The 72,089-nt window shown below is 33.3% G+C and overlaps 1 protein-coding gene across 1 annotated transcript; it reads right to left on the bottom strand.

The window, feature by feature from the left end:
- Positions 1 to 20,471: 20,471 nt before the first annotated feature.
- Positions 20,472 to 52,449, bottom strand: LOC115883390 (dynein heavy chain 6, axonemal-like). Its single transcript, XM_030901760.1, has 7 exons — positions 52,420 to 52,449; positions 40,303 to 40,473; positions 28,653 to 28,832; positions 24,725 to 24,817; positions 24,072 to 24,272; positions 23,854 to 23,914; positions 20,472 to 20,668 (listed from the first exon to the last, which is right to left on the bottom strand). Exons 1-7 carry the CDS (start codon positions 52,447 to 52,449, stop codon positions 20,472 to 20,474), a joined length of 933 nt encoding a protein of 310 aa, XP_030757620.1.
- Between the last annotated feature and the right edge of the window lie 19,640 nt (positions 52,450 to 72,089).

Raw genomic sequence — 72,089 nt, 5'->3', positions numbered from 1 at the left:
GACTTATTTCATAAACGGTAAAGAGAAAATGTTTCTTTTGCTGAGTCTACCAGCCCTGAAAATATTTGCACTTATTTAAGACTCGCCCTGTATATAATTAACAAATATAAATACTGAATCATAGTCTACCATATTCAAAAAAATATTACAGGATTCCTGTTCCAGGTTACGGATGGAGTCTTCTAGATTCTTGGACTCCGCTTTAAGTTGGTTTCCACTTGGAAAGCAGAACGGTTCTGATCCAGTTAGAGGAGTGTTCTCATTACAACTTAACAAGTATAGCTAGAGACGTGAGAAATATAAAATAAGAGATGCCCCTCGATGCGCAGTGGACATCCCACAAATTTGCTTCAATCGTAAATTAGTAAATATCGATATCTAAAAAATAGTAATATCGATATTTTCTTTATTGCCATCTATGAAAAATGCGACAAAAAAAAATCGTCAAAAATACAGTACTGCAAGATTCTTGGTTTTGTGTAAGGGCTGCACTTGTCGCTCTTGTTTTTTCAGATCTAACCCTAGTCTTGCTGTCTTGCATATCTAAAGCTATTCTTGCTGTTGATCATGGTCATATAGAAAAAGCAAAACCAAGACCAGCTCGGGATCAGCTCGAGATCTCTACTACCAGAAATCAGCAGAAGAATTACGTTAGCAAGAAGTACTTATGGAAGAAACTCAATCATATTCAAATCTAGAATGCCACTCTATCTAAAAGACTATCTATCTAGACACTTAAAACGGCCATCATAAGGAAACTGCAGGTCGCACAACCTTCAATCATAGTATAAGGAAACTTAGTAGTTTTACTCCTTGTTAAATCCTTTGTTCTTTTTCTGCCACTTTATATGACCTTGTTCTCGCCTCCATAGCCGACGACGTAGCTGTATAGTCGTGGTCTATTAACTAGGCAAAGTATAGACGTGGCACTCGCCATAGTTTCACAGATATGTATTTAGGAAAATATGAGTTCACAATAAAATAAAATAAAAAAAATGATCATCGAGTAAAAACTTGCTTGAAAACAGAATATTTTCACATTTCGTGTAGGTAACAATTCTTCTGTATCTGAAAATCTTCTGATGGGAAGAAATGCGGAAAAATATATAATGACATATTTTTATATTATTATCTATTTCAGAGATTTTCTACGACTTTTTGATTTAAAGCAAGTTTAATTTTCTGTAGATAACTGGATTCGGCATAAAATTATGCTATAGCACACTGTCTTTATTTAAAGTACACTGCGGTGTTGCCAATCTATTTCTTATTTACTAAAACTTTGGTTATAAACATTATATACGAAAAGTGGTAAAAAACTAGAGTGAATATAACTTTATTAATACTTTGCTATGTTTTCTTAAACATGAAGGATATCGGAATAAATTCGTGTAGAAAAATTTCTTTATCGTATACAGGATATTTTTTATGGCGTCACCAAAATCGTAATATTTAAAAAATGTTGTATCTCATTTTTTTTAAATGCAACACCTTGTATATTATTCTTCTTTCAGATGTAGAATTAAAAGGTGAACATTTTTTGACAAGACAAGATAGACAAAGATCATATTAGGTGGCTTTGAAAAAAATTTACTGTTGAAAGAGCCATATGTAATATAATACTGCGAATCTCTGCGACAGCGGTAAAAATTTAGAAACACTTTAAATCAATAAAAAAATGTTCACTTTTTAATTCTGCATCTGACAGAAAAATAATATACAGAATGTCGCATTTAAAAAAGTTGAGATATACCATTTTAAATATTGCGATTTTGGTGACGCCATAAAAAAATACCCAATATAGAATAATGTATATGGAATGATGTAAAATAATAAAAAAAATCAAACTAACTTTACCATAACTTTTTTTGTGACACCCTGTATATAACAAAATATTTTAGGATACACCTCTTTATAAACCTTGAAACATATGAATAAAACTTTTTTCACATCTTCGACAACGACGACAATATTGGACTTCCTCGCACTAATGGGCCACCCTGTATATTTACGGTGGTTTAAAGCTAGGTGTGGCACTTTTCTTCCCTCAAATATAAACTCAATATTTTGTCTATAATATTTTGAAAATATTGTTATATATTATGACCACTTATAATAAAAAATAAATAAAAAAAAACATAAAAAAATACAGTCCACTAAATTTATAAGAGATTATGATATTATAAAATTCTTTCAATTAAAAAATATGAATAATTTGCGGAGACTTTAGATGTACAAAATATTTACTCTAAAATTGTTTCAAAAACCAATTTATATAAATTATCTCGTAAATTATTATTGGAATGAAAATTTTATGGAAAATCCCCTGACCTTAAAAACTATTTTTAAAATTTCACACGCTGATAATTACTATCAGCTTGCCGATTTATATCCGATATAAATCTAAAAAGACTCAAAGAACAATTTTTTGAATTATTTCCACAATTAATAGCAGCGCACAGTAAGGCACTCATTTTTTGTCAATCCGTCCCTGTGCTCGGACTCAACGCTCGAACCTCACAGCTCGACGGACCGAATTCCTAAAACTATGAAACCTACTCTTTTCCTTAAACTATGCTTCAATGGAACGAAATATGTTGGGTATAACCAAGAGACATCGTAAAAGAGAGTGGATACGACAAAAGACCCAGGTAATAGATGTCATTCACAGAGTCAAATCACTCAAATGGCAATGAGCAGAACACCTGGCAAGAAGAACAGATATCAGATGGACCACAAAAATTACAACATGGTACCAATGAGGAATTAAGAGACCTAGAGGAAGACCGAGCAGGAATAACTTGGGCCCGCAAAGCCAACGATAGACAACAATGGGCCCTACTACAAGGAGAGTATCTAAATATGTGAGGGCGGCTACACAATAATTGGAAATGGTTAAACAAGCTGAAAATGATGACGATGATGATAACCTTAACTTGGCACATTCAAATTTGTATCTAAATTCGATTGGATCATAAATATGTACTCTGATACAAGAAATTTTCAAAATGACTTATTTATGAAGTTTTAACAAGACTTGAATTTATAACAATGGTTCGTGACAAATTTTGTCTGATTATAAAAAAGCCGTTTTAATTATAGAGTAAACAGTGGCGGTACTTAGGCACATTCTTTACCTTTCCTCCTCACCAGCGGAAGCGGTATTACGACCGAAAGAAGATTCTCCGAGTCGCAACACGGCGAAACACCTGTTAAAAAGTCCAAAGTTAAAATTAATAAGGCGAGAGGCGGTACCGGGAGGTTCGACCTCCAGCCTAAACCCGTAATCACCGAGCTTAGCACAGTAGCGCCTACGTTTTTTTCCTCGCCGGGACAAATTAACTTTCAATTAAGTTAAGTGAACCGTTTATAGAAGGCTGTTATTTAGGTGATGAGTATATTTATGAGTCGGTCGCGCCAGAGTAGGTACTGCTTCTCAATGGAAACCATTGCGAATCGCTGGTTTTAATAGAAATAACATTGTAGAAAACGAGAGCGAAGTAAGCTTTAAAGTGTCATTTTTTTTTGGTTTCGCTCTTTAACAAAGAAAAACTGTTTATATACGAGGGTTCTCTTTTATATTATTTTACATATAGAAACATAGTACTGCCGTGGAAATGAAAAGTCGGCAAGTAACAAAACCATAGTTTTGAGGAAAATGGCAAAAACTTTTCGATGTTGTCCTTCACTAATAAAAATATATACGTTAATTTTTTTGTTCAGCACTATTTGGAAATACCGTATTTAGTTATTTATATTATTATGTCTTTTTATACAATAATTAAAGATTTGTTTAAAAAAATGTCGGGTAATTCTTTCTTGTTTCAACTTTTGCAATGATGCCAGTAAGAAGTTGAAGTTAAAAGGCGGCAAGTGTCACAATAATGCAAAATAATATATTAATTTTAATAAATTTAGTTACTTAAAAAATCGTCGATAAATTCAGCAGTGTAAATTCGTTAATAAGTTCATCATTGAGTGTAAATTCATTTATTGTAAATTAATTGTAAGTAATAAGTTGTAAATGTTTTTTTTTCAAACGTCACAAAAGTATTAATTTTTGTGACGTGATTGACAACATAAAAATGTAAAAAAGTAATTATAGACATAATGGTAAAGCACTTTTACCAAAGAATATACACTTTTACACAAAAATACAAAGTGCAAAATATATTCAAACCGACATAATGTCAAATTCAACGGGCGTAACCATAGATTCTCGATAAACGTATAATTACTTACAAAGTATGACTTTTAAATGTTTTTATATTGGAACGTTTGAAATTGTTTGAAAAATTATTTGCGGAGTTTGAAAAAAATAGCATGTTCTATTCGGAGTAAAAATTATTTTTGTACCTCGCCTGTACATCAAACGTCCCCTCCACAGCCTCGCCACAAAAATTATCATTTTTAATCCTAATAAAACAATATAGGTACTATTTTGCTCTTATATCGCTAAAAAATGATGACGTCCGGATTTTGTCCGGATTTTTGGGAAGGCTTGACCGGGGTGGACAAGTTTTCATCTCGTAACCCTAAAACAGTATTTTATGTTATTTCTCCAAGCATGTCCTTCAAATTCACCAATTTAATAGTTATTAGCTCGGCTATTAGTAAGAAGTTTTACTTCAAATATGCGCACATAGTGCACACACTGTTTTTTTATTAAATAAATCTGCTACACCTTCAATAACTTTAAAACGAGTAGATTAAATGAAAAATAGGAAGGTCGTCTAATTTCCTACAAAAATATGTATTGACGTTTACAACAACACGCTTATTTGTTAGAAAGCAAAATAAATTAAAAAAAAAACAAACATTTTTCCCGTGTTATTTATGACAAATAAAAAATCACGATGAGACCTCTTAATATACCAGAATTTTTCGGGAACGATATTTTTACTACTAATTAAAATCATATGCATCCTAATACTTATATGAAAAAAAGGAAGCCTTGAATATCCTGGATCATAAACCAGGTTTTGTCAAATGAACACAACATTATGTATAACTCTGTTTTTTTTTTCTCAGGTAAGATTTCGACAGACGATGACAGAAGAAAAGCAGATGACGTCCCATACCAATCTATTTATTATTTTTAACCAGTTTTATTGGTTTATTTCAAAAATGACAGATCGTATTTTAATATTATTGGCTTGCCGGAACCATGAACGACAAACGGACGCCGATGCGTATGAACTCGACTTTAGAGTTTTGAGTGTTGTCAAACTCTTGCCAAATTATAGGTTATAATTTTGTGTCAAATAAAAATGGTAAATATTTTGCACTTTGGATTTTGGACTGTGTTGTTACGTGTGTTTCGTGTTTTTTAAAATTAAGTGGAGGAAAACTCGAGGGAAAATTAAGTGTTGACCCAGACCATAGTTTACAGTTAATATTCAGTGCCCAGAGACACATTTGCCAGAGATTTGTATTAGCCACAAATAAAGTTTGTATATAGTCTGTGAAACGAATAACTTTGAATTTGACAGTTCCAGCGGGCTTTTCTAGTGTTAATTTTATTAGGTTAGGCAACTTGCGGCCATGCTGTCGCAATGCCGTCTCTAATAGAACAGCCTCGGAGAGAGATTTATGACGTCACGCTAGTTAGATACTACGGATTAATAAATATCTATTAATTAATAAATATATGTTACTGTAAATGTCCGAAATGCGGCAAAAAACCTAGGATAAGCGCGCTAAACCTAGGATTTACCAAAAGCATTAGGTTAGCCTGGTTATTTGGAGGGTGTTAATGCATTGGTTAGCCTGGTTATTTGGAGGGTCTTAATGCATTGCTTAGCCTGGTTATTTGGGGGGTGTTAATGCATTGGTTAGGTGGTTATTTGGTGGGGTTGGTTGGTTTTTACTACCACTTGCTTTTGGTAAATCTTAGGTTTTACCGCATTTCGGACATTTACAGTAACATATATATTTAGTATATTTTATATGTAATTTTTTGGATTATATTCGACACTATTTTTTTCATATGACACAACACTGATGAAGGCTATAATGTTAGCCGAAACCAAATGAAAAACCAAATGAAAACTTAATCAGCGTTTTTTCCGAACCTAAATCCCAAGAAAATCAAAAATTTTAGAATAATTTTACATATAAAATGACAGCGATCTTTATTTCATAGCCATCGCTGACGTCTTTTTTTCTATGATATTTTATTATTTGCAAATATAATTTTTCGAACATTGATACTTGTAAAATATGCATATAAATTTTGTGAATGTAAATAATAATACATCACTATTAGTAGATATTGAATGTTTTTTGTTAAATTAGATCGATTTTCAAACCCCCAAATTTAAAATATATTTTACATTTTACCCATTATCTTATCATAGTTTATTTGCCAAAGTATTTAAGGACGCATGGTGTCATTGATGACGTGCAACGAAAGTTGTTTTAGTTCCCTTTATATTGTTGCGAGCCGGTGTGGACTCGACCTAACCTCACAATATGGCCCGCCCTCGGATGACCTTAACATCGCATAGACACCGCAATGATTCATTCGTTCGAGAAGAATCGAGACCCACTAGAATGGATTAGTACATACGAGAACATTCGAAAACCTTCTCTATACGCCTAACGATCTATGGACTATTCTAGATTTCTTTTGCTGTAGGTATAAAAGCCGGCGGCAGTGGCCTAGAGAGGGCAGTTATAAATATACAGTTGTGGGGTCATGTGATCTTACCCTCCCTATTTACCAAGTCTGTGGTACGTCTAGAGATAGATTTTAGATATGATCTGTGGTTAGGATTAACTAGGGTTATGTTTAGGTTAGAGAGAGAGAGAGAGAGACTTTTTGGTGTGGTGTGTGTCCATGTCGCTTGGCGATCTCTCATGGCATTGTTCGATGTATAATAACTGAATTAAGAATAAAGTTGTTAAATTGAGAAGTGTTTAGTTGAAGGTGTTGAACGGCCCCAGCGTTGAGCACCCATAATGGTGACCCCGTACCCATAATTGGTGACCCCGAACGAAGAAAGAAATGTTGTGCTTGCCGGTTTCCATATAGTTGGTAACCATTTTGGAATTTTCCCGGCTATTGGAGGTCAATATTTGGACTCAAGGCTGTAAGTACAGTGATTTTTCGCCAAATTTGGACCCCTTGGGAGCATCGACAACACGTGGGAGGCCTAGTGGAGCACCGAAGTCTCCAAACCTTAACCCCAAATTTTGGATGGACATTTGGCGGGTTTTCTGCTGTGTCTTCACACCCTGCCGCAAGCATCAACGCCGATTGACAGCGATAAATGGTAGGAATCTTTTGTGCTGGTGAGTGTTGGTGCGATTGACAGCGTACAGTTTGCTGTAATTCAATGTCGGTAAAATTTTTACAGTTTTCTGTAACTATATGTTAAAATATTTTACAGTTTTCTGTAATTCAACGTCTTTAAATTTTACAGTTTCCTGTAATTCAATGTCGGTAAAGATTTACAGTTTCCTGTATTTTGGGTTAATTTAAATTTTGTAGATTTCTTTATTTTGTCAAACCCGACGCTAGTACCATCTGTTAGCAGGCACGTGCAGTGTCAATTTTGCATTTTTACACAAAATTTGGAATTTTGAACAGTTTTTTTACATTTTTTAGCATTTAAGCTAATTACTAGTACATTAAGCGTTCCTAAATTGTATATTATTGCAAATATTAGGATATTTTGCTGTATTTTGTAAATTATCGTATATTTTTAGTAAGTTTTACTTGTGACTTTGATTTAATTTAATTTAAATTTATAAATATGCCATTTACAGACGAGGAAATTAGAGCAATCATCGATGAGTCAAAAACAGCTCAGGGACGCGTTCAGCAACTTGAACAAATGCTGACAGATAATTTAGCAGGTTCTCGTGTAGACAGCTATCGTACACCTAAAATTCCAACGTTCTTTAGGGCTGATCCGGCATTATGGTTTATGCAGGTTGAAATTTCACTTCGAAATGCTAGAATCACTTCAGAATCAACAAAGGCTGACATTATGCTGGCTGCACTTGATGTGGAGGTACTGGGCAGCGTCAAAGATATTATCGCAGCGTCACCGCAACCTCCGGATATATTTACCAAGCTCAAAGAGCGTATAATTAAAACTTTTGCTGTGTCTAACGAGGCAAAGTTAAGACAGCTCTTAAAAGGTCAAGTGCTGACCGACGGTAAACCCTCGCTAATTTTAAGCCGGTTAAGAAACCTTAATGTAAATAATGCTGTCGATGATTCCATTTTAAAATCCCTTTTTCTAGAACAATTACCCGAACAACATCGTGGCATTGTTATGTCCAACTCAAATACGCTCGACGCCATGGCCGAATTAGCCGACCAATTGGCAGACCTTTCTGGCGCATCCTTTTCGCCGCAATTAAATGTGGTCAGCACGCAATCATCTGCTACACAAGCAGACATTCAGTCGTTGATTAGAAGCGTTCAGGATCTTACGGTTAAAGTCGATGCTTTGGAAAAAAAATCGCGTTCACGCAGTACTTCTCGCGCGGGTAACAAATCTAATTCCAAGGAAAAACCGAGTTTGTGCTATGCACACCAAAAATTTCCAGACAACCCGACATCCTGTCGAAGTTGGTGTAAAGAATACTCAAATTTCAAACAAAAAAACTAGTACCACCTCCGCGTATTGAGACAGCGACGGAGGTTGCCAGTGCGTCTTGTCGTCTCCACTTGCGTGATAGAAAGACTGGGCAACATTTTCTTGTAGATTCGGGAGCCGAAGTTTCCGTAGTTCCCGCAAATCCCAAATTTAAGCTCGCGCCTACCAAGAATAAACTTTTTGCAGCTAACGGTACGCCCATAGATACCTATGGCGAATCCCGTCGCGAACTGGATCTCGGTTTGCGTCGTCCAATTAAATGGAATTTTTATATTGCTGCTGTTGATTCTCGTTATGGTATAATCGGTGCGGATCTTTTAAAACATTATGGCTTATTAGTCGATTTAAAGAAGCGTCGTATTATCGATGAAGCGACTGGAAGTGTTTCACTTGGAAATTTCACTGTAGCAGAAATACATTCTATACATTGTCTTAATCCCAACCTTCCCGTCTCTGACTTATTACAAAAATTTCCTGAGATTACCGGGACAGATAAATTTTTACCCCCTAAAAATCGGAATGTTTTGCACCATATTTTGACCGTAGGACCACCAATCGCCGAACGTGCTCGTAGGCTTACGCCAGATAAATTGAAGCACGCCAAAGCGGAGATTAGTGCTCTGGTGGAAGCAGGCATTTGTCGCCCGTCCAGTAGTCCTTGGGCAAGTCCTGCGCAAATGGTTCTTAAAAAGGATGGTACCTGGCGTATATGTGGGGATTATCGCCGCCTAAACGCCATAACAATACCTGATAGATACCCTACTCCTCATTTACAAGACTGTTCACTTAGTCTAAGTGGTAAATCCATTTTTTCTTCCTTGGATTTGAAAAAAGCCTATCATCAGATCCCAATGGCACCCGAGGATGTAGAAAAAACTGCGATAATCACACCATTCGGACTGTTTGAGTATCTCTTCATGACATTCGGACTGCGTAATGCTAGCCAGTCATTTCAAAGATACATAAACCGTGCTCTGGGAGATCTTGACTTTGTATTCATCTATATTGATGATATTTTGGTTGCGTCATCATCACCTGAAGAACATTCATGTCACCTAGAAATGGTATTTGCGAGACTTAAGGAATTTCATCTTCGCCTTAATGTCGCTAAATGTGTTTTTGCCGCAAATGAGCTTACCTATTTGGGCTATACCATTAATTCAAAAGGAATTCGTCCCACATCTGAAAGGGTTGAGGCAGTTTTAAGATATGAAAAACCTAAAACAGTCGCTTCCCTACGCCGATTTTTAGGCATGTTGAATTTTTACCGTCGTAATCTGAGCAATGCTGCATCAACACTCGCACCTCTAAATTCATATTTGAAAGGTGCTGTCAAAAATGACAAAAGGGAGATACAGTGGACTTCAGAAGCCGAGCAAGCGTTTGAGAAAGCCAAGTTAGACTTGTCAAACGCGACGCTACTAGTTCATCCTCGCATCGATGCTGATATAAGGTTAGTAACTGACGCATCGGACCTTTGTATGGGTGCTGTTCTTGAACAATCCACTGGCGATGTATAGGAACCTTTGGCCTTCTTCTCGCAAAAATTTTCTCCTACGCAAACAAAGTACAGCGCTTATGACCGCGAACTTACCGCGATATATAATGCAATTAAGCATTTTAGACATTTCCTGGAGGGTCGAGCATTTAAGGTCTATACTGACCATAAGCCGCTAATTTATGCTTTCAAGCAGCGCAGCGACAAGGCTTCTCCACGTCAACTTCGACAGCTGTCATTCATTGCCGAATTCTCGACAGAATTCATACATTTGTCTGGGTCTGAAAACTTGGTGGCAGATTCTCTTTCAAGAATCGATGCTCTGCGTATACCACTTGAGTTCGACCTCAACGAGCTAGCCCAACAGCAAGTCGTCGACGAACAATTGGTGGAAATTAAAAATTCTGCAGATCACCCATTAAAATTGAAAAGGATTCAATGGGGCCCTAACAATGTGCAAATTGAATGCGAATTATCCGCAGAGGCTATTCGGCCATATGTCCCTAAATCTCTCCGTCAGAGAGTATTTCATATGATTCACAACTCTGCTCATCCTAGTGCTAGAGTCACGGACCGATTGATAAGACAGCGCTATGTCTGGCCAAATATGCATAAAGATGTCAGGTCTTGGTGTAAGACATGTATAGATTGTCAAGCCTCGAAAGTCACAAGACACGTCAGATCTTTTCCAGACCATTTTGTTGCACCAGACGGCCGTTTTGATCAGGTACATATTGACATTGTCGGTCCATTGCCCCAATACGAGGGATATATGTATTGTCTAACTATGATAGATAGATTTTCGAGGTGGGTGGAAGCCACACCCATTAAAGATATATCGGCTCAAACTATCGCACGAACCTTTTTCGATACATGGATTGCCAGATACGGTTCACCAAAGTACATTACGACCGATCAGGGCACTCAATTCGAATCTCGAATGTTCCAAGCGTTACTAAGCTTAATCGGAACGCAGCGTATTAGGACGACTCCGTATCATCCTCAGTCCAATGGAATAATAGAGCGATGGCATCGTGTGTTTAAAGCCGCGTTGATGTGCCATGTGGAAGGTAATTGGGTTCGCAAACTTTCCACTGTCATGCTTGGACTGCGTGCCCACACTCGAACCGATACCGGTGCTTCTCCCGCTGAATTTTTATTCGGAACCACCTTAAGATTACCGGGTGAATTTTTCCTTCCGGAAGACATAACACCGGATCCGAATTTCTTTATCGAAGAATTCCGGGAATACATGCGAGAAATTCGTCCAGTCCCGACCGCACATAAAAATAAAAATAAAATATTCTATTTTAAAGAACTACATCAGTGCACGCACGTATTTTTACGTAATATGGCCAAAAAGGCATTAGAACGGCCTTATTCCGGACCACACAAGGTTTTACGTCATGTTACAGATCGGATCCTTGAAATCGAGGTACATGGAAAGAGCAAAACCGTCTCTATCGAGTTATTAAAACCTGCGTTTTTGGTTGCTGACGAGATCGCTGACAACGCCAGTGCTTCTGCATCGGACAGCCAGCATAGTGTACAGTCTCAGCCCTTAAGAACATATTCTCGAAAAGACAAGAAGGTAACTTTTGCGCCTTCAACGAAGGAATAATTTTTTTTACTTTCGGTTTATAATCGCTAATGATTGCTCTTCTTTTGCCATTTCATTGCTGTAACAAATGAATTTTTTGTACCATATTTTAGTATATATTTCCTCTGTCGTTAGCACTAGGGGGGGAGTGTGTGGGGTCATGTGATCTTACCCTCCCTATTTACCAAGTCTGTGGTACGTCTAGAGATAGATTTTAGATATGATCTGTGGTTAGGATTAACTAGGGTTATGTTTAGGTTAGAGAGAGAGAGAGAGACTTTTGGTGTCGTGTGTGCTCCATGTCGCTTGGCGATCTCTCATGGCATTGTTCGATGTATAATAACTGAATTAAGAATAAAGTTGTTAAATTGAGAAGTGTTTAGTTGAAGGTGTTGAACGGCCCCAGCGTTGAGCACCCATAATGGTGACCCCGTACCCATAACAAGTGAACTGTAATAAATGAAGTTTGACATCTAGCGAATAGATGCGCTAATAAAAATTAAATATTGAGACAAGTGAGCTGTAACAAATGGAGTTTGGTATCTTTGGCATCTAGCAAATAGATGGCGCCAATACTAAGAAATTTAAATAAAAATTGATTTTTAAATTCAATTTTATTAAAGGAAATAAAAAATGCTACAAAACAACACTAAATTTTCACCGTTCTACCTTCATCCCCTATTTTTTAATAGGGGTTGTTTTTTTAATTTTTTGTTGCCATCTCCGAAACGGCTTAGTTATATATTTTTTATACCCTTTAACGGTAGTTATATATTTTTTATACCCTTAAGTGATAAGGGTAGTCCACCCCCATTTTTTATTTAGCAGTAAAAAATACAAACAACACTAAATTTTCACCGTTCTACCTTCATCCCCTATTTTTTAATAGGGGTTGTTTTTTTAATTTTTTGTTGCCATCTCCGAAACGGCTTAGTTATATATTTTTTATACCCTTTAACGGTAGTTATATATTTTTTATACCCTTAAGTGATAAGGGTAGTCCACCCCCATTTTTTATTTAGCAGTAAAAAATACAAACAACACTAAATTTTCACCGTTCTACCTTCATCCCCTATTTTTTAATAGGGGTTGTTTTTTTAATTTTTTGTTGCCATCTCCGAAACGACTTAACCGATTTTGATAAAATTTTATATGTATATTCAGTACGTCTAAGAATAGGTTGTTATCTATTCTTATACCCTTAAGTGATAAGGGTAGCCGAGAGGGTAGCCCACCCTCATTTTTTTTATTTGGCCTTAAAAAATACAAACAACTCTAAATTTTCACCGTTCTACCATCATCCCCTATTTTCTATTAGGGGCTGTTTTTTTTGTTACCATCTCCAAAACGGCTTAGCCGATTTTGATGATATTTTAATATGTATATTGAGTAGGTCTGAAAATAGGTTGTTATCTATTTTTTATACCCTTAAGTGATCAGGGTAGCCCATCCCCATTTTTTTTTATTTTTTGAAAAAAAAATATTTTAATTTTTTTTATTTGGCATTAAAAAATACAAACAACCCTAAATTTTCAACGTTCTACCATCATCCCCTATTTTTTAATAGCGGTTGTTTTTTTAAGTTTTTTGTTACCATCTCCGAAACGGCTTAACCGATTTTGATAAAATTTTATATGTATATTCAGTACGTCTAAGAATAGGTTGTTATCTACTCTTATACCCTTAAGTGATAAGGGTAGCCGAGAGGGTAGCCCACACTTATTTTTTTTATTTTTGAAAAAAAAAAAATTTTTTATTTGGCCTTAAAAAATACAAACAACTCTAAATTTTCACCGTTCTACCATCATCCCCTATTTTCTAATAGGGGTTGTTTTTTTGTTACCATCTCCAAAACGGTTTAGCCGATTTTGATGAAATTTTAATATGTATATTGAGTAGGTCTGAAAATAGGTTGTTATCTATTTTTTATACCCTTAAGTGATAAGGGTAGCCCATTCGCATTTTTTTATATTTTTAATTAAATATATATTTTTATTTTTTTATTTTGCATTAAAAAATACAAAGAACCCAAAATTTTCACCGTTCTGCCATCATCCCCTATTTTGTAATAGGGGTTGTTTTTTTTTTAAGTTTTTTGTTACCATCTCCGAAACGGCTTAACCGATTTTGATAAAATTTTATATGTATATTCAGTACGTCTAAGAATAGGTTGTTATCTACTCTTATACCCTTAAGTGATAAGGGTAGCCGAGAGGATAGCCTACACTTATTTTTTTTTATTATTGAAAAAAAAAAAATTTTTTTTATTTGGCCTTAAAAAATACAAACAACTCTAAATTTTCACCGTTCTACCATCATCCCCTATTTTCTAATAGGGGTTGTTTTTTTGTTACCATCTCCAAAACGGTTTAGCCGATTTTGATGAAATTTTAATATGTATATTGGGTAGGTCTGAAAATAGGTTGTTATCTATTTTTTATACCCTTAAGTGATAAGGGTAGCCCATTCGCATTTTTTTATATTTTTAAAAAAATATATATTTTTATTTTTTTATTTTGCATTAAAAAATACAAAGAACCCAAAATTTTCACCGTTCTGCCATCATCCCCTATTTTGTAATAGGGGTTGTTTTTTAGGATTTTTGTTACCATCTCGAAACGGCTTAACCGATTTTGATAAAATTTTATATGTATATTCAGTACGTCTAAGAATAGGTTGTTATCTACTCTTATACCCTTAAGTTATAAGGGGTAGCCGAGAGGGTAGCCTACACTTATTTTTTTATTTTGAAAAAAAAAAATTTTATTTGGCCTTAAAAAATACAAACAACTCTAAATTTTCACTGTTCTACCATCATCCCTATTTTCTAATAGGGGTTGTTTTTTTACCATCTCCAAAACGGTTTAGCCGATTTTGATGAAATTTTAATATGTATATTGAGTAGGTTTGAAAATAGGTTGTTATCTATTTTTTATACCCTTAAGTGATAAGGGTAGCCCATTCGCATTTTTTTATATTTTTAAAAAAATATATATTTTTATTTTTTTATTTTGCATTAAAAAATACAAAGAACCCAAAATTTTCACCGTTCTGCCATCATCCCCTATTTTTTAATAAGGTTTGTTTTTTTTAATTTTTTGTTACTATCCCCGAAACGACTTAACCGATTTAATAAAATCTTATATGTATATTCAGTACGTCTAAGAATAGGTTGTTATCTATTTTTTATACCCTTAGGGTACGAACATAGTGGAGGCAGGTTTCTGCTTTCCGGCAACCAGCGCCGTCTCTGGGGACCTATTCTTGACCACATATCGCTCACATCTCGCATCTCCGAAAAAGCCATATAACAATACACGTGATGAAATAATTTTTTTTTGAAAATTCGGAATTTTTTGAAAATATTTTTGGAATTTTTTTGCAATTTTTTTTAGTTTTTATTTAAAAAAAATAATTTCTTGATAATATGGCAACATAGGTAGTAGATTAAATTTATAAGAAAGAAAATCCAGAAAAGATACAGTGGTTCTCAAACAAATCTCGAAGTATTGGAAAGAATATGTAAGGACCAAGAACTATTGACTACAATAAAACGATGGAAAGCAGTATATTTTGGTCATATTTTTCGAAATAACAAATATAGTTTCCTATAGCTGATCGTTGACGGAAAAATTGAAGGACGACGAGGCATCGGGCGTAAACGGTTTTCCTGCTTGCGGAATTTGCGCCAGTGGTTTAATATAGGAGAGGCAAGTGCAATTATCCGTTTGGCTCAAGACAGGGAGGTATTCCAATTGATGGTCGCCAACCTCCGATGAGGAGAAGGCACATGAAAAAGGTTCTCAAAATTTTAGCAAAAAATCATTTTTTTTTTGGAAATTTTCAAAGTAAAATAACTCCGTTATTTTGAACTTATTTGAAAAGCGATAAAGAGAAAATATGTTTCTTTTATCGAGATCTACCACCCTTTAAAATACTTGCACTTATTTCTGGGATACCCTGTTTATAACAATACACGTGATGCGTATACGCAAAGTTGCGAACGATGTCAAGAATAGGTACCCAGATTGGCGCTGGCTACCAGAAAGCGGCAAACCTGCTTGCACTGTGTTCGCACACTTATGTGGTAAGGGTAGCCCACCCTAATTTTTTATTTTTTGAAAAGAAAAAAATGTTTTTATTTTTTTAGTTGGCATTAAAAAATACAAATAACCCTAAATTTTCACCGTTCCACCACCATCCCCTATTTTTTAATAGGGGTTGTTTTTGTTTAATTTTTTGTTATCATCCCCGAAACGGCTTGACCGATTTGATAAAATTTTATATGTATATTCAGTACGTCTAAGAATAGGTTATCTATTTTTTATACCCTTATGTGGTAAGGGTAGCCCACCCTCATTTCTTATTTTTTGAAAAGAAAATTTGTTTTTTATTTTTTAAGTTGGCATTAAAAAATACAAATAACCCTAAATTTTCACCGTTCCACAATCATCCCCTATTTATTAATAGGGGTTGTTTTTTTTAATTTTTTGTTACCATCTCCGAAACGGCTAGACCGATTTTGATAAAATTTTATATGTATATTCAGTAGGTCTGGCTTGGTTTGGTTTGGTCACAACCTATTCCTAGGTTGTTATCTATTTTTTATACCTCTAAGTGATAAGAGTGGTCCACCCCAACTTTTTTTTTTTTTTTTTTTAGACAATTTTTTTTATTTTAATTGTTTTATAGGGAGTGCTTATTTTTTAGGGGGTGCATGTTCAAAATTTTCTTCTGGGTACTCACTTTCATCACTTAAGGGACCTCTATACAAAATTGCATACTCCTAGTCCTAGAAGTCAGTTTTATCCCCTTAAGGAATGAATTCCAAAAATCGCTCTAATTATTCAATTACGCTACATAATAAACCTCTGTGCAAATTCTCATATTCCTTGAAGAGAATTTATTGTTCCAGAACGTTCAACCCCTCATTTCACACCCTTAGAGGGCTAATTTCCAAAAATTGCTTCTTAGTGCTAAATTACGTTACATAAGGAACGTCTGAAAAATTCATACTTCTAAAACCGATTTTAACAAATTTTTGTACAAATTTTCATCCCTTATTTTTTAGGGGATGCATGCCTAAAATTTGCTTCTAGGTACTCACTTTCATCATTTAAGGGACCTCTGAACAGAATTTCATACTCCTAGTCCTAGAACGGATTTTATATAAAAAATTATACAAATATTCACCCCTAGTTTTACCCCCTTAAGGAATGAATTCCAAAAACCACTCTAATTATTCAATTACTGTATCGTGCTGTTGTCCAATAACGGCAAAAGTGTAAAATATATTGACACACACTGCTCATTCACGCCGGTTCGAGGCCGGATGAGATTGGATATCTCGTGAGTAAGAGTCGATTTAGACACTTGCTCGGTCATTGACCGAGGACCGCTGTTCGGATTCCGCGTAAACAAAGTAGGCCCCGTCCAAATTAGCCCTGGCAGCAAAAAGGAGATGTTAACTTCAAATCTTTTACTTTACTTTATAGTATTACATTATAACATTATCATGTCATAATATTATGAAATAATATTTCCTACTACCAATTTTTTTAATATTGGTACAGCAAACTTATCAGTATAAAGTTTTACTTATCTTTATCCTTTTTATTGCTATTTATAATTCTGAATACGAGGATAAGAAATTTTAGTTTTCAGTACGCCTATGACCGAAAGCGAACGTCTACCTCCCGCTTCATCAGCGGCCATAATTGGATGGAATCAGGGATGAGTAAATATAAAGGACCATAAAATTAATAAATTTTGCTGGTCTGCTGCAACACGTAAGAAATATTTATTGATGGATCAGTATGACAGAGAAGTAATAAAAAGGCCGTTTTTATGAATAACAAAATGGTATTTGAACATCATAATATAATCATATTGAATTGACAATAGATTAATTTATCAGCTATCCGCAGAAAATTGACAATAATAATAAAAACATGACACATGGCAATTAATATAATTCCAAATTAAAAATGGATAAGAGTTTTCATTCATAATAGTAATACAGATATATTTCAAAGAACTTTACTTAAAATTAAGTTTTTTAATTTTGTACTAGTTTATAGCACTTGGTGGTATAACTTGACAAAATAATATCAATCATTAAATAAAGCATAAACGAACCAATAAATAAACAAAAAGGTTAATTTATTTAATAAAACGTACAACGTACGGCTTTGTATGCCGATTGTCGTGTGTATGAAGAATAAAGTCAACGTTTGTTCAGTACAATACGATATACTGAAAGAGAAAAGACTATAAAATACGGGAGAAAAATGAGAAGTTTATTACCTATCCACTTAATCCGGATCGGTCGACAATAGAATTTGTGATATTTACAACATTATGTAATTAATTGATTATCGGTCCTATTATGTAACTGAGGATGTACGTAACTACGTAATGAGCATATTTTTGGTTAGTTTATTTAATGAAGCGTACACACGGCTTTGGTTGCTGTTCTCGTGTGTCAACGTATTCAGTACAATACGATATATTGAGAGAGATGCTGATGCTCTATTACGTAGACACGTACATCCCTAGTTGCATAATAAGACAGATAATCTATTAATTCGAAACGTACTAAAAGCGCAAATTCTGTTGTCGAACAATGTAATCAGCATGATTACAGATTAAATAATTATGGAGGTGCATATGAAACATTAAACGATTCATCGTTGTGTTAAGTTATACCACGTAATTTAATAAAAAGATCAATCGTTTAATGTCTCACTTCACACTGGCTCACTCCATTATTATTTAATACTGATTAGAATGGTCGACAATAGAATTTGCACTATTTACTACGTAATACAGTATATTTTTTGGTTAGTTTATTTAATGATATAACCGATAATGTACACACGGCTTTGGGTGCCGATTGTCGTGCACAGAGTCTATAGACTCTGTGTTTGTATAAATGAACAAAGAGAAAAGAGCAAGAATTTTCCCCAGCGTATGAAGTTGAGCTCCGGATTAAGTGGATAGGTAATAATTTTCTCTCCCCGACTTACAAGATTGTCATAGCGATTCACTTCTAGATATGTAGGTAAATGATGACTAAAATAAACGACCCAAGATTTTCTCTTGCCGACCAGTATATTATCGTAGTCTTAAAGAAATTAGAATAAAATAAACTATGTTAAATTTATGATTATGATTAAGTGGATAGGTAATAATTTTCTCTCCCCGACTTACAAGATTGCCATAGCGATTCACTTCTAGACATGTAGGTAAATGATGACAAAAATAAACGACCCAAGATTTTCTCTTGCCGACCTGTATATTATCGCAGTCTTAAAGAAATTAGAATAAAATAAACTATGTTAAATTTATGATTATGATTAAGTGGATAGGTAATAATTTTCTCTCCCGACTTACAAGATTGCCATAGCGATTCACTTCTAGACATGTAGGTAAATGATGACTAAAATAAACGACCCAAGATTTTCTCTTGCCGACCAGTATATTATCGTAGTCTTAAAGAAATTAGAATAAAATAAACTATGTTAAATTTATGATTATGATTAAGTGGATAGGTAATAATTTTCTCTCCCCGACTTACAAGATTGCCATAGCGATTCACTTCTAGACATGTAGGTAAATGATGACTTAAATAAACGACCCAAGATTTTCTCTTGCCGACCAGTATATTATCGTAGTCTTAAAGAAATTAGAATAAAATAAACTATGTTAAATTTATGATTATGATTAAGTGGATAGGTAATAATTTTCTCTCCCCGACTTACAAGATTGCCATAGCGATTCACTTCTAGACATGTAGGTAAATGATGACTAAAATAAACGACCCAAGATTTTCTCTTGCCGACCAGTATATTATCGTAGTCTTAAAGAAATTAGAATAAAATAAACTATGTTAAATTTATGATTATGATTAAGTGGATAGGTAATAATTTTCTCTCCCCGACTTACAAGATTGCCATAGCGATTCACTTCTAGACATGTAGGTAAATGATGACTAAAAATAAACGACCCAAGATTTTCTCTTTGCCGACCAGTATATTATCGTAGTCTTAAAGAAATTAGAATAAAATAAACTATGTTAAATATGTTCATGTATACTACTGAAATGAAGATAATATATCTAAGCTAAATGTAATCTATTACAGTTGTAGTAAAATGAGTAACTAATTGTCGAAAATCCAGATCCAACCCTAGATGCCACATTTTTTTGAAACGTCTACTTATGCGGTTTGAAATTTTGATGCAAAATCTGGCAATACCGCTCAGAAGAAATGTACCCACCCATACCAACCCAACTTTTTTCTCTTTTTAATACATTTGATTTGCCATTAAGCTGCCTACATCACTGTTTTACACGTTAAAATCCTATACACAGAGTTGACCTGTCCCGATGTGTATATTGGTTTATCATAAGATACTTTCACTCTCTCCATTTGAATTGCACCCAGATTTTCAGTAAAAACCAACGAATTTTAAAAATAATTTTTAGCTATTAATGTTTCGGCTCCATACTGTTTAACTTTATTTTTCCAGTGAGTTATCGGTTTAATATCCACACGTTTATCAACATTTTCCTGAATGAATATATGGTTTAAGAAACGGTTACTGTCTAAATTTAATTGCTCTATGAATTTTGATTAATTCAAGACCATTTTTTAGCGCCTGCTGAAGATTTTGATAGTGGATTGTATATTTTTCTTTGTTTTCTAAATTGCAAATTCATTTTTTTCAGTAGAACCAGGTGTACAAATATTTTCAGTCAAAAATGGGAATTCGTTGTGTTTATCATGTAAATTTTTTGGATCTTTGGTATATCTACTTCAAATACATAGCCGTAATCTGAATATTGTGATATAGACATTATATCAAGATTTTTAATTTCATCTTTTGATAACCAAGTGAAATCTCCTACAGGCAGGTACTGACTCATACTATGTGCGTACAAGTTTGTTGCATCTAAATACATAATATAAGAATTGTGTTTTGAAGAGTCAAAATTTGGAATAAAAAATTTGTAATAAAAAAGTTCTGGAATACTTTGACCAAATTTGTTAATTTTTAAACTTTTAGTAGGAATTTTTGTAACCACATGATTACAATCATTCCTTTGATGTATTGCTAATTTTTCATAAGAAGAAAAATAAATTAAACACCCTTCACAAAAATATTTCTTATGTCCCTTTTTATTAATTTGAGCTGATCTTAATCTAGACATGTTTTTTATCCAACAATAATGTTTATTTTTACCATCACTTATTAGTAACAGATTCACATGGTTTGTTAAATTTTATCACTATAATAAAGAGGTCCAACTACTTCATGTTTTAACTTATTGTCTTCGAAAATACTCTCTAGACCATACACGTTCACGGATATTTCATTTAATTGTTCAAATTTTGATATGTCTTTAAAATCGAAATGTGTAAAAAAATCAGGATATGATGTTGTTCTGTCACTATTTACTTCAACTGGAAACTTTGCGCTTATAAGACTCCATTCAAAACAAAATTGATCTTTACTATATCTCTTGGTAAAGGAATGTATGAAGATCCTCTCATAGGATTACATTTTTATTTACATTGATTTCCAGATATAAAATTTTTTGTAAAGCCCATCCGGATCCATTTTCTGCGAATATAGATATTTTTTCTTTAACAGTGTCGACATAACATTATCGAGGTTACTTCCAAAATGTATAACTTTATTTCGTGTGTTGAAAGATTTTGTCCCAATAACTTCCTTAGATTGAAGAACAAATTGGCCAAACAACTCTACATTTATTTTCAGTGAATGATGTTTTATTAATTCCTCATTAATTAATTTATCAAACTGGTTTTATATCTTCAAAATATTGATCAATTTCTATATAATCCTTAGATGGAAGTAACATAAAAGACACAATTCGGTTTTTAAGGGCCGATTTTATGACTCTTACATTTTCACTATTGTTTTTTATCACAACACTTTTGTGGAGATTTGATCGTAAATGTGCACTGATTTTATTTTTTATGAGCCATATACCGCATTCCCGACAAAATTTTAAAGTTATTTTTGGAACTTTGATGTCAACTTTACACTTCTTTTCAGGAATATCTGAGATGTCATCTGCAGTCTTTCTTTTTATAGCAATTGTTAATTCAGATCCTGAACAACTGAAACGGAAAATACATGATTCCTTTTTGTGTCCGTATACATTTGTTCTATGTTTGAAACACTTGTTACATTCACTGCACTTAAACATAACGACAACTTTTGTAGGTTTTTCGTTCGATGTGGTGAATGTCCTTTATTTAAATTCATGGGTTTGATAATTCAGCTTCTAATTTTTATAAACATCGTCTATGAAAGAAACTGTCTTCTTTACTCTATGATAAACTGATTAGTACTGGGATAACGAGTAATGATCCTATTCAAAATAAGCGAAGGGGAAGGGGGATAGCAAACTGTGGGAGGATTTTGAATCTTTCGGGTTAGGATCGTGGGTAGGGGGATTTTGCAACCAGAGAATATGGGGTGGGGAGGGGTGTATCTGTATCTTCTGCGTTAGAATCGGCCTATTCCACCTACTTATGTCAAGACTATAGATTTAGATATACTTTACTTGAATTGCGGCTCATACATGTAAACTTACTAGTAAGTACCATGAGAACGTTCATTAATTTAAGACGCTTTTGACATGTTTATATAATCTATTTAATTTCATGGTTTTGACAGATATATTTATTGAGTATTTTAGCTTTATTATCTGTTCAAGTTAACACTGACATCCTGCTATTGAAGATCACTTTAACTTACTAATGTAAATTGTAACTTTTTGAAATTTCGTTTTGCATTGCAGAATATTTTTTTGTATAGATTGTCTTCGATTTTGGATATATTTAGAGTTGCTATAATTAATCAGATAATCTGGTAATATTTATAATTATGAATAGTTTAATTTGTTTTACATTTGAGTTCTGGATAGCTATTTAATCTTATTTGCCGAGCCACACTGTTTAATATTTACTAATTAATATTGAGGAACATTTCGTAACATTAAATGAGTCAACTGATTCTATTGTCTTATTTAGTTTAGCTTAGTATTTCCCACTTTAGTTTAAGAACAGCACTTTTACTCCGAGGGTCTTAAAGTGGGTGGCGCTTATTTATATTTTTCTTTTAGGTCATATAACCCCCCCTACTCTCCGTAGAGCTACCGATGGGCATTGACCTGCTTGAGCTGTAAAAGTATTAGTAAATAAAATATAACTGTTAGATTGAAGCTATCTCATTCCTTTTAATAAATATTTAACTTTGGAAGTTTATCCATTATCCATTACCATTAATATTGTCAAGGTGTATTACTGGTTGCATAACTGCGTACTGCTGAATAGTCGCGGTGTGCATTGAGGAACCTGGCGCATTCGCCAAAAAGTAAAGAAAATTATAGAATTCTTTAGAAAAATCTAGAAACAACCGCCAGAGGGTATATAAGGCCCGCGCTTTGACAGTTGGACAAGTTTAAAGTTTAAAGTTTGAAGTTTGAAGTCTGAAGTCTGAAGATAGTCTGAAGTCTGAAGTTTGAAAATACCGCGAAATACCGTTAGAGTAATAGTAGTTGCATAAGTTGTGTTGTAAATAGTATAAGTTGTGTGTACAGAGTGAAACAAATAAATTCGTTAAGTATTTTATCGTGAGTTTAAATAGTGGACCCACGGAATCCGTAACAATATGATTTAATAATTAAATCTCTCTCCTCTCTTTTTTTTATATATACATATTTTTTGTGTAACAAATAGTTAGACAGAAATATTGCTGTCCTTGCCTAGGCGCCATACTTGTCGTCAGGAGGTGACAGGAATGACAGTAATGATTGTTTCCAATTTTCCTATTTCACTGTCACTCCCCTGGTCAAAACTACAAATTGTTCGATAGCCCAATTAAAATTTTAATTTTGACATTGATCGATCTCCGTCAATAAAATTACAAGCTCAAATCAAATGACAATGTAAATTGCTAAAGACATTGTGCTGTAATTTATGAAATGCCGTAATGACGTCACAAATCTGGTTGTCAAGTGAAAAAGGGAGTTCTACAATATATTTATATAAATGTCTTTTACGACGAGAGATGGCGACACGAAAATGGAACCGATTTATTACAAGGAACTTGGGCTTCTTTTTCGTCAGTATATTCAATAAATGACGTGACGGTAAATGATAGCTGAACAAACAATAGTCAAGTTTTAAATTTTTACAAAAAAAAAGACAATAAATATGCGATTTTACGATTTTTTTTGTATATTATATGCATGTGTATATTATATGTAATTTTGTTATCACGTGTTAGAATTAAACTACCGAAACTACCAATTAATTACCTCTTTTCCTTCTATATCGTGTGCTATTTTTATTTCTTCTTGATCTAAATTAACTGGATGTACTGTAAAATCAAACTTCAATTTGTCAATTGGTAAGTTGTATTTTCTTGCGTAAGTTTGCAAAGTACCAGTTAGAAAGCCTTGGGGGAAATAGAAGCCTGATATCCAATATGATGTGGGATATCCTGATCTCGCCCAAATCTAATTACAAAATTTAAATATAAAAGAAAAAATATACAGTGTTTTTCAATGATATGCTAATGCTAACAAAGGGGTTTTTTGTAGACCATACTCATTATTTATAATGATAGAATGAAAGAAATTAGTGATTAAATAATTATACATCTAACAACCAAGAACTACGTTAAAATACTTAGCAAAATATAAGTTTGTATTATATTAAATTTATATATAGGTTATGTCGTGAAATTTTAATTTTTACAGTTAAATTTGGGTATATTATTTTTTTCCCAATTTTATTTTATTCGTCAGTTGTTTCAGATCCGTTGTTCAGAAACTACCGTATGATTAAAAAAATGCCCAGTTGGCTTAAAAATGAAACTGGATAACATTTTCCATATAATTCTACATATAAAATGACAGCTTCATTTCATAGCCATCGCTGATGTTTTTTTCGATCATATTATACTTACAGTTATAAAGTCCAACCTCAAAGCGAGATCTTTAATCCAGCTTCCCAAACTTTTCAATGAATTGTATGCTCTTTTAGTCCAGACGTCTGGTACCTATAAATTAGAAAGTATCTATATTGTTATACAACTTATCGTCTAATGGAAATAAATTATTGTACAAAATCTAATAATCTTTATAAAGCACTAATTCACCCCAATACAGTAAAACACTATACTTTTAACACTAAACGCAACCAGCTAATATCTAATATCTAATAGATAGTACTAATATACAGGGTTGTCCGAACTGTATTCCGGAAACTTCGGCAGCATTATGGAGGGCTTAAAAAAGGAGGTTTATCGGCAATGGGCATATTTGAAATTTCTGTTCCTACATTTAAGCAGGTTCCTCGGTTTGACAGAAAAAACACTGCGATCGATACTGGGACTATATTTTCATTGTTACTATACGGTTTAAAGCCCAGTTCATGCACTTGCAAAATGCGATTTACTAATTGCAAAATGCGTTCTTTTTGCCTTGGAATTGGTCGCTTTCAAGGTCTTCTTTGAAGGTAGCCAATCAGAACGCAAGCAGAACGAATTTCGCAATTCGCAAGTGCATGAACTAGGCTTAAGTGTGTTTTTGCTAAAATTATAGTTAATTTGTTGAATTTTTAGCAGTGTTGTGAATGAGTGTTGTAAAAAAAAACTATACAGTAGAAATAGCTCTGTACCTGGCTGTAGAAGTGGAATTGGTCGCTTTCAAGGTATTCCTTGAAGGTAGCCAATCAGAACGCAAACAGAACAAATTTCGCAATTCGTAAATCGCAATTCGCAAGTGCATGAACTAGGCTTAAGTGTGTTTTTGCTAAAATTATAGTTAATTTGTTGAATTTTTAGAAGTGTTGGGAATGAGTGTTGTATATATAAAACGTATATATATATATATATATATATATATATATATATATATATATATATATATATATATATATATATATATATATATATATATCGTATATAAAACAAAGAAAGAAGTTATCACAGAGGAAACTACAAACAGACACGAAGAAAGAATTTCTTGGGCAAGGCCACAGAAAGATTAAGTCATGATACACTGACCAAAACATGACTACCCGTAGACACTCAGTGTTTCTGCCTTCCGGCTTCATCAAGCTGGAAGGCAGAAACCTGAAGTCTACGAATATCCAGTCTGATCATGTATCATGTTTAGTCTGGACTGAACAATAATCTCTTCATTCAATGAATTTCCACGATAACACTGCTTGTTTGTTGTGTTTTCTCTGAGACCCAGGGTGATAGCGGCGAGGTGTGTTGGAACGCCTCCGCGGCGGTTTCTCGGTAGTAACGCTTCAAATTGTAAGCTACTGCCGGACCAGCTACAAATGGCGCCTTTGTGCCTCGTTTGCTTCTCCTTTTCTTTCTCTTTTTTTCAGGATCGCTAGTTCATCGTTGCTGATTCCTCCCGTATTGATGAAGCCGGAAGGCAGAAACACTGAGTGTCTACGGGTAGTCATGTTTTGGTCATGTATCATGACTAGTCTTTCTGTGGACTTGCCCAATAAATTTCTTTCTTCGTATATATATATATATATATATATATATATATATATATATATATATATATATATATATATATATATATATATATATATATATATATATATATATATATATAGGGTTGTTCACCACATACGACACGGAGTATTGTAGCTAAACGATTCACCACATACGACACGGAGTATTGTAGCTAAACGATGAGATTTTTACAAATTGTAAGTTTTGGGTTCGATGAAGGACTATTAGAGGTACAATTTAAAAATAATTTTACAAGATACAGAGTGTCCCAAATAAGTAAAAAATATCACAGTTGTATTTTTTTAAATGGAACACCCTGTATATTATTTCATTTTTAGTTTCTACGATTAAAATAAAGGTAAATTTGATTAAGGTTTATTATACTTAAACCTTACCGTTTTTGAAATATTTTCAATGTTGTGAAATTGCAGTAAAAATTTTAAGGCTTCATTTCTCCAAGGGTATCAAAGTTTTTAATACTAAATATTTACTGAAGTTTATTTATTGATCAGTTATTTTGTTGCAATAATAAAAATAATACTACCTTATACAGAGTGCCTAAAAATTAATTTTAAATAATTATTAGCTTCAAACGGCAATAACTTGTTTAATTTAAACGGAACACCTTGTATATTTTACGAGAATCAGATGCACAATTTAATTGTCTATCAAATTATATTATACCATTTTTTACCTATCTCTTTAAGTTTCCATAGAAAATGCATTTTCTTGTAATTTAGAACTTATTTATCAATATACCCATGGAATATTGACATTTTAGATTATTTTTAAAGATGTACCAAATTTTTAAAGAGTACAGATACTAAAATTGTCGATATAATTTGTTTATTTTATTAAAAAATAAAAAAAAAATGTTTAAATATTTGTTAAAGGGGACCAATTAATATGATTCCAGTATTCAAACTACATTAACTGACTGTTTGCGTTGATTAATAATAATTGCTCCAAATACTAAAAAACTGAATTTTGTATGGGTATTAGACAGTGTGATAAAAAGAAACACCTTAAAAATGATATTTCAATTTTTAACAAATCCTTATTTATAACAACAGAGACTTTAATTTTGATAACTTATTATTATATTGATTTCTGACTCAAATCCACATTTACTTAGAATAATTTATTAACGAACACAATTAAGTATGTATTTAATTAGTATATGGGCGGAAATAATGATGTTATATTTAATTAATGGTATACTCTTTTATAAAGATTTAAATAGTTTTCTTTTTGCATACAAATGGGCTAGTAATATTATCGTTTTGCTAAAAACGATAATATTACTAGCCTGTACATTTTGTACATTTGTTGCTTTAAAAACAATCTAAAATGTCAATATTCCATGGGTATATTGATAAATAGGGTCTAAATTATAAGAAAATTTTTTACGAAAAATTGAAGGGATAGTTAAAAAATGGTATAATACAATTTGATAGACAATTAAATTGTGCATCTGATTCTCCTAAAATATACAGAGCGTTCCGTTTAAATTAAAGAAGTTATTGGCGTTTAAAGCTAGAAATTATTTAAAATAAATTTTTAGACACTCTGTGTAAGGTAGTATTATTTTTATTATTGCAACACAATAACTGATCAATAAATAACTGATCAATAAATAACCTTAATCAAATTTACCTTTATTTTAATCGTAGAAACTAAAAATGTAATAATATACAGGGTGTTCCATTTAAAAAAATACAACTTTGATATTTTTTACTTATTTGGGATACTCTGTATCTTGTCAAATTATTTTTAAATTGTACCTCTAATAGTCCTTCATCGAACCCAAAACTTGAAATTTGTAAAAATATAATTGTTTAGCTACAATACTCCGTGTCGTATGTGGTGAACAACCCTGTATATATAAATAATAATTAAATTTAACATTCCTAATATTTTGAGTAGAAATTTTTCTATAAATTTATAAATGTAGAACTATGTAGAATGTAGATAACATAGAAGATTGCAACACTGCAAGGTTTAGGTACACCTGTAGAGAAATCTCGGGTGAATAAGCAAGTGACACTAAAAAGTTTTTCAAATTTCCCGGAAAATGTCAAGAAAAATTTTAAATTTTCAACATTTTTTTTCGCAAAAAAACCTCAGGGTGTTTCTGGGGTTGAACTATACTACCAGTTAAAATACTTGCACTTATTTCTGGGACACCCTGTATATTATAAGTAAAGCGAACTATTAATTGAGTATTCTACCAATAGAATCTTAGATGTTTTGTATCAGATCAGTATGTTAATCGAGATCTATAAACCCTAAAAATATTTGCACTTATTTAAGACTCACCCTGTATATTTGTTACCCTGTTATAACTTACTTGATTATTAGTTAGCGCTTTAAAGACGCTCTCCAAACTTTCGGACATAACCACTAATCCTTTAATGGCTTTTTTTAGATTTACCATTGAAGAGTGGATCAATTTTAGCAACTTATTATATCTATTCACTTCTTGAATCAGCACTGTTGTTAATGATGGTAATCTATTCTTATCATCTCTCTAAAAGGTTAGCAAACTTTTCTAGTAGATAATAACTAGTTTATAAATATATACCGTGTGTTGCATCATCAACCTGAACATAGGAAATCCCATGTAAATTTTAAAAATGATAAAGCAGTTAGTTCATGTTGAATAATTTATACGAATTCGTTTTTGAGTTATGAAACATATAAAAATACTAAATACATAATTCTGATCAAACAAACATAACAATTGTCACGCGTTTTGGCCTTAGCTTGGCTCTTTTAAATTTCAAAAAAAGTAGAAAAAAATAAGTATAAAAAAAATATATTTAATTAACGATTAAAGAACCTGTGGAAATTACAAGAGTCTAGTCGTGAACAAATTTATGCCCTAACTTAGAAAGCTCGGAGATGTGGGGGTAGATTAAGAGGGCCACTAACTTTAGACGGCAAAAGTCAGAAATCCCTCAAGATATCTTTCTCTGCCTCGTAAGCTACATAAATAGATAACTGAAATAAAGAAATAAACAAAGAAAAAAAAAATACTATTATATTTTAGCCTTTAGTAATTTAATTTGACATAGGGCCAAATGTAATATAAATAAATAAGGCAAACTGGTTAGTTTCAGTACCCTCTATTGAAATATTAAAAATAACAAGGCGCAGATAGTAAATACCAAATAGTAATTGCAATATCAGTACTATTTAGATTAAATAAATCAATAAAAAAATGGGCACCAAGAAAAATATAGATATAACACAATACCGAACACAATACGCAAGTAGCAAAATTACGTAATAAATAGGTAACTACCTTTCGTGATCAGGTAAGATTTACAAAATCTATGGAAAAGATGTAGAAACAAAATATTTTATGGGTATAAGTGGGGAGGCAATGTGTACAATTTAAAATTATTTTGAAATATACAGGGTGTTTCAAAACTAAGATCCATATCAAAGTTATATTTTTTCTTATGGAACACCCGGTATTTTAAAAATGTCTATACCATAGACTTAAAATAAAATATAGACTACACTATTTACATCTCAACGCGGTCAAACAATCTTTTTTGTACACATGTTTACTTCTGGGTACAGTCGACCGAGCCTTCCTCATCCAGCCTATGTTGTCACGTCTATAATATTATCAATATTTTTTTTCTTGTTATACACATATATTGAGATATTAATACTACAGTTTAATAAAGTAGGTTTTAATATTCCATAGATGTATTAAATAGTCCTTATACTACTAAATTATAAGTCGGATACTGTTTAAAAAGGATAAGTTCTTTACAACATGACAACACCGATTAGAGGCGAGGGAGCCTATTCATTCATTTATTACCTTGTAGTACGCGTCGCACATATGCGGTAAAGCTTTGTTGCCGCTATGCAGGGCCGTATCTGGGGGGGTGTTTTGGGGGTTCAAACCCCCCCCGAAATTATGGCCGAAAATTTTTAAAATGTAATGATCATTAAGTAAGTAAGTAAGAACGAAACAAAAAAGAAGAAGAAGAAGATGGATGAATATCAATGACTAAAGAATACAAGGACATGCCAACGCCCATACGGGCCATCAACGACAATTTTAGCGATTTTTAATAGTTGGTTGTGTGTAGTGAACTTTGTATAAACTTTATTACAATGGTAATTTGTTCAGCTTTTCAAGTGTAAAAGGCGCAATGATAAGAAAAGAGCCAGAAGTTACGTTTTATAGGGAAATTAACAGTCCCCTACATCTTTTTAGCGTTTTTTTATTGAATTCGATAATTATTTTTCTGATATTATATGTACTTGATATGTACTATACGTCGATACTAGTTATGTACCCTTTTGTTAACATTTTAATACGTTTTTTTCGTAATTAATCAGTATGATACCACCCGATACACCATAGGCGTAGTGAAAACATAATATCAAAAATATAAATATCCCTTCAAGCGGCAATGTTAAGTAAAATATGTGCCACGGCACTGTTTGGAAGGATGGTCACAGTTTGGGCTCGGGTGCTATTTGTCCTTGTATTCTTTAGTCATTGATAAATATACATTATACACCCTAACCTCACTTTTCCATGTCATTTTCGATTTTCGACTTTCAACATTCAAGTGTTTAAAACAGCAAAAGTTTGACAAGGACAAGCTTTTGAATGTTGTGTGTTTTGCTGGTCATTAACGCGATTAATGTTTGTTATTGTTCTGCTATTAGACAAAGAATTCTTGGACTATGACACTTTAGCGGCAGAACTAGACTTGTGGCGGCAAAAATGGAAGCAGCTACCTGCAGTCGACCGACCTAAAATGCCATCGAAACGATAATCGGAGTGTAATATTTCCAAATATATACATTTTATTAATGATCCTAGCAACTCTACAAGTGTCAACAGCTACACGAGAAAGGTCTTTTTCAACTCTAATGCTGCAATTATGCGGTATTCGGCGATCTCCGATCGGGGCTTCGCCGATTTCCTATGTGTGCGGATGAGGAAGTCGGAGTTCGGCGACCCAATCGGCGACGAGAACGAGCGCTCGTCTCTATGTTGTTGCTATCAGAGCCCGCATGTGTGGATGGAAAGGCGAAGTCCGATCACGAGCGTTCGGTAGTTGACGAGCGTTCGGTAGTTGACGAGCGCTCGGAGTTCGCTAAATGCCGCATGTGCGGTTACGGTATAAGACGATTGAAGGACTCCCTACGTAACTCTACAGGTCAGGAGCGATTGACAGGACCTGCTCTATTAAACGTACATAGAGAAATAAATATCGATATCGAAGAGGTAGCCAATCGTTTTCAGGAAAAGACCCAGTTTATCCTTTAAGATTAATAATTTTTACCTGTTACTTTTTAAAATTTTATTTTCAATTAAGATTTGAGTGTAGCCCCAAAGCGATTTTTTTTTATTATGCTTTTTCCTAACAGCTTTTGTACCCCCCTCCAAGCCAAACCCCCAAATTTTGGTCTAGATACGGCCCTGAATAAGCTGACACTAAAATTTAATGCATATTTAAATGGGATAATTATTTTCATGTGAAACAAAACTTTATACATAATAAGACTACAGGGAGTACATAATTACAACACTGTTACTGACATTTTTGATTTAATGTATTGCTTGGTATTTGTAGATCTATTATTGTATTGTGATTACAATTGCCTTCTCCATTGATGCATCCTAATTTAAGATTACTGATTTTCTAATACGTAATTAAAGTGAAATTATTTTTCCTACCATTACATAAATAATTTCTTCCTACCATTAGGTAGATACCTGAAAGGTTAATAAATTAAAAACGAATTTATTAAGACATTTAAACTGTTTACCTCATTTCTCACATATTTTTGACACAAAACATTATAAATAAATAAAAAAATATTCGTATACCAACTGAATTAAATATTTCATTTTGAATAATAAAAGTTCTTTTTTACAGGTTTATTTGGCATTATTTGCATTGTCTTTTGTTGTTTTCTGTTTTGTGCGAGTTTAATAACCCACAAATAACCTTAAACAGAAACATAACCTTAAACTACAGAACTACACACCATACTAGGGATGTAGAATTCGAATCGATTTTAATCGGAGATCGATTTTTATCAAATCGACGTGATTTTTATCACGATCTTTTGGTATAATGGGTATAATCGATTTTTTTAAATCGAAGACCGATTTTATTTATACAGTTTACAGGTTTATTTATTTGTTGGAATAAGATAAAACACTTTAGTTTTGCTGGAATATTTGTTTGCAGTGCATCCCTAGTAAAAGGCCATCTAGCAATGAATTGAAAAATTAAGTGTAAGTGCTCGCTGCCGCATGCGCCGATGTTTGTTTATCGCTTTGATATCAGGTGTCAGATTTTTATCGGGGCTTCCCATATTTTTATATTTTAGATAACGTAGAATATTCTTTGATTTTACCTTAATTCTTTCTTGTACTTTTATTTTATTTTTGGGACATCCCTACTCCATACCTTAAACATTTAGAAAATTGGAAAATTGATTTATCTATCTTTATACAACCACCAAAACAACGATTGAGTTGTCCTTGACTGTACAGAGCTGAAAATTCAAAAACTGAAATGTTTAAAATGTAGAGTCAGGACGTACTCCCATTACAAGGGAACACATACTATCAAGTATCTACCCAGATAGCACAAAAGGAACATTTACATTCTAAGAATATTCCTCCTAAGTTCTTATAAATATATTCTTTTTTTAATAAGTATGGCATATGAATAGTACATTCTACTACGAATGTGATTTAAAGCTATGTTATCAGCATGACCTTAGAATGTCTTCTTAAATTATGGTTTACAATAAATTTTAAGTATCTGCTATTCACGTTCTAAACATATCAATATCTGAATAAAAATACAGGAGAATAAAAATGATTTCGAAATGAAAAAATGAATACAATACATTATATTTGTATATTTTCTTACTATCAGTTACTATTAAATTTTTGTGTATTAAATAATTAGGGATTTTATATATTAGTGTATATAGATGCCCTGTAAACAAATATTCAAGCAAAAATACAGTGTTTCTTATTCTAACAAATAAATAAACCTGTAAAACTGTATAAATAAAAACGATCTTCCATTATGAAATAAAAAGATCGATTATACCAAAAGATAGTTTGATAAACTCGATAGATTTTAATCGATTTTTTGGGTAAAAAGATCGATCTTCGACTGAAATCGATTCGAATCGTACATCCATAACATAACCTAATAAAAAACAACAAGTGAACTATAAACCACCTATAAACGTAAACGTGCTTCATCCAAACTATTTTAGTAATTAAAACACTGAGATAACGTAAAGATAAGTGATGCAAATAATTATTTTAAGGATAGAATCGGTAAAATAGTTCTTGTTATATTTGTGTTTTCAGTATCTATTTTAAGGTGAGTGAATTTAAAACCATGAGACCTCGAAAAAAAATAGGTTATACTAAAAAATATTTTAAAATTCAACCAAAAAAAAAGGAGCCAAAATCTTATTAAATCAATGTTACGCAAATATGACTTCAATATTGTACATTAAACTGGATTCAGACCAAAGCGATTTTTTATTATCCTCTGTACATCATCAAAGTAGTAGTATCTCTGGTAGTATCATTGAAGATTTCTGTTCTGATAAGTGTAGTTCCAGTGCTGTAATTTCTTACAATATAGTATTTATATAGGTATTTATGTAGGCTCTTCTATAACCATTTATTGTGTATTTTTTAAGAGAAAGGTATTTTTTAGAATTATTAGGTTCGAGAATTATCTAGACTTGGTGGTTCAGGAGTAGCAAAAAGTACAAGGAAAATGCTTTTATAAGGTTCTGGGCAATGAAATTGCACAAAAATATTCTTGGGATGGGGCCAAACAGAAGAAGTTTGAAATCATTGTTAGTGGCCAAAAAGCAATTTTAGGTATTTGAACTTAAAGATATTTGGTGTTGCAAAGACTGTAATAACATATTTTAGACTCCATGAAAGGTCAATTTCAAGAGTCAAAAAGAAACCGAAATTATCAATATAATTAAAATATGGCTTGTAAAAAACAAAAGAAAGATTAAAAAATACCAAGGTAAGTTGTGCAAATTTATTTGAACAGTATAATTCTGCTGATATTATTTCAGAAGGGTAGACAAGAGAATATAGAAACATAGACATAGAAGATAATATCAATGTATATCGTTATATTAAAATATTTTTAATTAATAAACATATATTACTCAAGTTCGTCTTTATCCTTACCTATTATTTTTAACCGTTCTATTTATTAGTTAATTTTTGATTATTACACACCAAATTATTTAATTTCAGCAAATTGTTTGTAGTGTGTTCCAGATATGAATGTACTGTATAGGTATCCTATAGATTTTAAGAGATAAAAAAATTGCTAAATATGAAAAAAATTGTATCTATATCTATAGTTTATAGGATATTGATACAGGGCATCCTTATACAGGACACCCAGTAGATACAGAGTTGAGGGTTGGAATCTTTGGTGTTACAACAGCAAATTAAAACACTAATTCACCACAATATACCAAAACACTTTACTTTTGAGCTGGACGCTTGTTTGGTTAATCATCTTAGCGTCATCAGCAGATGATTAAAACTTAAATTTTGACCATCTGCTGATGATGCTAACATGGTTAGCGAAACGCGCGTCCTGTGCAAAAGTAAAGTGTTTTGGTGTATTGTGGTAAATTAGTGTTATTTTAAGTTTTGCTGGAATATTTGTTTGCAGTGCATCCCTAGTAAAAGGCCATCTAGCAATGAATTGAAAAATTAAGTGTAAGTGCTCGCTGCCGCATGCGCCGATGTGCTGCCGAAGTGCTGCCGCATGCGCCGATGTTTGTTTATCACTTTGATATCAGGTGTCAGATTTTTGTCGGGGCTTCCCATATTTTTATATTTTAGATGACGTAGAATATTCTTTGATTTTACCTTAATTCTTTCTTGTACTTTTTATTTTATTTTTGGGACATCCACTACTCCATACCTTAAACATTTAGAAAATTGATTTATCTATCTTTATACAACCACCAAAACGTTGACCCATAATAGTAATACATCAGTCCAGTAGAGGACGTTAAGTCAAAAAATTTCCAAATAAAAATTTGTGATTTGTAATTCCTTCCTGTTCCTTCAGTGTTTTCGAAATCGTCGTTGGGGTTGCGTCGGTTTTGAAGAAATGTCGAAGAAAACCCCGTAATGTCTGTCTACCATGAGCCGCCGGATATACCTAAGTAGTTATTAAAGCAAGTTTTTTAACATTTTTTATTGAATTTATGAGTTTAGTGTTTGATTATTATCATGTGAAAAATTTTAAATAATATTTTAAAAGTGATAGGCATGTGATAGGTTTGTGATGTTCAGTTTAATAGATATTTGGTGTGTATGTGTTTGCGTATATGTGTGCTGGATAAAAAACACTTTCATCAAAAGGGTAAGCTCTAACTAAACATTAAAGGTTATAATTGTTTATTGAAACGATTGAAAATATTTCCTAATATGGCGAAAAAAGAAGCTATGATAATTGTTAAGATTTATTTTTTCAGTTTACTCCACTGTAAAAAGTATTTAAAATATTGCGCGTTTCTCTAGAATTAGTAGAGCAATCTACACTAATATGAATAAAATAAATTTTCGTATTTTTTTCTGTAGCAACTTAAAATAATTGAATTTATAGGTAAACATGCAGAATGTGGGTATGGTAGGAGGTGGCAACGTTGCATTCTCTCCGACACGCGCTATGCCCGGTAAACGAATTTCCCGGGGAGTGGACAGTGGCACTCAAAAGTTTTTCAACATTTTCCGGAAAATGTCAAGAAAAATATCAAATTTTCAACATTTTTTTTTCGCAAAAAAAACCTCATAGGCGTGTTTCTGGGGTTGAACTATACTACCAGTTAAAATATCTACACTTATTTCTGGGACACCCTGTATATTGATAACTCTATTGTCAGCTCAGAACTGCATACCTATCAACCATACATTTCTTCAAAATTTGACTATAATGATGAAATACGTATACCAATCCAAGAACTTGATGCTCACACTCTACCATCAGAAAGTTACGGAGGGAAATTATACAAAGAGATTGCGGTTTACGAACAATGGTATAGCTTTCTTATTTAGAGAAATTTGTTATGAGTTAAATGGTATTACCATTGATGTCGTAAGTAATGTAGGGCTAGCATCAACATTAAAAGGTTATCTATCCAGTAACACAAATGAAAGTTTAAAACTGCAAAATACAGGTTGGTTTCCACACAGAAAAGAAGAGGACAGAATCATAGTTGATGATAATGGAAAATTCTCCGTATCTATACCATCAAAACTGCTAATGGGATTCTTTGAAGATTACAAAAAAATTATAATTAATATGAAAAAAGAGTTGGTTCTTATTAGATCTAATAATGACTTAGATGGAGTTTTCTTTAAGGATGATGTAACACCTCCATCTACAACTTCAGAAACCCCAAACGTTTCTTTTGATAAAATCTATTGGAAAGTACCTCATATTTTAGTTGATATACTACAACAACTAGCTCTCACTAGAATATTGGAGTCAAATAAAGATGTACTAATTGGATTTAGAAGTTGGGAACTGGTTGAATACTCTTCGCTAACTGAAACAACACGACACACATGGCCTGTAAAAACAACTAGTAAACTTGAAACTCGCCGTCATGTAATAATTGCCTTTCAAGAAAATCGAAAAGCAGATGTTAAAAAAGATATGAGTCAATTTGACAATGTTGATTTGACAAATATTAGAATATTTTTAAATTCTGAAAGATATCCTTATCATGACTTGTATTTGAATTTCAAAGATAATAAATTTTCAGCATTATATGAAATGTTTGCCAATTTTCGCTATTCTTATTATGGTATGTCTAATGAACCGATTTTTAATCCTGAAAAATTCAAAGAGATTTCACCAATTACACATATTGATTGTTCTCACCAAAAGGAAACGCTTCAAACGGGTTCTGTAGTAATGAGGATAGAATTTGAAACAAACAGTGCAATTAAAAAGGACACATCTGCTTATTGTCTTATTTTACATGACAAATTATTTAGTTACAATCCTTTAACAAAGATTGTTAAACAATTATAACTTTTACCCCCACTCTCTTAATATTTAGATTTAATATAAAATAAGTAAACAAAGTCTGTAGTAGTAAATATGTCATCAACACTTCAACTAGAAATACAAAAATTTATTTTTAAAATACAAAAATTGAAAGAACAAATTACAAATTACTCAAGACAAAAAAGTCTAATTAAAAAGTTTAGCGAACTAAAAATATGAGGTTGATTGTGGATATACAAGGATTTAAAGATGAGAAAAACACATTTTTACCTAAAGAACTTGCAGCCTTTGATGGACATAGAATCTCACATCATATGTTTAAGAAACCCTATTAGACTGTCACCAGAATGTCACAGATAGGCAGTATGGCTAATGAAAAACCATCATTGTATCAACTGGAATGAAGGATTTACACCTCACCATTATTTTTCAAATATAATTGAAAAACTCACTGAAGTAGAAGTGGAATTTGTTTATGTTAAAGGAGTTGAAAAAGCTGCGTTTGTAAGGAAATATTCCAAAAAACCAGTAATTGAAATAGATGAACAACCAGCTTTGCCTATAGGAACACCAAAATGCTTTCATCATTCTAAGTCAACTTGTATGTGTGCATTATCAAATGTATTGTATTTGTATGATTTTTTTTATGAATGAATAAAAATCTATATAATGTTTATTACATCTTTTATTATTAAAATATAATTTTAACTAAATTAGTACTTCTACATCAACTAAGTTATTGGATGAATTATCCTGGTTAACTAAGTTACTATTCATGTTAGTGTTTACATCGTCTGTTACTTGTTCGTAGGCTATTCCCCCATTTATAACAAATTTATTTAAATATGTTATTTGATTTATAAAGCCTAAGTCTATCATTACAGAGAATAATTCTAATATATCATGATTTTCATAATATTGTGCACACGCACTCATTCCTTGTTCATATTTACGAATCATATCATAATATATTTTTTTCCAACTGTCTAAGTTTTTGATAAGTGTCATGAAATGATTCATAAAATTCTTGATGAATACATATTACTGCGCTAATAAGTTCAATATTCTCATTTGACATTTTTCACCTTAAAACAAAATATATATTTTTAAATATTTCGGAGTACGATATTGACGAAGAGGTCTATGTTTTCTTGATATTGTGCTTCTAACTTCTCCGGGTTGTAACTTGCCTTCAAATCTTCGCAGTAACTGAGCTCTAGCGTCATCCAAATGGAATCTCTCGAACACCTTTAAAATTTCTATTATAACTTTTGAATTCTTCGTTACTCTCACGTATGGAACAATGTGTGTTAGTTCACTTGCAAAATATGTATGTCCCAATGCACGCACAAACACGTAAAGGTTAATCCTTTGTAATAGAAAATCAACACAAAACTCAGTTATCCTATGACAATCTTGTTTGAGTGGAAAAAATAAATATTTTTGATTAATTAAAACTATTCGATGAGAAACAGTTTGACGGAAATCAGTATATTTTTGAATCAGCTTTCTAACAACATTAGTTATTTTTTTCTTATTGTATTGCATCACTCTCGATGAATAAGAGATTCGCTTTACTTTCTTCTAAAGACCTGCCTTACTAGCTATACATTATATGTATATTTAGTTAAAAATAGGAATGGAATAATTACTTTTGTTAACATGTAAGTAATATTTACTTATTATTGGTTTACTGAATTGAACTGATCGATATTTCAGATTAATATTTACTAGCGTTAAATTATTGACGAAAATAAGTAAAATAGACCATTGAAATTTTGGCACGTTACACAATCACAAGTTTAGTCACCATATCACAAATCTATTATGATTTTCTTCTACAGAGATCTCTCAAACATGTCCTCTCAAACAAGTTAAATTCTATGAAAAAATACAAAAAGTTCACTTTATACACATAATTGTTAATTATAAAATGGAGGAAATTTTCCCTACGTTCTTCACCACTGCCCAATAAATCTTGCTGTTCAGAATATTTAAATGATTTAAAATTATGCTTCTTCAAAATTTGCCGAGCAGTGGTACGATGTTTTTCGACTATTTCTCCAAGTATTCTGGTGTAAGTACCAGAATACTTTGTTAATACTTGATTTTCTCTATCTTCCACTTGTACAGAATATTTAATTCATTTTCATTTTATTACTTCTCGATGATTCTTATTAAATTTATTTTTCTTTTTATATTTACTATCTTTATTTTTAACTGTTGAGATTCTTCTTTTTTGCATTTATAGCCTTAAAGACTATAATAGTGCCTATTTGGAAAATATATGGAAAATAAATCCTTTACAACCTGTAGACTATTCCCTCCATGATACCACTATCATTTTTTTTCTTCAGTTGTATGATTCATATTTACAAATTATTTTTGGCACGTATAAATTCGATATGACAATAAAAAAGTTATTCTTTAAAACAAATAACGTCAATTTTACTGAAAAATTGAATGTGAAGGTGGCATGTTTGTTATTCAAATCAGGACCGGATAATTTTTTCAATTAATTTAGTATTTTCTAACGTTATAAAATAAATAATAATCTAAAAGGACTTCATAGTAGCTATAGAAAATGAACAATTTACTTCATTTTACGGAGTTCTTTAAAAAGTGTCAAATAAATGTTCCTGTAAATAAAATGGAAAAAATTTATTCATTATTTTTTAAATTTACATTCATGGGATTTCCTATGTTTAGATCGACGGTGCAACAAAGGGTATATAGAATGAAAATATTTTAGTCGAATATTCTCCACTAATATTAGTTATGTCACAAATATTGAGACATTTCCTTAATGCATTATTTACGCATGTATTTATGTATGTAGTTTTAATTTTTAGATACATTGAATTATAATGAATTTAGTTTAATAGTATTTAAGTTACTTACCTTAAATAAATAAATATTTACATCTTCCATGGATATTTGTTTCAAAATACTGTTAATTATATTTTCGGCTAAGTCATATACAATATCATCTGCTGCTATTCCCTCAATACCAGTTTCCAGTTGTGGCTGACTATCTTTGATTGTTCTAATTATGGTTTGAGTTTCCTTTATCTGTAATATTACTGTATATGTTAGAACATATTTTTAAATCAATAAAATTAGTTCCTTAAAATGTCAGTGAATAAAAATGATATTTATTTATATTGTTTGTTCAGCGATTGTTCAACAGCACGTCATATATTGTCAAACTCCCTCTTTTACTTGACAACCAGATGAAAGAGATTTGTGACGTCATTACAGCATTTCGTAAATTACTGGACATTGTTTTACGGGAGGTTAAATCGCCCAGGCTCCAAATGTTGCCAAATGTTCACTTTTACTTGGTCGGGTATTTCGCGTGCAATTTAAATAAAAACTTACCCGAGAGACTAACCAACGCAATCAAAACAAGTATAGCATTTTACGGCGTAAAATAATGCCAAACAAATATAAATTAGTAAAAACCAAACCAACCCCACCAAATAGCTAACCTAACCAATGCAATCAACCCCACCAAATAATAAATACAACTCCACCAATAAGAGTGAAACCAACGCAATTAAATCACTAGACCAACCTCTCAATCTCGACACTTGAAAAAAAAATGGCCCCGGGAGGTACGTATAGCCGCCGATACTAAAATATGTTAATAAAAAGTTGGTAGGCAGTTCTTTTAGTTTCAAAGTAAAAGAATTTTTCCATTTTTTTTATCTCAAAAACTGCGACTTTGACTGATTTTGATGTTGTTACAAATTTTGTTGTAAATATTATTCCTAATCTTAAATTGAAATCCGCGTTTCAGCTAGCTACTGTAATTTTGGAGTTACAATTTTTTTAAATTTTTAACTCCGTCCCATACCCCCTTACCAACCTCCACACCCCCACCGAAAACTAATGGCCAGATTCTCGGATGCCACAGTATTTTTGTGCCAAATTTGGTTAAAATCGGTTTAGCGGTTTTTGAATTATCGTGTTACAGACGACAGACAGACAGACAGACAGACAGACAGACGGACGGACGGACGGACGGACAGGCAGACAGACAGACAGACAGACAGACAGACAGACAGACAGACAGACAGACGGACAGACGGACGGACGGACGGACGGACGGACGGACGGACGGACGGACGGACGGACAGGCAGGCAGGCAGGCAGACAGACAGACAGACAGACAGACAGACAGACAGACAGACAGACAGACAAACAGACGGACGGACGGACGGACGGACGGACGGACGGACAGACAGATAGATAGATAGACAGACAGACAGATAGACAGACAGACGGACAGACAGACAGACAAACACCATGAAAATATTTTCTATTTAGGTCATTTATGACCCATATAACTCATTTTGAGTGAAATTAAAAAAACTTTTTATTGCCGATCTTAATAGCCTACCATACCTATTGATATGGCCGTATAAAAACGTTGTATATCTGTCGAGGTTCGAACCCGAGACTTCTGACTTCCGAAACGATCGCCTCAATAACTGAACCACTGCTGCTTTTGCAAATAAACAATAAACAGGCTTCGTTCTGCTAGCATAAAGTGGGTGGACATTTGGCAACGTTGGTTGAGCCTGGGTGATTTAGCCTCTCATCATTGTTTTTAGTAATTGTCATTGTCATTTGACTTGAGGTTAACATTTTTTTTTGACGGACATTGATCACTGTCAAAATTAAAATTTGTTTGCACTGTTAAACAATTTTTAATTTGATTTATTGTTAAAATACTTGCTGATTTAACAAGAGTGACCAAGTTTTCATTGCAAAGTTTTTACTTATTTTACGCGAAAAAAGAGACACTGATAAAGCGTTGAAGCGTTTTGATGATGTTTTGAAAATAGACATTTCTTATACAGTTTAAGAGGTACTAATATATATAATTATTTAAGACAATATAAATAAATAATAATAGCAAAGGCCTAACATACCTACATTAATTTAATAAAAACGGAACTCACTCGATTAATAATTTCAGAACGTATTTAAAATTTTCTAAATAATATGAACTTATCTCAGACACACCTTAAAACGCATATATTTGACAAATAATGATGACGTACCGTTAAATGATCGCTGAACAGATCGTATTTTTTTGTCGATATAATGTGACTGTGAATATAATTATTATTGTATAGTCTTGCTTCTAGAATAATAACATTCCGTTTTGCATTCGTTTCGTTAGAGATTCTTGTTTTTTTTTCTTGTTATGTTGAATAAGGAAATATTAACAATTGTATATTATTGTAAAAATTGTAAGAAACATATTTCGGATATGCATTAAATAAAAAATATATTTTCGATTTAATTATACAGGGTGGCGCACTTTATTCGCCTCGGTTGATTATATGAAAACTGAAAGAAGTAGAAACAAAATATTTTATGGTGCAGCAGTCTCTTAGACGGATACTGCTCTCAGGGTCTGGGTGTTCGGGTTGAGGAAAGAAGACGAATCGTGTGCAGAAGTGGTCGGTTTATTAATTTAACTCGAATAACAAAAAAATTCACAGTCCTTTACAAAGATGCAACCGGGGGGCATTGAAAATGATGAATAAAAACGTAAAAATATGATTAGTGTTAATATGAGTGTATTACATACATATGTTTAAATAACGAACTTAACAAAACACAACAGATTTAAACATTTACTGAAAAAGTAGTAATGTTAACATTAAATAAAACATTATCAATAATCAATAATAATTATGCGATTGCCACCTATCCGTAAAACAAACAAGCAAAAAAACAAAATAACATACAAAACATCAGTTTAACATGATGACAGATCATGATCGATGACAGATAAAGAATTCTTATACGGAAAGTTACACTTTACGATATAATTTTAATTAATAAAAGGCAAATCCCATTTAAACACAAAACTTTTTAATACCTACTACTGTATCTAAAAGACATTTTTTTAAATTACTAAATTATTAGCCACGCTTCTGTTTTTCTTGAATGTTGTGCGTCACGTCACAGATTAACAGGCCCACGTTTGCACCACAAGGCGATGCTGCAGACCACTAGGTAGACCGGTCGTAGAAATTTATGTTATACAACTTGTAGTCAATCTACACAAAATTATCAAAACTTTTTAAAATGTGTTCAGATTTTGTTAAAAGTATAGGTCAAAATCGCAAAACTTAAATTTGATATAAGTTTCTTAGTTTTTATCTAATATAGTGGCGAATTGCAAAATGCCTTTTCAATGAAAATTAATCAGTTAAATAAAATAATTTAATAAATTATTAATTATTTTTCCAACATATTTTACTTTGCAATTTTTTATAAATATTCAGACTCGCCAATATCGTAGTCCACCGTGTCCAGCCTGTTTAACCAAACGTAGGCCGATTCCTCTTCGGCGGCGCACGGTGTCGTGACCCTGGCCACTTGTGTCTAGCCCTAGCAGGCAACTATTAAGCCCGACCAAACACGTTAGAGTTGTTGACAAACACAAATGAATTAACACCCTTCAAATAACCACGCTAACCAACCTGATTGGTCAAAAAAAGACGCTCATCCGCGCATAGGAACAACTTGACTGCGTAGCGTATTGCGTATTAATCGATTCTGAAACTTTCTTTCTCATGTATAACATGTTACGCAAGTTTATTATTTTAATCCCGATTTTAATAGATAAATGTGTGAAATACCACCTGAATATCTTCCGCCATGACATGTTGTTACTTTTTTGTTATGGTAAAGTGATTTGTATAAACTTTATTCAATAACTTATATTTTTCTCCATTTGTAATTTTTTAATTATAAGTGAAAATTAAGTATAACATTTTAGGTAAAAGAAACACTGTAATATTTAAAAGAATAAGAAGAAATTAGTCTTATTTTGAAAGAAAAATATAGAAAAAACTCTTTCTATAGAAAAAAGTCTTTATACTAACCAGAATCCGGTGACATAATACGCGGTCTCACCGGAAACATTACTTGTTACTTCGCATAACTTGAAGAATATCTACATTTAATATTGAACACTTCAGAAATATTTCGTTCATATTATTGATGTCACTAAATAAACCCTTGTATAAAATTTTATACTTCTAGATGTTATATGCTGTCCTCCAAATTTCAAGTTCCAGAGCTTTACGCCCTGGGCTACTCAGAACGGTTCTGAAAGGAGCTGAGCGCGATAGCCTAGGATATGGGTGTCCATATGGCGCAGAACAGTTCTGAACTTTATGACTCAATTGAATGGAGTGAGAGTATCGCGTTCTTGAACAGTTCAGAGCTGCACAACTGCATGAATGGAGGACAGTAATAATAATGCATTTTTGTACAACAAACTTTCATTCCCTATTCTACTCCCTATGGGTATGAATTTCATAAATTCGCTATGTCCAAATAATTAACTCATGTCTTTTAAATGATCCTTTGTGCAAATTTTTATGTGTATAATCCAGAGGTCACGAAGGTTTATATAAATTTTTACTAACTTTACCCATTTGGTTGATGAATTTCAATAATCTCTTCTAATTCTTTCTGTAGAATTTCATTCTTCTAGACCAGATAGTAAGAAATTTTCATACAACAAATTGTTCGACATAATTTTACACTCTAAGAGGATGAATTTCCTAAAATCGCTTTGCGTAGCTAATTCACTAATCACTAATGCCATTTAAACGAACCTTTGTGCTAATATTTATGTTTCTAAAGCTGGCGGTATTAACTGACCCTAAAATATCTAAAAACTTGATATATAATCTAACTGACACACCACTGACAATGACAAATAAATAATTTATTTCTGGAGGTATTTTGTATAGGTGTTTTTCAGGTATATTTTAGTATTTAGTCGTTTTACACAAAGAAATAGCCATTAAACAATATAAAAATACTTCATAACAAATCTATACATACATACTTTTCATTTAAAAAAAGAATCAAGATTGGTGAAGCGGTTTCGGCGGGATGGATATAACAAAAAAAACCTTTGAGCTTTTATATGTATGGATATGGATTATGTATGTAAAAAAATCCGAAAATTTAAAAACCGTTTTTTCATCCCCCAGTATATGAATTTAGGACACACTTTGTATATCAAAAATAAAACTTTTAATTAGACCCGTCTGAAATAAATAATCTTAATAATTCTAGAAGTTATCGAAGTCAAAGTATTTCAAAGAAGTTCAATTTTGGCCCCAAAATGATTTTGAAATCTTGCTTTTTAAAACTCTTTTTCAAATTTTTCTAACCACTTCCATTGACTGAAACTAATTATGTATGTTTGGATAGAGAGTTTATGGCGCTCTTCTGTGGCGGCTTTATATTTCTTAATAATTATATATAAAGTGTTTTAGAACTCGAACCAAAGTCGAAATTTTGCAAAATCTGAAAAAAGAAAACCTCTCGAAAATAATAAATAGTGAAATGACATTTACATGATGACAGTTTGGTGATCGACGGGAAAGTCAATGGAAAGGGAATTCGAATGACCGTGGACACTGGCGCTGTGGTATCGTTGGTGCGGGCTAACTCAGTGCAAGGATTAAAGCTGTTGCCTCTGAGAAGAAGAGTGTGTTTACGTACAGTTCCGGGGGAAATGGCCGATGTACGGGGAGAGGCTATCGTCGAACTGAAGTTAGGAAATTTGAAGTTTCAGCATAGCGTCTTAGTGGCAGATATTGAAGATGACTTCATCTTGGGCATGGATGTGATTCGTCAACATGGATTTTCGTTCGATCACCAGAGAAATATCCTGAATGTCGAAAATGAAGAGTTCATGTTATCTCCAGACGAGGGACCAGGAAGAATGGATGCAAGATCAGCGGAAACTGTGGTGATACCTGGTAATACCGAGAAGATCGTATTCGGTAAAGTGGAGAAACTCGCTGGGTGCTGTGTTGCACTGGTACAAAGTAGCGACAAGAAACAAGATAGGTACTTAGTAGGAAAATCATTGGTGAACACCGACAAGAATATACCGATCAGAATTGCGAATGTTTTCCCGAATTGTGTCAAGATTCAAAAAGGTGACAAGATAGCTATCTGCGAACCTGTAAGAAGTGTTACCCGATGTGATGAAGTGCCTTCAGCTGTTACACATATGGCATCCCAAGAAACACTTAAACATCTAGAGCAGCCATGGGATCACCTAACATCTAAAGAGAAACAGAAGGCTAAGGAGTTCCTGCTAAAGCATGGCAGTATTTTTGAAAAGAACAACAGTGGAAGAACGGATTTTGTGAAGTACCGGATTAATACTGGTCATGCTTAGCCGATTCGACAACGTCCTAAAAGGGTTCCCCTTTCCAAACGACAAGAAATTGAGACAATGGTAGACAAGATGTTAGAAGATGGAGTTATCGAAGTATGGTCATCTACTGTTGTTTTGGTGACGAAGAAAGATGGTAGTACACGATTCTGCGTGGACTAGAGAAAACTCAATGACGTAACTTAGAAGGATAACTACCCACTGCCACTTATAGACTACACGTTAACCACACTGGCAGGTTCGTGCTGGTTCTCCACTCTCGACCTAAAGAGTGGATACTGGCAAGTTGGTCTGGACGAGGAAGACAAAGAAAAGGCGGCTTTTTCTACAGGAAGCGGTATATACCAATTCAAGGTCATGCCGTTTGGATTATGCAATGCTCCAGCCACTTTCGAACGTCTCATGGAGGTGGTGTTAAGAGGATTAACTTAGAAAATGTGCTTGGTTCACCTCGACGATGTATTGGTTATGGGAAGAACTTTTGAGGAGCATTTGGGAAATTTAGAAGAAGTCTTCGGCCGCATACGGAATGCCCACCTGTACTTGAACCCGAAGAAGTGTAGCTTATTCCAGCGACAAGTGGAATTTTTGGACCATGTAGTCTCAGCAGACGGATTTTACACCGACCAGAAGAAAATCGCTGCAATCAAAGATTGGCTTAAACCTCGCGACAAATATGAACTTAGAAGTTTTCTGGGTTTTTGCACCTATTACAGAAGATTTGTCAAGGGATTTGCTAATATAGCTGCACCCTTACATAGGCTTACAGGTGATGAAGTCGGCTACGAATGGAACACCGATTGTGATGTAGCCTTTGGAAGACTTAAGGCGGGTTTATATTCAAGTCCTATTTTAGCCTACCCGCAACAACAAGGGAGGTATATCCTGGACACACACGCCAGCAACACGGCATAGGTGCAGTGCTTTTACAAGTGCAAGATGGCGAAGAACAAGTGATAGAATATTACAGTCGAGTTCTATCCAAACCGGAAAGGAATTACTGCGTTAAGGTTGTCGCCTACTATACCGCGGCGCGGCTCGGCGCTGGGAAGAGAATTTTTTCCAGCTGCGAAGAAAAATTTTTGGAGTGCGCCCACTATAGCGCGCTTTTGAAACGCGGAAACGCTATTTAGTTATAGTCGAAGTTTTTTTACTTACTGTAGTTTAGTTTTTAAAGCAATGAGTTCAAGTACGGACGAAAGCGTATTTTTGGTGCTCTTCTAACAGAGGAAGAGGGGATGAAGAAGAAAGGGAAAAGTTTGGACTCATACGATTAACAAAAAAAGAAAGAAGTTTGGAGAATTTTAACATCTTTTTCCAGATTTAATAAAAGACAAGAGCATTTTTTTCAGTATTACAAAATATGAAGGAAACATTTTACGCACTCCTCAATTGAGGGTTTTAGAAGCAAAACACCGGGTATATCTACTCATCATATTTTTTCAGAAAAGAAAAATTACTAATACTTTTGATAATTCTTATTTATTCTGATGTGTATATTAGTTATGTGGTGAAAAAACCCTGATCTTTTTTATATATTTAGGTAATAAAATTAGAATTTAAAAATTGGAAATTGTCACTTTTGTTAAACAGTGGAGATTGCTGGTTTTGCCTCTATACCCCTCAATTATATTAAATCTTTGATAGAAAGGCATTTCGTCCATCTGTCTCTAGTGAGGGAAGACTAAAAAAAATATCATATTCCTTTATAAAAATCGATTTGCTTAATTTACCTTTAAAAATACGATTCTACCATTGATATGTATCACTAGTTCCTAATCAAAAAGCCTAATGAAAAGACTCGAATGCAAAATTATTTCCGTTGTGAGTACGCACACTGCAACGCGCCGAAACGCGGGATACGGAAAAAAGTTGCTAGAGAAGTCTTCCGACTTCTTGACGGAAATCCCGCGGCGCGCTTCGGCGCTGCGCGCTTTAATGTACGTTGGTCCATTTAAATACGTGGCAAGCAGACAAAAGAAATTTCCACATGGCGCCGCGCCGCGTCGCGCCTTGGTCTAGTGGGCGACAACCTTTACTCGGAAGGAGCTGCTAGCAATTGTGAAGGCAGTTGATTATTTTCATAAATACCTGTATGGCCAAGAATTTTTAATTAGGACAGATCATGCGGCTCTCAAGTGGCTTATGGAGATGAAACAACCCGAAGGCCAAATAGGACGATGGCTCGAGAAGCTCCAGCAGTATCACTTTACCATCCAACATCGTGCTGGAAAAATGCATGGTAACGCAGACTGTTTATCCAGAAGACTCTGTCAAACCGATTGTAAGCACTGCTGTAAAACGGAACAACGTGAAGGAACTGTCATGATAAGGAGTTTTAAGCTTGGAGCTGATGAACAGTGGACGATGACACAATTGGGGAAAGATCAAATGGGAGATCCAGACATCGGAGCAATATTACGGCTCAAGGAAGGTAATGGCGAGAGACCACCATGGCAGGATATTGCGGACAGAGGGCTGGTTTTCAAAGCTCTCTGGGCTCAGGGGAATTCATTGGTTATTGAGAATGGTAAGTAACAATAAGTAACATCTTGTCTGATAGTCAAGCAGCGTTAAAAGCGATCAACTCAGTATCAATCAATTCGAAATTGGTCAAAGAATGCATAGAGAAGCTGAATAAATTAGGCAAAGAAAACAAAGTCTTCCTACTCTGGGTGCCTGCTCACCAAGGGATAGAAGGCAATGAAAAAACAAATAATCTAGCTAGAAAAGGAGCGAACACTCCACTAACTGGACCAGAACCGTTCTGCTTTCCAAGTGGTAACCAACTCAAGGCGGAACTCAAGAACTTGGAAGATTCCATCCGCAACCTGGAATGGGAATCTTGCAACGGTCTAAGACACTCGAAGAAGTTTCTGAGGGCTTATGATCAAGAAAAATCACAGATCTTCCTGGGTTTAAGTAAGAACAATCTTCGGATTGTCACGGGGTTTTTAACAGGACACTGTCTCCTCAATGAACACCTCAGTAGATTGAAACTAAGAAGAAACGGCGAATGCAGATTCTGTGGGGAAGATGGGGAAACACCAGTACACCTCATCACTGATTGCGCCGAGACGACAACCATTCGTGCCATGAATTTTAGTACGATTGATATTGGAGATAGAGAACTACCCTCTATAAAACCGTCCCAGATACTGGGTTTTGTCAAAGCCCTGGGACTGTATGATGAGTTATAACTCAAGAAAGGGGGACACAATAGATCTGTAAGGTCGCAGTGATTAACCCCCCTCCCACTCATTCTAAATTCTAAATTCTAAAAAATGGTAAGTAACAACTCAGTTACTGATACCAAGGAAGAAAGTTACCCAGGTATTGTGTCGTTGGGGTCTTGATCCCTGAGTGTCTGTGGCTTTAGTCTCTTATTTTATTTAAATTTTACGATTATGCAACCCAGCATTAGAATTTTTGTCGACCTCTCTTTATCTTTGGTCATCATCTGTCCGTGTCCGTCACTTGTCACTGTCAGATCAAATCAGATGTTTTTGGATTTATTTATCCTTTGTTTTGGGTATTGAAATTTTATAATTATCAGACAAGATTTCGTAGTTAAATTGTTTATTTTTGATGTGGATCGCAGTGTGCAATTGCACACTGCGAATTAAAATGAACGAATTCGTTCATTTTAATTGTGGAATTTCTGAGTTAAGTTCGTTCATTGACCGGATATGGAAATATGGCTGTGAAAATATTCTAGAACATAGTTTTTTATTTATGCCTTTTTGTGAGTTGGACTAGTCAAGATATATAGTTCTCTCTCTATATCCTGGAGGGAGATTTCCGGTTGAAATTTCCGGTTTTTGAAGGAAATCGAATTCTTGCATCACTTTTTGTGTATTTCCCGACCGAAAAACATTGTGTGAAGAACTGGCTGCCTGTTTCGTGAAGCATTCCCTGTTGGTAATTAGCAGGTCTTTCTAGAGAAGGACTAAGTCTTCCGAAACACATTTGGTCAGGGACGTGGTTGGATTTTGTTGAATTTGTATGGACCACCGACCAAATTTTCGTCAAGGGATTAAATAGCCAAATTTTTACCCGTTGTTCCCATATTGCACGTGCCCAAGAAGTCCCCGAGAGTTCCAAGGTATGCTATAATTCTTCTGCCTATTCTAAGTCAATGCTCAACTGATTTTTATTCGTATTGTTGACTAGTTTTCGACTTTTCCACGCCCACGTGGTGTAGAAAGATTAGTTGAGTTATCTTTCTTAAATTTTATTTGGTTGTTCGTAATTGTAGAGCAAGAAGACCGATCCAGACCGTAGCACAGAACAGTTCAGAATTCCACCCGTTCCTGTTGTCCGTGTAGAGGTACCCGTTGGACATCATAAACCCTCGTTGAGGTAAAGTTCAGATTTGATTAGTCCTTCTTTATTACCTTTATTAACTCCTAAACGTTGTGCTAGTCGTTGTTCTATAATTGAGGCTCTTTTCTAAGACAACCAATATTATTTAGGGTTTTTATGTTCACCAATTGAAACCTCACCAACTTGCCTTTCATCTGTACCGGGTGGCCAACTAAGAATGGACGCCGGCTGTATCTCAGAAACTACTTATCGTATAATTTTGGGAAAAAAATTCTAAGAAGTAAATCGACCAAAAGTAATCGCTGGAAATTATTTTGAAGTTCGAAAAATGCCCACTAGGGGGCGTTTCTCTAATAGCCAATCAGAAAACAGGGTTTTTCTCAAAAATATGCAGATGAACAGGTATTTTAAATATTACTATTGTAATAATCGAGAAATTTGTAATTTTTTTGATATAGAGTATTTTGCTCTATCTCATAAAATAAAGTGGTGGGGGAAGGTTAAACTTGCTTTTATTAAAACGAGGATAACTCTGGTTTGGGCTAAGCGATTTAAACAAACTAGGGCTCACGCATCCGAATTTCGGGCGTTTTCTTTAAAAAAATGACGTCATAAGTTTTTGAATGTATTTATGTAACATTATCGTCCATCCATATAATTTTTACGAATCTCTTGGTTAATTATACGTAAGTAGTTCTTAGATTAAAATGTCCGAAAGTCGGACAATCAATAATTTAATTATGATTTCTAGGAATCTTTTGCCGCCATATCACTTTTAACAGAAAACGGTCGAATTCGATATGGTCGAAAACTAGGGGTTTATTTCACGTAACGTCATTTAGTTATTAATCCAAGTTCATCCTTGATTTCACTTGTTTTCGTGTTTTACCTGTTGTTTGTGTTATTATATTATAAGGTTTATGTCGTTTGGGTCACTTTTCATATAGCACCGAACGAAGGTGAGAATCTTAACAATATGCACTACTGGTCAAAATCTACCCTTGATGCAAGTAGTTTAGCACCAAGACCGTTGGTCGGTAAATATTTACGCAGGAATTCTAGGATGGCGAATGACTGGACTTTTTTAATTTCTGAATGAAATGAATTATCTATAATTTTTAAGAAATGGATTGCCAATTTTGTTGGAGGTTCCATCATGATAAAATTGCATTTGTTGCAATTTCATCAGCATGAATGTAGGTAGTGTATAGTTGAGGCAGTGGTGCCGCTTATTTTGCTCTGAATGTGTGGGGCTTCTTGGATACCACTTACTTTAGTAGATAGAGACACTGGAGCGGCATATTTCCATGGCCAGCTGGATCAACGGATTCAATATGCCTGGGTTTTAATTTATGGGGTCGAATCAAAAACGAACATGGATAAATAATAATTAAACTTTATTAAAATGAAATTAAAATATACGTCTTGATATTTTGACGTAACCAATTTACCTCTTTTTGTTTCCTAGCTACTACTATCATTTTTAGACCATATAATCCTAAGCGGCAGCCTAACATGATTTGTTCTCTTAATATCTCCGGTTAGAGAGAAGATAGAAAGTTGCAGTTTGCGCTGATATTTTGCAAATTTTGTGCTTTATTTAACTGTGTAAAGAGAAATATAGCCTCTTATTTAATTTTTTTACGCAAAAACGCAATATCTGTTATAATGTTAAACAGCGCCCTCTAGCTACCACGAAAAAAAATGTGGAAACAAAATTTATACTGAAGATCATTAAGGAAGAAAAGCTCTTTTAAACGAGCCCTGGTTTGTTTAAATCGCGTAATCCAAACCAGAGTTATCCTTATTTTAATAAAAGCAAGTTCAACCTTCCCCCGCCACTTTATTTTTTGAGATAGAGCAAAATACTCTATGTCAAAAAACTTACAAATTTCTCGATGATTACAATAGTAATATTTAAAATACCTATTAACCTGCTTTTTTTTGAGAAAAACTGTTTTCTGATTGGGTATTAGAGAAACGCCCCCTAGCGGGCATTTTTCGAACTTGAAAATAATTTCCAGCGATTTCTCTTGGTCGATTTACTATTAGAATTTTTTTCCTAAAGTTATACGATAAGTAGTTTCTGAGATACAGACAGCGTCCATTCTTAATTGGCCACCCGCTACATCTGCTGACATACGTGGGTTCCAGTGGCAGTACACCGAGCTGTAGCCACCCTAAGCTATACACCGTAGCTCAGCCGGAGGAAGTTTTCAAGTACAATCGAATAGAGTAAGACTGTATAATTTTAGTTTAGATTTGATTTATGTAAACCACCCTGACTAGTGTTAAGTTAGATAATGGAGTTTGACGTCAAAATTACTAATTATTCCATTTAATTTAACTTCTATTTTCTTTTCCAACCTTCCATTTTACATTTCATTCATTTTTTATATATATATATATATATATATATATATATATATATATATATATATATATATATATATATATATATATATATATATATATGGTTCCAGCCGAGTGCAGATATTTTAACTGGTAGCAGCTCAACCTCCCAGAAACGTTTCAGAGCAGCTGAGTTTTTTCTTCCGAAAAATGCTGGGTCTTGTTACCACCACGCCCCGGCCTTACTGAGGTCGCCAGTTACCTCCTACCATACCATTCTGCATGTTTATCTATAATTCAATTATTTTAAGTTGCTACAGAAAATGCAATACTCTTATCTGATTGCCTGTCACCCTAGAGAGGCTTTAACAGCTTTACAGCAAGAACTGAAATCTTAACACTATAGCTTTTTTTCGTTACATTAGGAAATAGTTTCAACTGCTCAATAAAATTATAACCTTTAATGCTTAGTTAGCCACTTTTAATGAAAGTGCTTTATCCAGCACACATATGAGCGTACTCAGCATTGTCACTGGGGTCATACAAATTTAAACATCACAACCATGCCTATCGCTTTTGTGTCACATTTAAATTCTTTTTCACATGATAATCAAACACTAAATCATAAATACAATAAATGTTAAAAAAATTCAGTAAAAAACTACTTATATCCGGTTGAGAGGTCCGGTGCCGACATTTCGTACCGACGCACCCGAAAACACTGAGAATGGCGGTTTTTATTTGTTCTTTTTTTTTATTCTTGCTGTCTTCATTGACCGATGTATTAGGCCAGGTCGCACAGCTTGGTGGTTGCAGCAAAGACAAATCAATTTTTCTAAATGTTTATCGGCGGAGTAGGGTTATCCCAGTACAAGAAAAAGAATTCAGCGTAAAATCAAAGAATAGCCCATCAAAGTGACAAACAACATCGAGCGCATGCGGCAGCGGGCACACCTCAATTTTTCGTTGCTAGATGGCCTTTTGGGGATGACTGCAACAACATTCCAGCACAAAGTGTTTTTCTATCCTAATGCACAATAATAGCCTGTAAATCGTAAATACCGGTTCGATTTGTAAAAAAAATCGACATACCAAAAATCGCCGAAAAATCGATACCGAATACATCTCTTGCGCGGCGTGTTTGGCGTTCGTGGGTTAAACTGCACAAAACAAAACAGGTGCCACCGTGCCTGGTCAAACAATGCCACAAACTCAGCATTTTATTATTCAAATGAAATATCGTTAGCGAATGTTTTTGACATATTTATATCAGCTTGCTCGTAATATGTGAGAAATGTAAACAGTTTAAATAAACACAGTTCGTTTTGTTCTATTACCTTTCAGGTATTTATTCCACGGTAGGAAGAGTTCAATTGAGTGAATGGTAGAAAATAATTTCACTTTACCCAGTATCTAACAGGCATCAATGGAAGAAGGCAATTGTGGTCACAATACAGATCTGCTGTAAATCAGTAACACTGCCAGCAATTATGAGCTTCCTGTGGTTCAGCAGTTTGTTTATTACGAAAATATCCCATTTAATTATGCAGTGTCAGCTTGCTGATACACAAACAGTTTCGATGTTTTCTAGCCATGAAATAGTGCCTGATCTGATTACCAGATGTACCCCAGTGCCAGCGGCAAGTATTTTTAACAGTCCGCCCTGGTCTGAACTGGGCAAGACACGAAAGTTATAATACGGTTTTCATTCATAAATATTATTGATTTGCCCTAGGTGAATGCACGAGTCACATTCTGCAGACAGAAAATAGAACTATTGTAAGTGCTAACAAAATTTTAGAGTCGATATGCCTAATTACAGCTGCAACAGTCGTTCAAAGAGTATACTTTGCCAGAAAGTGTTAGATAGAATTAGCGTTATTCTTAAAAAGAAAATATTATTGTAGGTGGGTCGCTGTGTATCGATAATATGTGAAATCTATTATTACATGTTAAAGATACTGAAAAATATTGGCTCAGCTGTCTCACACCCGATTTATCGGTTATTAAAATGCATCACAGAATATTGTGATGCGGATATCTGGAAAGATAATATAACCATTTATTTTGATTTATGAATACATGTCACAACAACGTTCGTAATGCATCTGAGACAGCGCGACTAAAGAAATATCGTTACCATTTGTAGTACCAAAATTAAAGAATAAATGTTCAGTCAAATATATGAGGAACGGCGTTCAGTTGGCTGGGGTCGACGATCACGACATTTCCATATAAATGACATCTTCATCATAAGCCATCGTTGACGCCGTTTTTCGATCATACGAGTTTATGTGTGAATGTTCTTTCCCCACATATGTGTCATTTATCTGGAACAGCGGGGTCAGCTTTTATGGGACTGTAGTTTTGCCTTAATAAAGAAAATAGACTAAACATGTGTGTTCATTTAACATGTCGTAGCCACAAAGAAGCCACAATAAAGTCAATACACAGGCGCTTTTACTTTTCAAAACACTTCCATGTCAGAGCGACACAGAATTTTGGTTACATGAATAATAGAGTAATATAGCGCCAAGTTTCAATACTAGAATATGATATGAGTTATAATAGCTTAAATATGATTGCTAATAAAATACCTAGTTTATACACATTTAGATATATCTCTTAAATATAAATTAGTATACCATGCGAATGGAAACACAATATAGTAGTGAAAAAAACGGCGTCAGCGAGACTATGAAACAAAAGATCGCTTATCGACATATGTGTAAATTAATGATCGTTATTTCACATAGGGATGCCGTTTTTTTCGACCATACGAGTATTTCTAGGTATGTACTGTTCTTTCTAATAGTTAGGTATTTCATTTGTCTATTGCTGATTGTACCAGCCAACAAAATCAGAATTGTTATAGATTTTTACCAATTTTTAGAACATGTTTTGCTTAATTATAATAAAGTTACTAACATACCAGTTATATTTTTTGATAAAAATATAGTTACTCGTTACGATCGATGTTATCATCCATTTTGATGATAAACGTCACCGATCGCATTAAAGCAGTATTAAGTCGTCAGCTGCCCAATGAAATGGTGGGGAGAAAAATTCACAGATTCCCGTATTATATTAACGACTAACGATATTATTATCGCATAAAGCATGTACACTATTAAATCGATCTAATTTCTGGTTGTCGAGCTTTTGTACTCCGAGCAGTGAGTCGGAGATTGCGTTGCAAGCAGAAATGTGCCGTTAGCGGAGATGGTCGGCATTGCAGAAATCACGATGGAGCATAGAAATCTGAGAGCAGGTACTTCTTCGGCAGCGCCAGCTCGACGAAGGTCCGAACAGGACTTCACGCTCGAACTCCAGCATGGTTCACATTTGATCACCAACGAAGAACGTTATAAACGTTGTGGTACCCATGCCTGCAGCCAGCGAGACCTGCATTAGTCGAGGTCGCCTTGAACACCAATACGCAGTCAGCTTTAGTTGTGCAGGAGATCGTTGAGCGATGTTCCATGCAATTTGAATCGTCGACTTTCTGCGCCTGTCATGTATCTTAAAGTTCTACGATTTAAAATAATGGCTCAATATTCAACAGCCGAGTAGCATAAGCAGCTGGCATCAGTGAAGCGATGTTAAGCGAGCATAGTGCAAGCCGCGAGCGTAAAATGAAAGAGCCTGCAGTCAGTTCAGGACATTCATTTGCGTTTTTTATTTATTTTGTGGAATGGCTGGCGATCACCACCTCGTGCGTCTAATTTTCGCAGTCCCGTGGTGATTTTGCAGTATTTTTGTTTTTTCTGTTACGGTACCGCGAATGTCATCCGCGACGGGCGCTGGGGGATCTGCGAGATCTTCGGCGGTTTCACAATGCATTTAACTGTTGGCATCCTCGGAGCTGATCACTTTTGGGACACCCATATATATATATATATATATATATATATATATATATATATATATATATATATATTAGCAGAGCAGCAGAGTATATATATATATATATATATATATATATATATATATATATATATATATATATAAAGAGTATATATATATATATATATATATATATATATATATATATATATATATATATACAGGTGTCCCAGAAATGAGTGCAGATATTTTAAGGGGTGGTAGATCTGGCCAAAAGAAACATATTTTCTCTTTACCATTTTTAAAATAGATTGAAAATAACCGAGTTATTTAACTTTGAAAGTTTAAAAAAAAAATTGCGACATTTTGAGAGCCGCCGGGGAATCTCGCGGATCCCCCGGCGCGGGGGAGAGATCTCGCGGATCTCAGCTTGTTCGCCGCCCGCTGTTGCCACATCGACTAGAAAGACTTAAAAAGTACTTGCAAAATCCCACACCATCCAAGAGGTTCTGCAGAGGTGCGTTACTTTTTTTAAGTGGGTGATCGCCAGTAGCCCTACTTTTCACATTACACAAAATAAACTAAAAGAAAAAAAACTTACCAAACAATAAAAAAAGATATCCCTATAGCAAAGAGATACAACTGCAGAGCTTTCTTTTTTTCCATTTTACCACTCTTAAAACAGCACATAACACTACACTTAATAACATCACTTCACTACAATTCTTAACAACAGTATGCAAATTTTCAACTGTGGAAATATTGTCTCCCCTATTAATTTTAGAGCTAAATCGTAAATGGTTTTTAAAGATACATGACAAATTTGCACAAGGGGATCCAATATCTCGACAGTTCAAAATTTGCATGGGATATCCTATATTTCCAACGATGATGCACCACCCTTCGCTTCTTGACTGCATGCTATTATAATAATTGTTCAAAATGACGACCTCCATTTCCAATACATGCTCTCCTTCTTCTGAGCATGGAATTTTTGCAGCAATTCTTCGTTGCTTTTCCCGAATCCCTCAAATGCTGAACCATACTTACAAAGGTTCGAGCATTAGGGATTTATCTATTCGGATACTCTTCGGAATAGTCTCCGAGCTTCTACAGCGCTTTCCCCTGCCAGAAAGTACCTATGGTCTTAGCATATCCACCTTCTCCGGATTTGTATACTTCATCGCGATTTGCCTATACCGATACCGATTACCGACACAAAAATATGCACTAACGAACATTTCACAACACTTTAAACACAATCTCCGATCACTTTCTCGAATTTTAAAAGCTCGATACTATTAGAAATTAGATCGATTTCTAATAGTGTACATGCTTTGTGTACACTCGATTAATAATGTCGTTAGTCGTTAATATAATACAGGAATCTGTAATTTTCTCCCCACCGCCCATTTCATTGGAAAAAACGGCGGCAAGTTTTCTGCTTTTGAAATTACGATCGATGGCATTCTATTGTGTAAAAGTGGATGGTAAATGGCATCGATCGTAATTTCTCAGGCAATTTAACGTCTTAGCAGGTATACTCATTTTTTTATCAAAAAAGCTTTATAGAAAAAAGAATAACTGAATATGTTAGTAGCTTTATTACTAATTAAACTATTCAAAACATGTTTTGATATTACTAAAAAAAATTAACTAAAAAATATAGCAAATTTTATAGTTTGACGACGTTATAATTAACAATAGGCAAATGGAAAAAATTACCTAACTACATATTAGAGACATAATTCCATACCTAGAAATACCGTATGGTCGGAAAAAACGGCGTCCAGAATGGCTTGAAAATAACGGTCGGTGAAATTCTCCATAAAATTTTACACATAGATTGACAGCGATCTTTATTTCATAGCCATCGCTGACGCCGTTTTTTTTTTCACGACCATATTGTATTTCCCATTAATCGCATGGTGGCAATACTAATTTATATTTAAAGAGATATATCTAAATGTGTATATACTAGGTATTTTATGAGCAATCATATTTAAGCTATTATGACTCATATCATATTCTAATTACTTGAAACTTGAAACATAATATTTGCTCCTATTATATTCATGTAACTAAATTTTCTAATATTAATAACTCTCTGATAATAAAAAACAAGAGTGTGTTTTGAAAAAGTAAAGCATAATTACTGTGTATTGACTTTATTGTGAAAAGCAACCTATTTGAAACACATTTACGTAACTACAGAATAGTTTAAAAAAGAACTTACACATGTTTTTTTAGTCTATTTTCTTTATTATATTTGAAAACTACAGTCCCCCTTCCAATACATAAAAACATTTATATTCAAATATACTCTAGATAGAGCTCCAATTTTTATATGAAATGAGAATTTGTTCACACATAAACTACCGTATGATCGAGAAAAAACGGCGTCAACGATGGCTATGAAATGAAGGTCGCTGTCATTTTATATGTAAATTTATATAGGAAATGTCATTGATCGTCATTTCCCAGCCAACTGGACGCCGTTTTTTTTTCGATCATATGGTACATTTTATGTATTTTATTCTTTAATTTTAATTACTACAAATGGTCTTGATATTTTTCTTTTGAATACATATATTCTTGTTACTCTCTTTCATCTTTGTCTCTAATATACAGATGCATTGCAATTTGTTGTTAGTATATTTATGTAATCATTTCATAAATCCTAAAAATAAAAATGGTTATAACATGCTTTCCAGATATCCATATCCACAATATTCTGTGTGTAAATATGTTCAATTTTTAATAACCCATTCACTAAATGAGATTGTGAGACAACATACAGGTAGCTGTTTAAATAATTTTCAATCTTTGTATGTAATAATAGATTTCACATATTATATGCATTACACAATATGCATTACCTGCAATAATAAAAGATATTTTCTTTAAAGTGTATAATTCTATCTAACACACTTCTAATAAAGTATACTCTGACTCTTTGAACATTTGTTACAGCTTCTAATAATTAGGTATATCGATAACTTCCTAAGAAATTTTGTTAGCACTTTTAGTTAGTTTACCATTTTTCTCAATATATTCTGCAGAATATAATATGACTCGATACATTCACCTAGAATAAAATCAATAATATCATTTATGAATAGAAAACTACATGTATAACTTTTTCATTAATATTTGCAATTTCAGACCAGAACTTGTCTGAAGAGAACTTTCTTGGTTTGTTTAAAAATATCTTACCGTATAACATAAATTTACATCTGAATTAATCTAATCAGATCAAATTTTCTTCATAGTATAGAAAACATCGAAACTATTTGACTGGTAATCGAGCTATCAATAAGCTGACACTAAAATTTAATGAATAATTAAATGGGATAATTATTTTCATACCATTACATAATTAATTTCTTCCTACCATTAGGTAGATACCTGAAAGGTTAATAAATTAAAAACGAATTTATTAAGACATTTAAACTGTTTACCTCATTTCTCACATATTTTTGACACCAAACATTATAAATAAATCAAAAAATATTCGTATACCAACTGAATTATATGATATTTCATTTTGAATAATAAAAGTACTTTTTTACAGGTTTATTTGGCATTGTTTGCATTGTTTTTTGTTGTTTTCTGTTTTGTTTTTGTGCGAGTTTAATAACCCACGATTAACCTTAAACATAACCTTAAACTACACACCATACTAGGGATGTACGATTCGAATCGATTATTATCAAATCGACGTGATTTTTATCAAACGATTTTTTGGTATAATCGATCTTTTTTTTTAAATCGAAGACCGATTTTATTTATACAGTTTTACAGGTTTATTTATTTGTTAGAATTTAGAATAAGAAAAAACACTTTAGTTTTGCTGGAATATTTGTTTGCAGTGCATCCCTAGTAAAAGGCCACTAGCAATGAACTGAAAAATTAAGTGTAAGTGCTCGCTGCCGCATGCGCCGATGTTTGTTTATCACTTTGATATCAGGTGTCAGATTTTTGTCGGGGCTTCCCATATTTTTATATTTTAGATAACGTAGAATACTCTTTGATTTTACCTTAATTCTTTCTTGGGTATACCCTTTCTTGTACTTTTATTTTATTTTTGGGATATCCCTACTCCATACATTAAACATTTAGAAAATTGATTTATCTATCTTTATACAACCACCAAAACGTTGACCCATAATAGTAATACATCAGTCCAGTAGAGGACGCTAAGTCAAAAAATTCCCAAATAAAAAATTGTAATTTGTAATTCCTTCAGTGTTTTCGAAATCGGGGTTGCGTCGGTTTTGAAGAAATGTCGAAGAAAACCCCGGACTGTCTACCATCAGCAGCCGGATATAAGTAGTTATTAAAGCAAGTTTTTTTTAACATTTTTTATTGTATTTATGAGTTTAGTGTTTGATTATTATCATGTGAAAAAATTTAAATAATATTTTAAAAGTGATAAGCATGTGATAGGTTTGTGATTTTCAGTTTAATAGATATTTGGTGTGTATGTGTTTGCGTATATGTGTGCTGGATAAAAACACTTTCATTAAAAGGGTAAGCTCTAACTAAACATTAAAGGTTATACTTGTTTATTGAAACGATTGAAAATATTTTCTAATATGGCGAAAAAAGAAGCTATAATTGTTAAGATTTATTTTTTTCAGTTTACTCCACTGTAAAAAGTATTTAAAATATTGCGCGTTTCACTAGAATTAGTAGAGCAATCTACACTAATATGAATAAAATTAATTTTCGTATTTTTTTCTGTAGCAACTTAAAATAATTGAATTTATAGATAAACATGCAGAATGTGGGTATGGTAGGAGATGGCAACGTTGCATTCTCTCCGACACTCTCTATGCCCGTTAAACGAATTTCCCGGGGAGTGAACAGTGGCACTCAAAAGTTTTTCAACATTTTCCGGAAAATGTCAAGAAAAATATAAAATTTTCAACATTTTTTTTTCGCAAAAAAAACCTCATAGGCGTGTTTCTGGGGTTGAACTATACTACCAGTTAAAATATCTGCACTCATTTCTGGGACACCCTGTATATATATATATATATATATATATATATATATATATATATATATATATTGTAGCGTTTTTTAAACAACTACCAAATTAATTTGATATATTTTATATGATGTTAGAGTCCAATAATAATATCTATAAATTATATATTTAGAGATAGAGACATCATTATTACAAGACATAATGCAATGAAACATAAGATCTAAATTATATTTTAACTACTAAATCGACATGAATGTTCTTAACAATCTAACCACTCAACATAGTCTATACGATATTATTTAAGATGTACGTTATTGTTAAAGACTGTAAATGTTTTGAATGTTAAATGCAAAACTATTACTTAAATCTACACTTAGCTGTTCTTTATGCAATCCTGCTTTAAACAGTAACAACATGAGGTCGTCTCGCATCTCTGTACTCAGCCATCCAACACAACCAAAGGGGCCAGAATGAGGGCACCATGAATTGTACACCCGTAACTAACTAGCTTATAGCTGGGAACGAAGCAGCATGGGACTCAAGCTACATCCACGCTGTGGCACTTATATGTAAGAGAAAATCGTTCTTACTGGGGACACTCGTCCACAGGACATCCGTACATAAGATAATGTCCATACATAAGACACTACCCGTACCTTGGACACAGTCCGTACCTTGGACCCTCGAAATACTTCCGAGGGCTCAATAAATAATAAACAAACTGTCCTTTCTTCCATGTGACATTCTGGAGGACAAAAGAAAAGGGACGCCAACGTGCCAGCAAAATACAAATACAGGTTGGGACATCCGTAACTCTACCCTGTAGCCTCGAAATAGCAGCTGATTCAAATTATACAGCAAGATTTAAATAATCACCATTTCTAAAAGCTGAGATACAACAGAGCGTCAAAACAAAGTGAGGTTAAGCACCGAGAGAGTTGACAGAAGCGATGTTGATAGCGCCTCCTCAGAGCGATAACAAGGTTGTGTCGAACGATAACAGGGTTGGCGACTAGGGAACGTAAAAAAATGCGTCAAATAAACTATCCGGCCTGAACGAGAGGGAATCCGGTGAAGATAGGCCAGACATCATATATTATACCGATCGGGACAGGTCCACTCTGTGTATAGGATTTTAACGTGTAAGACAGTGATGTAGGCAGCTCAATGGCAAATCAAATGTATTAAAAAGAGAAAAAAGTTGGGTGGGTATGGGTGGGTACATTTCTTCTGAGCGGTATTGCCGAATTTTGCATCAACATTTTAAACCGCAGAAGTAGACGTTTCAAAAAAATGTTACATCAGGGTTGGATCTGGATTTTCGACAACTAGTTACTCATTTTACTACAACTGTAATATATTACATTTCGCTTAGATATATTATCTTCATTTCAGTAATATACATGAAAGTTTTTAACATAGTTTATTTTATTCTAATTTATTTAAGGCTAAGATAATAGATTTATACCGGATCGACAAGAGAAAGTCTTAGGCAGGGCCGCCTTAAGGTGATTTGGTACCCTAGGCACCATTTATTTTGCTGTATTATTCAACTAATAAAATTCAAGTAAATTTTGTTATTCGGCCTGCCGCCCTAGACAGCTGCCTATCTTGCCTAATGGATAAAGCGGCACTGGTCAGCATTTACTGAGGGAGGGGTAAACCGCTATTTTGGTGTACAAGATATTGACATTACTTGGTATTAGTGGTATTAATCGTGGTATCAGTTGGCATTTTTTCCATTATACGTGGTATTAGTGTACAGAAATTTGTCAGCGGCTTACCCCTCGGCATTTACCTACATGTGTAGAAGTGAATCGCTATGGCGATGTTGTAAATCGGAGAGAAAAAAATCCAAAGTTTATTATATCCACTTAATCCGACGTTTTACTTCATACGCTTAGGAAAATTCTTACTCTTCTCTCTTATATCGTATTGCGCTGAACACATTGACTGTTCTCTTCGTACACACGACAATTACTGTCCTCCATTCACGCAGTTGTGCAGTTCTGAACAGTTCAAGAACGCGATAATCTCACTCCATCCAATTGAGTCATAAAGTTCAGAACTGTTCCGCGCCATATGGAGGCACGAGACTATCGTGCACAGCTCCTTTCAGAACCGTTCTCGAGTAGCCCAGAGCGTAAAGCTCTGGAACTTGAAATTCGCGAATGGAGGACAGCAAATCGGCAACCAAAGTCGTGTGTACGTATAATTAAATAAACTAACCGTAAAACATGCTATTACTTAATCACGTACATCCGTAGTTACTTAATAAAATAGGTAATCAATTAATTACATAATGTATTAAATAGCGCAAATTCTATTGTCGACCGATCCGAGTTAATAGGTAATAAACTTCGCATTCTTCTCTCGTATTATAGAGTCTTTTCTTTCTCAGTATATCGTATTGTACTGAACATGTTGACTGTACTCTTCATATACACGACAACTGGCACCCAAAGCCACGTATTATTAAATATAAACTAACCTTTTGGTTAGTTTATTTATTGGTTATTTTTTGCTTCTTTATTACGTTAGTGACGTACATCCGCAGATACCTAATATGGCAGATAATCAGTTAATTACATAACGTAGTAAATAGCGCAAATTCTATTAATTCTATTATTGACATGTCGACCATTGTAATCAGTATAATTACGTATCATTGTAATTATGTATTAAATAATTATAGAGGTGTATATGATACATTGATGACAGACAAATGATTGATTATATTGTTAAGTGGTATAAACTAGTACAAAATTAAAAAAGTAATTTTTAAATAAAGTTAAAGTAAGTTCTGGAAAATATATCCACATTACTATTATTAATAAGAACTCTTATCGATTTATAATTTGGGATAAACATTGCCATGAGTCATCTTTTTATTACTATTGTCAATTTTCTGCAGACGGCTTATAATACGGGCACATAAATTTATTGTCAATTCAATTTGATAATTTGATTATAATATGTTCTTCAAATACCATTTCAGTATTCATACAAAACGTATTTTTATTACATCTCTACCGTACTTATCCATCAATAAATATTTCTTACATGTTAGAATAGAGCAGACCCTAAAATTAATAAATTTAAATTCAACAAACAACTAGAACATAAATATACAAATGTATAGTTTTTATTTAAGTGTTACAGTAAGCTATACAGCATTATAATAAAGACCAATACTTACCATGCACTGAAACAGTTCGTAGATAGGTCGATTTGTTGCGTGAACTAGAGGTGGGAATTCTAGTTCCTTGGGAGGAACTAGTTCCCTAGTTCTAGTTCCTCCAGAGGAATAGTTCCTTGAACTGTCTTTAGTTCACAATAGTTCCCGACTAACATTGACATCCCCCTTGCTTGCTAATGCGTTTAGTTGTCAGTCAAAACTATTCACAGTATGATCTGTATAATTTTTATAATGTACGGAGATATATGTGTAATTGTGTATGTTAAAAACATATAGGTAAGTTTTATTGCAGATAAAAAAATAAAAAAGAAATTGAAATTAGAGTTTAAAAAACTATGCCACAAATCAATTGGAGCAAATATTACAAACATTTTACGAAAAAAATTGTCTAAAAATTCAGAATATCTACTTCGTTTTATAAGATATCTCTGAATTTTTGGGACCTGAAGTGAAACATTTCCATAAAATATTTAAAAAACAAGCTAAAAATCAAAAACAGTATTTACGATAATATTCTGTGGTAATTACGCCGGCTGTGGCAATAGACAATGCCAAATCCGTCGTCGTCGCCTTGTATTATATCTCGGATCTGCCGACTAAATAGATTCCCGTGAACTAGTCTTTTAATTAGTTCCTCTATGTCCGGATCCGATAACATACGGCTGGCACTCCCCACGTCTGCCTAGCATTAATCGCGCTGGCTGATCCATACGTAAACTAGTCTTTTATTTAGTTCCTCTAGTTCCTTTAGGTCCGGATCCGATAAAATTATGCTGGCACTCCCCACTCCTGCCTAGCATCGATCGCGCTGTCCCGATCCGTACGTACGTAAACTAGTCTTTTATTTAGTTTTAGTTCCTCTAGGTCCGGATCCGATAACGTACGGCTGGTACTCCCCACTCCTGCCTAGCATCGGGCTACGTGCGCTGGCCGATCCCTCGCCGTCGCATATTATTATACATGTATATCGGTCACAGTCTCGATCCCGGAATAGGTCCTGAGGAACTAGTTCCGTTCATTCCGGAGTTGGAATACTTCATTGGAACTAGTTCGTTCACGAACTACACACCCCTAGCGCGAACGGGTCCTTGCGATGGGTTGCGCGGCGATTTGACAGAATATCGATTTTGGGTGAACCATTAAAAGAAATATAACGAACAAAATGGACAAATTTCCAGACGAACTAACGGATCGTATCCACGAACCGCATCGACGATGCCCCGCATCGATCATCTTCCGTCTTAAACTTTGTCAGCTATCATAAAACGATTCTTATAACAATTCTAGAAAATTAAATTTTATAGAATTCATAAGTAAAACTTTTAAACTATAATTGGCTGTAATACTAAATCTAAATGGAAATAAAATATTAGTACGCCTATGACTCAAGAGTTTCATGGGTGACACGTGGCGACAGAAATTCCAAATGGCTTCCAAATCTTCGAGTGGGGAGATGAGACCAATCAGCTATGACATATCAATTCTAGAAAAATTAAATTTTACAGAATCTCGGCAAAACTTTTAAACTATAATTGGCTGTACACTAAATCTAATTTGTACAAAATATTAGTACGCCTATGACTCAAGAGTTGCATGGGTGACACGTGGCGACAGAAATTCCAAATGGCTTCCAAATTTTAGAGTGGGAGGATGAGACCAATCAGCTATGACATATCAAGTAGTGGGAAAGAAGTAAGGAATCTCTTAACATGGAGACGGTCCTTTGACGGTCTTTGATTGTCTTGAATATTAGCCATAGTTGCCAGGTCTAGGAAATTTTCCTAAATCTAGTAAGAATTAAAATTTAAATCAATATTTTTTTTTTTTTTTTTTTTTTTTTTTTTTTAGACAAAATTTAATGTGTGTTTTAATTTTGTCTCTAAACTTGGCATTTCTCTATTAGTATCATCAGAAAATATATTTTAATATCATAAATTCACTCAAAACAATTATCGCATATTTGAATAAAGTAATTAATATGCATATTTCTAACTGAAGCATGCATTTTTCTGTCTTCCTCTGTGAGTTTTTATGATAATTAGGGTATGCACTGGACATGTAATTTTTAGTCGGCCGACTTTGGACTTATTTTGTAAAAGTGAAAAACAATATATTCTTATTGGAGCCGATCGGGCCAATATTTGATTACATTTTAATCGGCCGACTATTTAGTTGCATATTTGTAACGAAATTATTAATTTCAAAATGGGGAAAACAAAATATAATTAAAAAAAAATCAAATTAATATTTTTTAGAAAATATGCGATAAATTGTTTCGAGTAGTTTATTTTTTTAAATGTAATTTTCCTTTTATTGAGATTTAAAACAAAAATTTAACCAGAAAACGAAAACTATTCTAACTAATGATAGCCATTTGACAATATGCTATTAGTTATGCAGAGGTTGTTAGAAGAAGTTTATCTGGCAACACTGAGTGCAGTCTCGAATTATCATCGGTATCGGAGTCGATTTGTGCTCCCACCATGCTCATTCTTAATCCCGCCTACACGTTTACGAACCGGCAACACTGTATCCCCCCTTTTATTTTGCGTCTCTCTCTGTCAACCGGTCAATTGTATTATTCTCTGTCGTATCCATTAAAATCCTATACACAGTAATTAAAGGACCAGGACTGTATATATATATATATATATATATATATGCAAGCGTTCTCTACCTGATCCAACCCTGGTGTGGTTTTGAACTTTTTATAGTGTGCAACACTGGTATTGTCGCTTTGTTCTTACGCGCTGCAAACTTTCATTTACCAGAGTCATTTGATTTTTAACACTTTCCGCATCGACAAGGTCAGTAATTTAGAATTGTTAATTCTTTCTTAAAAATCTGCATCATCCGTTAGAATCTCAACGAAAGAAGTAGAAATGTGAATTTTTTTCTTGTAGATGCTGTATTTTTAACAATGTAACAATCAACAAACTTTGTCTAACATGCTGTGAGTGGAGTGCCCAGAGACTTTTACCTCGGAATTCAATTACTGTGAATGTATTAATGTGAACACTTCTGTATTGTCTTTTATAGATAAAGTACTAAAATGTTTACCAATTTTTTTCGTTGCTTTTAATTTTTTATTTTAGTAATTTTAGTAAATTCTTAATTATTTCCTTCTTAAGTTTTTAATTTTTTTAATTCTTTTTCTAACTAAATTTATTGAAATAAATAAATCTAATGCATAAGCTATATCTATTCTGCTAATATTCTAATCATTGAAATTTTGATTGAAAGTGAATTATACAGGGTGGCGCGTCATATACGATGCGGTATTTGCAAGGAGAACAAAAGTTTATACTTAAATGAAATTTTGTGACCTTATGTAATTTAAAGCATTTTCTAAAATTATGTAGAGTTCTACAGGGTGTCTCAAAAAAAGTTACACATCAAAGTTGTGTTTTTTTTGTAATGAACGCCGTAATTGATTTCTGGATTCTAGTAAAAGATAAATGTTTGTTTTATTAGAAAAGTATACGACTAAAATGTACAGTTTTTAAAATACCGGCACGAAAAATGGGCACCTCAAAACTTTGATGTATTTTAAAGTTAATATTAATATATTTTGTTTTATTGGGCCGATTTCGATGATTTTTTAAACAATGTGTAGTTGACTTTTTAGTATCTTTCTCTAAATTAAAAATTAAACTTCCTATCTGTTAATTATACGAGGGAAAACAAAATGTTGATATTTTGGTGAAAGTTTGAAATTCCTTGTGGATGACTATGTTAAAGCAGCAAGAAATTTAAAAATAACTGTATCATTTAGATACAACCTTTCTCGATGGTTTGTTTTTTGGTTCATCTCATTAGCTTTATTTTTGTTGGAAATATTCGCTTTTGAAGAAGACACTACCATTTTTTCGTAATTTTTATATTAAGACCATGCCTTTGCTTATGGGCCTAGTCAACACATCTAGTAAGTTCTGGTCCCGAAGCAGGCCTTCTTGACGTAAGATTTGCTTCATTTAATCTTCTTCTTATAGTCCGTTAATTAATATGTGCGTTCTTTAAGTGCAGTTCATTATCAATTTGAAAACGGCGGCGGTTTCTTAGCGACAAACTTACAATAAGTCGATCGTCCCGATTGGAAGTTCTCATACGAAGGTTCCTGGACGTCTAGATTGACGTCCTCATGGACGTGGTCATAATTCAAAAACCACTTAGTATACTCTATGGTATTAAAGTATTTTTGAAACCGGAATTTTATAGAAAATTCACTGAACAAATATAGATATATATTTGACTCACCCTGTATATCTGTAAAAATATTTTTGAAATGTGAACTACCATTAAACACATATTTTTTAAAAGGTTTGGAGTGAAAATCTCAAATAGGAATCCTGATACAGAGCTTTTTCCGGAATACGGAGCCATCTTGTATGTATGCATTTGTAAATGTTTGTTTATTTAAATACTAAAGTCAAAGCAACGAATTTAAATGTTTAAACTTTGTAATATCAATTAACAATACAATGCAAAAAGTTTTATAAAAATTCGTTCAGAGTAAATGAATTCCGAGGTTTGATTTGAGAAATTTAGAAAAAACATGAAAATATAGTTGAATTTTTTTTTAAAAGTCAAAAAGTCCTAAAAATCAAAACGCGTTTCTGTGGTAATATAATTTCGTTTTCATTCTTTAATAGATTGTTGTTGATAGAATTTTAATTACCGTAATATTTTTTGTTGTTTTAAAATATAAAAGAAGCACAAAATTTATTTATTTCAGTGCTACGGAAAGGGTGATAGCTTTGGTGATAGTAGTTATTGGAAAACGTGATACTTTAATAACAGCAAAATATATGATGTTAATCTGACGTCAAAATTAATAATAATCATCTATCAAATAATGAAATCGAAATTATATTACCATAGAAACGCATTTTGATTTTTAGTACTTCAAAGGAGTGGAGTTCTTTTTAGGAAAAATTTCAAACATATTTTCATGTTTTTTTCTCAGTTTCTCTAAAACGGTATGTATATTTGTAAAAGTATAAACGGAATTAACCATTTTAGAACAAGCACAATTTTTATAAAGAATGCATTTTTCTCAAAAAGCCATACTTTTTTAAATACTTCCTCTTGTAAAGACAGTCCAGGGACATACTGTATACGGTCATTTTAGTTTAATATTGATTTTGAAGACCAGAACATAGTTTTGTAAAAAATAAACTATATATTTTCATCATTATTTTCTTCGTGTTAAGAAAGTCTATTTTCCTATACTTTTCGATATTTTCTCAACATTTCTAAATGAAAAGAAATACCCAAAGGCATAAAACGAAACACAAAACGTGTCACTCGCAGATATTTCCATCATTGTCTTTTCACTTGTACCTACTGTTTCTTCAGAACAGTTCGTGTCATTTTCATTCTCTATAATATCCTGGCCGAATTCTTAATTTAACGTTAAATTTTGTCCGCCTTTTTTCTTTCGCCAAAGCTTATCAAGGGTCATTAGCGTGAAAAAAGTAGAGCTATAGCGATTCGAATAATTATGCTAACCTTTTAGGAAAAATAAGTTCAGCCTTTTCGAGGGTTGTATTCATTTTTGAAACAATTAACATGCCATTACTTTCAACCAATAGACCGTAGAAATGTGACAGAGATCGAAATATATTTTCTTTTATTTCGTGCCATTGAATTTTAGTATAATTATAAAGCCTGGAAAAGGATGCAAATGTACTTATTGGAAAATGAAAAATTATCAGCTTTTTCGTTTTCTTCTTTTAAGACGAACGGAAATTTTTAACATTAAGTTAATATCGTATTTAACTTGTAATTAGGCTGCTACGCCCAAATTTCTTTAAAAAATAAAATGTATTGCTAAAATTATGTAGCTTCCATCTATACCTACAGGTTATATAACATATATTTAACAGATTATTATAAAATCGATCAATCAGAAATTAATTAACTATTTAAAATTACACCAATCAAGCAAAATAAATAAATAATATGATATCTTTTGATACCCGATTTTACTTATAATACATAACCGGGCACGTAGCGGTACGGAGTACCACAACTTCTGTATTGTCATGTTTACGACAGAATTGCTACCGAACCAAAATCGCTGGATAAGCAACTACTACGACTCAGGGTGTCAAATATCCCGAAATAAGCATATCGTCAGTGAAACGTGATAACCTGCTAACCCCATTTTTAACGTTAATAAGTTTTTTATACCATTAGAAAGAGAAAAAAATACTCTATAAGTAGGGAAAGCAAATGCATTTTTTCCACTAAATAAAATTTGCTATTTTAACTCAATAATATCTGCTAACTCCAGTGATCTGAAATAGCCACCGAAATGCTGCTATCTTCGTAATTTCAATTCAATTTCAATGAATTGAAATTACGAAGTCATTGGTCAATTTTTCCCTATTATATACAGGGTGAGTCTTAAATAAGTGCAAATATTTTTTGGGGTAGTATATTTGGACTCAAGAAACACGATTATGAGTTTATTTTGCGCGAAATATATGTTTTGAAAATTTGTAATTTTTAAAAAAAAAAATGGATTTTTTTTTAATTTTTAGTTTAAAAACATACTTTGTTTGAAATATGGCAACATAGGTAGTAGATTAAATTTACAAGAAAGAAAATCCAATGATTCTCAAAATTATAACATAAAATTGGAAATTTTAAAAGTGAAATAACTCGGTTGTTTTGGATTTATTTGAAAAAACGGTAAAGAGAAAAATATTATATGTTTCTTT

Source organism: Sitophilus oryzae, unplaced genomic scaffold (genome assembly GCF_002938485.1).
Source record: "Sitophilus oryzae breed Bouriz unplaced genomic scaffold, Soryzae_2.0 scaffold_111_pilon_pilon, whole genome shotgun sequence".
Classification (NCBI taxonomy): domain Eukaryota; kingdom Metazoa; phylum Arthropoda; class Insecta; order Coleoptera; family Curculionidae; genus Sitophilus; species Sitophilus oryzae.
Note: the sequence above shows the minus strand (reverse complement) of the source record. Positions and strands in the feature narration are given on the sequence as shown.

Excerpts from the sequence above, each read along its gene's own strand:
- LOC115883390 (XM_030901760.1), bottom strand. The coding sequence starts at position 52,449 with ATGATAGTAGTAGCTAGGAAACAAAAAGAG. Across the intron at positions 23,915-24,071 it reads ACGATATAGAAGGAAAAGAG|CTATCATTTACCGTCACGTC; the intron begins GTAATTAATTGG and ends TTGTTTGTTCAG. Across the intron at positions 20,669-23,853 it reads AAAAGAAGCCCAAGTTCCTT|ATGCAACAAACTTGTACGCA; the intron begins GTAATAAATCGG and ends TTATGTATTTAG.